We start from the raw sequence: 72,089 nt of genomic DNA, 5'->3' as shown, positions 1-72,089 counted from the left end.
TCGTAATGAAATGGAACGTTTCTTAGCTTAGGTTGTAAATTGTACCAGATGATGAAATACTGTTCTCCTAAAATTTAGACTTAAATTTAGATCCCAGCTACAAGATGATATCCCTAAAAACTGATTGCTGCACAGTAAAACTGAAGTCTTTGAGTGGTCTTTGGTGGTCTCGGGAGTCTGGCCCATGTATTCTGCTTTGCCTGTGCAGTTTGTAATCCAAACCTTGGTGTGGCTTCACTCAGTAATAATTTAGGGAGTGTCAATTCACAGACAACTCTGGGTTTTGCATGCGCTACATCAATAAGCTATACAAAGCTATACAAAGCTGAGGACATAAGATTTCAGCTATTATGTCTAATATTATGTATACTAATACAAGTTTGTGATGCCAGTTAATGCTGGTTTTGCTGTTATATAAAAAAATAGTTCATTAATTAATTTATTTTGCCTTTTTCAGTGTTTTGCTTTGGGTTTTGTTTTTGGTTTTTTTGGGGGTTTTTTTTTTTTTTTTTTAGCTTTTTGTGCTTCTTGTGAATGTATGAATAATTAACCTCTTTAAAATTTGCTAAAATAAAAGGAAAGAAAAGATTTAATATATCACAACCAGTAGGCACCTGCAGCCAGTCGTGAGGGGCCAGAAGACACCGTTTCTTTAAGGGGCTACAAGCTGAAAAGATTAGGAATTACTGGTTTCTTTGTTTTATAGATTTTGACTATGGATGTCTTATCATCTACCAGTAATTTGCAGCACTGAAGAATGGGTTCCTTTGATACTTGAATGGATTTTTCAGCTATAAATTATACATGCTATACAATTCTAATTCAGAACTGATTGCTATATTTACACAAAGGATCTGAGTACATTCCAGTTTAATGAGATCCATGTGATATGGCTTTTGGTATGATTGATGGGTAGTTGCTTCTTTTTCTTTCTTTCTTTCTTGCCTTAAAATGCTATATTTTCTTACCTAGTTTCAGATCACAGCGATAAGTGAACAAAAAGCTCTCCTGGCTCCGCACGAGCGTGTTTCTGCAGATCATAAGTGAAACATCCTGTTCAGCAGGCCTGCAAGACATCACGTAGTGTTCGTCACTGCAACGGATGACGGATGTCTGTCTCCATCAGCGCTGGCACCGTGAAGTGACAGCTCTCTGTAACGGTGACAAGTCAGGTTCCAGCGGATACAGATTGCCTTCAGGTGGCTTCATTTTCAAAATCTCACCAAGAATGTGAAGCACTTAACTTTCCTTTTGATGGCTGAAGGGCTCTCGGCGCCTTTCCTTTCTCAGATTTCAGCGGGAAAAGAATGTGGGGGTGGGGGGGTGGCTCATTTGAGAGTTTGCTTTAATATCTGTCTTTCAGAGATCAGAGGGTGTCATATTCGTACACCTCATATTTCCTAGCATCTATCACAGGCTATGTAAAATTCCCTTAAAAGTGCATTATGCAATATAATAGCAGGTTTGGGTGACATTTAGCTGCCAAGGGGAGGAAGGCTAGTTACAGACCTATTGCCTTTTACAAAAAGAATTTCATCACACAGCCAATCTTTTGGGAATTTCTCTGGTTTGTCTTGCGATTGCAGCTGATGACAAAAATTAGACTTGAACTTTATGCCTTTCCCAAAGACAAATATGTGTCTTCAACAAGCTTTTGGGGAGGATTTTCGTAATAGCTCCAGTGACTTGCAGTTGAAATACTATTTGACTAGTTGATCTAGATAATTTCTGTGTGCCTGCATGGGAGTGGGAAATGATTTCAGGGCCGGGTTATACTGAATTTTAAATAAGTATTTTTGTTTTTTGTGTGTGTGTTTTTTTTTAAAGAAAATACCGGTAATAACTATGTGCAAAACCATTAGAATGAATATTTATGCAGCTTGTTATGAAATATTCATTAAGTTGATACCAAAAAAGAACAGTAAGTGAGAATGGGGAGGGAGATTGTGTTTACTTGTGTGTATTTGTGTGTAAAATGGGGGCAGCAGGGCCCTCATCACCTATTGCACAGGAGTACTGACAAAACCCCCGGATTGAATATCCGACATCTCTTAACACAAGCGGCAGCAGCATCTTCCCTCTTGTTTTTTCTTTTTTCCCCCTCGTCTATCTCTCCCTCTTTCTCCTTCCCTCTACCTGAGGTGATACGAGTCCCTCCGTTCATCCGATCCCCGCAGCTCCCTCTCTTTCTCCACCTTTCATTCCCTCACTTCCCCTTCGTTCCATCTACCCAAATTACGAAATTAATGAGGGATAGGTTCTTTACCAACTGCCCCCGCAATGTTTACCACTGATGAAATTATAATGTAGGCCCTGCTGTATTATTTATAAGCCAATTAGGGGAAGTGTTACTTGATTTGATGGGGAGCCGACACACAGAGTACATTTAACTAATGGAGACCAAGAGAGTAAAGGGAAGGAGGGGAGGGAGGACAGCTGAGGCGGACTATTCCGTACGATGCTCTAGGATTACGTGGCTAATTGCCCTGCTTTATCTGTCTGTCACGGATAGCCATGCATATTTTAGCGTTCCCAAAGACTTTGATTGTTTGCACTCGTGTTGGGGCTGTAACAAGTAGAGCAGAGGCCAGAGTGGAGTGTAGTTAAAAACTGGCAGCAGGGGAGGCAGAGACAGGGGGGCGATGGAAAAGAAGGGGGGGGGGGGGGGGGGGGTGCACCGTGCACAAAACTCGCACACTGTGACAGGTGGAGGAAGAGTTTTGACAAGAAGCAAAGGGCTGTTGAGGTGGGAAAATCTACCAGGGGGGGAAAAAAAGTCTAAACCGTTTGTTGAGAAGCTGCAATTAGACGGCAGCACAAACAGTAAGTAATTTCACTTATTGTAGCCCGAAGGCAAGCGCGACTTGTTGACTTCCTCTGCATGTTATTAAAAAATTATTTCAAATTGTGCTTCCGGATTTGTGGCTCATTTGCACAGTTTGTCAAAGCAGTGACATCTAAAGAGAGAACATGGGACCAACCCCCCCCCCCCCCAAAAAAAACCCCACATCAGATTGCACAGGCAGCTGGAGACTGGAGGCTAAAATCAAAAAAAATAATTTACAAATATGGTGGTTGAACAAATTGATTAGTTGATTAAACTATTAGTGAAGGAAAAATGAAGAAAAGGCACAGCTCAAATGTTAAAGTCTCGGCAGGCTGGATTAATGATATCTAATCCACATGGAATTATTAAAACAAACTCCAGGCTGTAAATATACTGCAAAACAACAGCTATGACTGATCCTTGAGCTGTCTGTTCAATGTTGGTTGCATCTAGCAGAGTAATTTGTTGATCTTTTTTACAATTTTAAATTTATTTGCACCCTACCGGGCACGCCAGAGGCCAAGACTCCTGGTAATGCACTTGACTCGCATCCTGGAGGAACCTGCAACAACCCCTGCAGCGGCGCTTCGAGGACCAACTCTGACTGATGAGCTTATTGAAAGTTGATCAGACACTTATGCTAAGAAGGGGAAACTGGAGCAAAGGCATCCTTAATTATCTGATGAGGGGAAGCTTATCTGAACGGCTTCTTTTTCTCTCCTCTTTTATCCTAACGGATCACATAGCAGATCTTTACATAACAAAAGAGTTACCTGACTGGCCCAGTTCACTGAAAACTCCACCCTGGTCCAGAGATGCTCTGCGTGTCTGCATGCATGAGTCCAAGTTCTGGTCCAAGGGTGATCCACAATAAGTCCTGGCTTTACGTTACATAAGGCGAAACACTCTGGAGTTGTTCTTTTCCTGAGATATTGTGCAATAACGATTTCAGGCTTGAGCATATTGGAACATTTATGGGTCTTCTCCCTGCAATGAGCGTGTAATTAATTCACGATTAAAAGTATTAGTGCAGGCTTTGTGTGGTGATTTATTTAAAGGCTGGTACTAATGCTGGCTCCGTTTCCTCCTTTAGGAAATGGGTAATAAGAGCCGATGCCAGGCCTTCTTTTTGCATCCCTCTACACACACACGCACACACACATCCTGTATTAGTGTGTCTCGTCGATTAAAAGCCCACACATAGGCACAGGAGTGCTGTCACCACCACCATCACAGTCACCATGTTAACTTATTCATCCCTGTTAAAGCCCATGTAACTGGATAGCTGTTAATTAATATAGCTGTCGGGTAAATGGTTGCCGCCGGACCATTGCCACCATCCATCAGTAACATAATCTCGAGGTTGTTTTCATGCCAGGCCTCGGGCTCAATTAAGATAATGCTATGCAAACGAGGTCTCTCGCCATTAGCCTCATCACTGAGGGGCCGTTAATGGCATAATTGGGGCACTCCAAAGAACAATTAACGTAGCACCTCTTCACCACCTATGAGATTAGCAATAATCTGCGAGCATGACTGAGGAGTCACGAGTTGTGACCGCGGAGCGTGGAGTCGTGGCTGCAGACTGACCCAGGAGGTCCAACAGGAGCAGGTGGAGAATGCAGAAATGAGAGTTGCAGCCAGCACTGCAGGCCTGTGACTGATGAGCTGTAATTAGCATAAAGTGCTGAAATCACACAGAGATATATTTGTTTTTATAACAGTAAATGATTGAAACTAAAAACAAACTTTTATGCTTAGGTTTTTTTTGCTGTCTAATAAAATCTGTGTCATACCGTGTGTGCATGTGTGTCTAAACAAAGACGTATCAGTAATTGAGCTCATCTGTCTGCAGGGGAGAGAAGTGGGGGGTGTGGCTAGTCAGAATATGGTTAAACTAACAAGAACTAGTTAGAACTAAGTCAATTTTCAACCACATTGTGATCAGTGTTTCTGTGGCTTATGACACTCTCTGATCTCACTGCCACTCTGTTGCCTCTTTTTAAATTAAGGTATTGACCTTATAAAAGTACGTTTTGGGATTTGAGTCTCTACTGCATTAGTAGAGGATCATGTCTTTTCATCATGCTTCAGTGCTGTGTCTGAATAAAAAAAAGTCTAATTGTCACAATTGTACACCCTTCAGTCTTTTAATAGCACAATTTATTTATAGCACATCTTTAGCTAGGCTTTAAAAAAGTCTAAATAGTTAATATCTCGTGATGAGGATTAACTAAACCTGGCTGTGTGAAATATCGCTCAATTCAAGAGTCATAAGGTAATGTGTTAAAATGTCAAAGTGCCATCTTTTCATTTTCCCACTGAGTCTGTTTAGAAACAATGTAAAGGAATAAGAATCAGTGCTGTAGCTAGTAATTCATTTAAGTGTTGCAACTCATATATATGCTCATTTATTTCTTGAATGAAGCACTGCTTTTCTAAATGCATCAGCAAACAAGTGCCAAAGAATGGACTACATCAAGGATCCCACATGGTTTAATAAGGGGACATATAAACATGAACAAGTGAGCGAATGACGCTGTAGTTACTACAAGATGATGTCACAATGCCAAGTCAGACATGTTGGCATTTGTCATATATTATCAGTAAACAGCAGTGTTGGAATTGTTACTATTATTACAAAAACAAAAGCAAAACATGAGATATCATTATGCTTATTAGTCCCCGAAGAAAATATCTTGTTATACAAGTTTTTACATTACTTTAACGCCATTTACCAGTTTAACAATATCAACCTAAGGACATGGAAGACATAAAGTTTTTTCTTTGAGTGTTTAAGGGTTAATGCTTAACTGGCAACAAAGTTAAACTCCAGGCCAAAGAGCCCTAAAGAGGAAAATATTGTGGCCAAAGCAATTACCCTTTAAGAATAGATACAGGTAAAAACTAAGGCTGTGCCTGTGATCGTTGGGCCCTCAGGTGGCAATGCATTAAAAACAGGCATGATTCTGTCATGGAAATCACTGCATGTGTTCAGGAACACTTCCAAAAATCACTGTGAACACAGTTCACCATGCTGGTTTAAACTGTGTCATACACAGAAGAAGCCACGTGATTCATGGGCCAAAGCTCATTGTAAACTAAGGCAAAGTGGGTATTTCTTTTACAAATGTCCAGCAACTGGTCTCCAAAGTTTTCATTTCCAGACTGCTGTGAAACGGGAAAAAAAATGCACACAGTGGTAAACATGCTCTGCTCTGAAACATGTTGCTTCAGAATGAGCTGATAATTTTCCCAAAATGTTACATTTTCCCAGTTGAAACACTAAATATGTATTCTATTTTCTACTGTGAATAAAATTGAGCTTTATGAGATTTGAGATCATTGCATTCTGTTTTTATTTACATTTTATACAGTATCCCAACTTTTTTTGGAACTAGGGTTGAAAATGTTTGGGTTAAAACTGAACAACAATTGTTTGAAATATGTTTTAGATGTCTAAATTGTGTAGTAAATGAATTGTTGTCTTTTAAAATAAATCTGGCTAATGTTTAGTTACGTCTAGTTACATTTTGACCTCAAAGTCTGCAAATTGTAAAGAGATTACTGAGGGGCTGGATGTAAAATGCAAGGGGTTTTGAATAGGGGTGATGGGGTAGAGGTGGCAGTGCTTTGGCACTGGTTCTGGAGGGGGGTGGAGACAGGAGGCTGGTGCTGGCAGAAAATTGTAGTTGTGGTGAAGGTCAGTGAGGGAGGAGGGGGTCTGTTTTTCAGGATAGCGGTGACATGGCAAAGAATGCAGTGACTATTATTTGTACTACTCAGTTTGGTTGTTGTTCTGGAAACATTGTCAAACTCCTTCAAAACTTTGCACCAAAATTGAGCATCTGAATACATTTCAGGTGGGAGATTGACAATAAAAGTTACAGTTCGAGTTGTTAACAAGGTGAAAAAAGTTTGGAGACAGCCCTGCAGCGCTATTTGATTAATTTTTGACTGGTGGAATTCAAGTTTTCTTCACACTTCAATTAATTCACAAATAAATATATTCATAAATCTTTTCTACTTTGGAACGGTCCCTGTTTTTTCCTCATTGTTTATCGTTTCCTCTTTAATTCAGCAAGCAACAAAACTACACCCTATTGAATTTATGCACAATTGACCAAGAATCCAACAGCTGCAGATTGTTTCTTTATTTTCTATAAAATACAGCACTGATGTTCTGCTTTGCTTGACATCAGACAGAAATGTCTAGATGGAAATGGAGCAGCTGGAATGGGATGCCAACCAATTTTGGTTTGTGTGGATACTCAATTTTGCCCACCTGATAAAAATCAGTAATCTTGGTGAAGTGGATGGATTTATAGCAGGGGTTCAAACTTAAGGCTCAGAGGCATTCATTCTGAACTTCTAACTCCATTTCCATTTTTATCGCCTTTTTCCAGCTTTTCCTGCCATTCATAGTGCACTAAAGTAACTAAGTAATGGATAAATATTCACTGGTTTTCATAATTTACTATAGAAATTTATATTTTTTTTATAGTGGGTCCACAGTAAAAAGTTTTTTTTTTTCTGTGAGTTAACAAAAACTTAGCCAGCAGAATTGTCTTTCTGTAATTTTACACATTTATTCCTTATAGTTTAAGCACAAAGAGTCATACTGACAGATTTATTTCATTCAATAGACCACAATTGTTCCATTATTTAGAAAATAATAATAGTGTAGTTAACCTTCTTTCCTCTGAAAGAGTCCACTTAAGGGCAAAGTGGGCTGTACGTGGCCCATGATGTGAAATAAGCTTGACAACCCTGATCAAAAGGATTGGACCCAATAAATGTTTCATCTGTTGTTGTCAGCACATGTAACTGAATTTCAAGCCTAATTTTATGTATGTTTTTTGGGCAAAAAGTCAGATATTTGCTCATTTTCTGCACTTAAGCAACAGAGGAGGAAGGTTTCTTTTCCTCGTTAAGTACTGGAGGTGTTTCAACTTTCAGTCACTCAACACCCATGTGTAACAGCCTTTACCTCCAGAATTTTGTACCCTTAAAATGACTGCAATTCACCATTTTAAGGTGCCATGAGACTTAATTTATCAAATATTTTTTAAAAAAAAATTAAGAGTAAGTACAAGATTATGAATACAGAAAACAACAGCCAAACTTTCTTATCCCTCAAACTGCGAACCTGCCACCAAAATGTGTAAATTTCCAGGACACTTTCTGTGAGCTCAGTCGCATTCCCACACATTTTCTTTCACAGCAGGTTTGTTATTGATTTGCAGGTTTTTTCTCTCTTCAGCGGGAGAGACAAAAGCCACATCTCTGCAATACCGAGGCCCTTCCCATCTGTTGTCTGCTCACACCTCCACTTTGCTACATGACTCTCTCTCTCAAACACACACACACACACACACACACACACATACACACACACTAACACCATAGGCGGGCTTCAACTCTAGCACTAGCTATAATGATTCCTCTGACACACATTGGGGCACATCATTCCACAGCACAGCACAGCTTTGCAGCTCAAGGCCCCTAAACCTCCCTCACACCTCTCACTAGCAAGATGTTTTGTGTGTGTGCGTGTGCGTGTGTGTTTATGGCCATGGGGCTGAGCAGTGAGCGGCTCCTTGGGAATTTTAAGAGTCAAGCCCCCCTAAATCTTCTTGTTTCAACTTTAGAAAATCAATAGGATAAATATCCTGTTTGCCCCTCTTGTCCTTAGCTGCCCACCTCCAGCTCGCTCTGGTTACTGGAGCGGAGAATCTCGCTCTCACCTCAGGCTATGTTTAAAATAATCCTTGGTTTTTGAGCTCTGAATGGCCAAGGATCTCAGGTGCAGCTTTTTTTTCTTAACGGTGAACAAGAGGGAGCATCGTGTTAACATATGCTATCAGAGAGCGCCACTGGCTAAGTCCTCCAATCGACCTGCTCCGTATGTGATTAGGTTAGTGAAGCTGAGCCCGGCCCAGACACAGATCGAAGAGGGTACACTCTCAATATGGATGTGATCCGTGCCTGCCGTGGCCACATCCAGCTGCTTCTATTGATTTTATTCTTTCTTTTTTTTTTTTGTCCTCAATTATATAATAGAAGCTCTGTTCTGGATTTAAACTTAAATCACATAGTTTGGTGAGCGAGTGTGTCTCTCTTTCATAAAAAAAAGGCATTTTCACTCACATGAAATGGGAATTTTATTGACTGCATTTGGCAGCCCCTCTGGAGGCATTTGCGTGGCTACAGTGTGAATGTGCGGCACAAAAGTGTATGTCTGCTTTTTTTAAGTGTTCCAGGTGATTGAACTAAAGACAAGGAGGCACTGACACAAAACTTTGAGTGTGCAGTTCAGCAGGCCACAACTCAAGCTCTCAGAAATCTGTTTTGAAAAGCCCCTGGATTAGTTCTCCCAGTACACAGCTGACTCTTCTAATTGGAAGACATCCACTTTTTTAGCCATTTGATCCATCGGCAACTTTGCTGGAATACATCCGTAAATTCTCTATCCTCCCAGGCATGTCAATATTGACAGGAGAATGCAGGAGTGAGTGAAAACACAACAAGACACTTACTGCTGTTTCACAGACAAAGACTATTAAACTCAAACACCTTTGTAAAGGTCAGTCCCGTCCAAGAATCATGTTAATACATACAAGGATCTACTGATAGGGGAAGGTGATTTATATTCCAGTTCAACTAAAATTAGTTAAAGGAATTCTTGTGGTCAAAATATACTGAAATGACTAGATTAGTGTGGCATTGATTTGGCCTACCTTGGAAAAGCATGAACATTGCCAAATCTTTGGAGTGTATTTTAGTATAATCAAAAGCAGAACAAGGAAAAACAGTAACATATATACTTAACAAGTATTACACAAACTGTCATGGATCTGGTACAGATGTTCATGTAACCTCCCCTCAGCCCAAACTGGCTGCGGAAGATGGCCGTCCCTCCCTGAGCCTGGTTCTGTTAACAGGGAGTTTTTCTCTCCCACTGTCGCCAAAGTGCTTGCTCATAGAGGATCATCTGATTGTTGGGGTTTTCTCTGTTTGCTCTGTATTATTGTAGGTTCTTTACCTTAATTTTCCTTCATATAGAGCGCCTTGAGGCAACTGTTGTGATTTGGTGCTATTTAAATAAAACTGAATTGAACTGAACCTCAGGATGAATAGCTCCAAGAAGCTCTGCTCTGGTCAGGTCTATCTTTAAACTTGGATCACAACACATCTATGGATTTTTGATTTAGTGACTAACAATTTATGCTAATGAGCAAATACTTGAGTTCAGGTTAATACTGCACCTGCTTAGTGTGGGCATGTGCTCTGTGTAAGCATAAACTCTATAGGTTGATTCACCACTGGGCCTACATACAGCCCCATGGTGCCACTGGCATAGCAGTAAGGCATGTTTGCATGTTTGGTAAAACCCTGCAGGTAATTCTGCTCATGATAAGGAAAAATCATCAATGTCAATAAATCATCTATTCTTCTAGCCACATTATAGTGTTCCAGTGCAATGCATTTCATTGCTGTAACACCTCATCATCAATTTCATAAAGACTCCTTTCATCGCTGAGTGGCTCGACTGTCACTGTAAACCAAAGTATTTCATGCCCTATAGACCTGGTAAACCGACCCATCGTGCTCCATTCATGGAGCACAAACATCAACCTAATTTCAGGAGACATGTCCTTCTTGCAAATGAGAGTACCGTCATTATCACCAAGTGCCATCAGACACCTGGAGGAGGACGATGCAGAGGCAGTGGCTGAGAATGGCAGAAGAGTTCGGCTTGGTGGGAGGGAGGGTAACCTAAGCCTCAGATGCTAATCTTGCTACGCTTGAGCATTTTGGGGGATAATTGTAGCCTTGGCTGAGCTCAGGTGATGATGCTAGTGATATACTGGAGTTGCCATGTTGTAGTTGGCAGTTTGCTCTTCTTCCCCTCACCTATCCTTCTCCATTCGCTTGGTCTTAGACTCTTTTCCCTTTCTATATTTCCCCATCCTCCCTCTATATGAATATTCTCTAGAATACCAGACAAACCCACAGTAATCGGCAGTGGGGAAGGGTCGTGGGCGTAACTTTAGCTGGAGTAATGAGGCCTAATCCCCTGCTGACTGGGGCCTGTTTAAACAGCTCCTGGCTGAGCCACCCAGTAATGGAGTAATTAACCCTGCCGCCCTCTTCTGCCCAGAAGCTCCAGTCCTCCACCACGTACACTCCCCTCATATTCCACTCCAGTTGCATTCCTGGTCTGTCATTGTTCTGAATGGGATATAGTGGAAGATGGGAATTGATGGAAAAACATCAAACTGGCATTGATGGCGAATAAGCTGCAAACTGAGTGAAGAGTAATGCAAAGCCACCCTTCTCTGACATTGTCTTTGCAGTGATCTGTCTTTACGTGACGAAGCAACACCGCAAAGTACTGTGTGAAGAAACAGTAATGGGAATAGTTCAAGGTTCAAGGGTCATCATAAGCTTCGGTAATTACTCTAGGCACACAGAGTGTTCAGGTGCGAAACATATCTCTTTCCATTGATCAGATTTCCAGACAATCATACACGGCAGATTCCTTGTATTTGCTTTCGGTGGGCTCACGAAAAACAATCACCACAATCAAACAGCATACACTATACACAGGCATCCCATCAAGCCACGAGGAAAAGCCTTGTGTGTTCATGTCCTGGCTCTTGCTGTCTCCAGCCGGCTTAATGCGGAGAGGCGCTGAAGCGTTTGAAGTAAGCAGCCACCACACATTATGCCAGATGAAATGCTATCATGCGTGGTGGCTGAATGGTTTGTGTCATTAAGAGAATAAGGCAAACAGGGAGCCGAGTGTGCTCAGAACCTGCCTGCTCGCACGCCTTTCTGAGGGGAAGGCAAGATTAAGGGGATGTTCAGAGGCTCTCGTCTGTCAAGACTTCAAAGATGCCATCGACACTCCTTGTTTCTGCCGACGCAGCGACCAAATCGCACACACTCTGCTGCCTCTGTGGCTGTCAAAGCTCCTCTGACATCCCCTTTATCAGGTATACAGGCTTTAATCCAGACACAGATAAATAAATCAACACACAGGGGTCTCGCTCTTTTCAGCGCCTCCTGGTGGCAGGGTATTTGCACAGCCTACAAAATATAAAGAAGGCATTAGCTGTCTGTTGGGGACTACAAAGAAGGGCCAATTACATGGTACAGAAAAGGATAATTAATGTGCTATTTTCAAATACAGGGAAGACAATGAAAGAAGTGAATTAACCATTAAGCATTGTATGTTTTTCTCCTGGCAATCACGTCAGAAGTCTCAGGGCAGATAACAAGCAGTGGCATCAAGGCGTACTCTTGCTGAATTGGGCTCATCTCCTCCTGCAAGCCTGAAATGAATTTCAAAGTCTATCTCTCAGTTTCTACAAACAGAGAAATATGTTGCTTTCCACCTTTTTTTTTTTTTTTTTGGAGCAGAGATCCGTTTTGACACCCAGCGCAACATCTGGAGCAGACAGATGAGAGGGAAAACAGAGAAGCTTGAATTAGAGTTGACACGTCGACATGCAGGCAGACATGGCGCACATCAGAGTCAGCCGCGTGCTGGTGTGTCTGGATGGACACATCAGTCTGTTTGGATATTGGCGTATACCGAGTGCAAAAAACCACAGCTGCGCAGGGCTGTGGGAAGCAATCTGAGATACTGACAATGAAATAAATACAGAGGAACAAACCAAAGAAAGAGCAGTGTGTATCCAATATAAATGATTTAACTCGCAGAGAACTTCCCGGAAAGGAGGAAAGGGAAAAACACATGCAAGGAAAAGGCAGTGTTGTACCTGTCTTGGTGTATTTCCGATGGTTCTTTTCATTTTGTTTTAACAGTGAAAGTGAGGCAGACAGAGATCACCACAACAGAAATATGACGTCTGAACTGAGAAGAGAGATCTGTTGCTCTATTGTTCTGTTTGTTTGTTTTGAAGACCAGCCTGGCAGCAGAAAGCGCATCCCTTTCAGAATACAAAAGATGCCTTAGAGGCAACATAAGTGAAGCTTTATGCTGATGACTGACTGTTTGACAAACATCGGGGGTGAAACTACAACTCTCTTCAGCAAGGAAAAAGGAAGAAGGTTCAGGAAAAAAAAAATAATAACAGGGGTACCTGGGTAATGTGTAAAAGAGAAAGAGAAAAAAGGGGTTTAAAAATGAGGGAGTGAGAGGACAAAAAAACTAATTTATATCCTATAAGAGGAATGTGAGGCACCCAGGGGGGCCCTGTAAGTTGTGAAAAATTAAAGGAGACGGATTCAAACTGTCCAATTTCCACATCAAACAAACCCCAGGCTCCATGCTCCTGGAGAGGCTGCCTCATATCCAACACATAGCCTCAGAAAAAGGTGCCCCCCCCTCATCTTCTCCTTCTTCCCCCTCCTCTTCATCCCCTTCACGAGTCCACCACTGCAGCCGCCTCATTTTTTATTTTTTTGTATTTTATTTATTTATTTATTTTTTACTGGTACTCTCCATTTCCTCAATAACCCCGCTCTCTATAATTCCCCTAAGCACTGTACTGGTTACACTAGCCACTGTCTTTCCCCTGCCTAATTATACCCTTGTGAGTCTATTAATCAACTTGTGAATTATTTAAGAAGGAGAGCTCTTCTGTCTGTAACTGGCTTTGACACTGTCAAGGGGAGACGGAGAAGAGAAAGGCAGAGGGTAGGTGGTGGGGGAGGCTAAAGCAAAGGGGGACGAATATTAGGAAGGAGAGGAGGGAGGCGGTAGGTGGGTGGATGGATGGATGGAAGGGAGGAGAGAAAGAAATGTAATGAAAAGAAAAGGGAGATGGAACCAGGGGCTTCTTGAATATGTCCCTCGAGGACCGGGCTGCCTGTGCACAGTGCGCTGCACCCAGACGATCAAAATTCACCCTGTTTGTTTTTTGGTGTTTTTTTTTTTTGTGTGTGTCGTTGTTGTTGTTTTTTTCCTTCCCACCCTCTATTTTCATGCATAAGTTTTCATGATAAACAGGAAATTCATGAATATATGGAGTGATACAGTGAGAGACGGAGGAAGGAGGTGGGGGGCAGAGGGGTGAGGTGAAGGAAGAAAAAGAGGAGTGAACAGTCAAATCCGAAGAGTGAGGTGAGACTTGGGGAGGATTATGTAGACAGAAGGAGTACGCATGCACACACACACACAAGCAGTTGCAGTCACATACATTTGCACACATACAAACACACACGACTTTGCATTGGCAAACCAGGGTCCATCCGCTGTTTGACAGGAGGCAGCGTCTCCCCAGAGCAGCAGGTATGCGTGGCGATGGTGATGATGGTTGTGGTTGTTAGCGTGCCGGAGTATGTCCTCTTCCTACTCCCCTGGTCCCTGCTGCTGCAGCCGCTCCTCATCAGTCGGGAGGAGCGGCCGACCCTTCTAATGACTCCCATCGACACCGACACCGCCATAAGCAGTCGGAGAAGGAAGAAACAAGCGTTAAAGTGAGATCATTATTATTTTCAAAATGTTTTGTGCTTGCCGTTGGACCCCTTGGCACATCGCACGCTGCCCATGGAATCGCAATGAACTCGAGTCTGAGGAGTGCTTTAAGAGGCCGAAGAAAAGAAGTTTACTTCAAAGACAGCATGCCAGTTTAAAAGGAGATTTCACCCAAAGTGCAAAAAGAGAAAGAGATATCTTCTCTCCTGCCTTTAGTAGTATCTATAAAGATGTAATTTTTTGGCCAAGTTTTGAGCTATATGCCTGCCATGAGCTGAATGGAATTTTATTTATGGGGTCAAAGCATTGAAAGATCATATTTAAAAGCACTATATGTGGAGTTTCCTTTAGTGGATGAGTACTCTATGATCCAGAGTAACACTTTCTAAAAAAAATGGAGTGCAAGTTAACCATTGAATTGATATAAAAGTTTGGACACCTTGTTCACTTGTACATAGGTATTTTTTAATAGCTGCATTGTGTCCAGGGTTCGAGCCAGAAACTCCTGGGTTCGAATTCACTATCTGGCCAGGGCCTTTTTTTGTGGAGTTTGCATGTCCTCCCTGGGTAATCCAACTTCCTCCCACAGCCCAGAGACATGCAGTTAGTGGGGTTAGGTTACTTGGTACTTAAATTGGCCATAGGTGTGACTGAGAGTGGGAATGGTTGCCTGTTACTTTGCATTAGCCTTGCAACAGGCTGTTGCTCTATGGCAGCTGGGATAGACTCCGCTGCCCACCATGGCTCTGAATTACACTCAGTCGCTTAGATGAATCCAGATACAAGATATAAGTATTACATTACTTCAGGAGTACCAAAACAATATTTTATTTAAATCATCTGTGTCTGAGAAATTTACAACATGCAGTGTGCAACAGTGACATTAATACATGGATTGTGTACTCACAGAGGGCAAAAGGTTGAATTTTGTTCAGCAGAAGCAGAATGACCTCTAACTAATTCAAGGCAATCAGTAGGAGAAAACATCATTAAATCTACTGTCAAATGGGAGTGACAGTGCTAAAGGAGGCATATTTCTTCTGAGGTATTGATGTTATATGTGTTGTGCCATTGTTTGGTATTTATCAAGAATTTTTTATTAAATGTCTGGATGGAGACGCAACAAGATATAAAGGGATGTAAAACTCACAGGTGCAAAACCTTTCAGGTTTGACTGAGGCCAACGCTTCCCCATCAAAATGTACTAACTACACAGAGTATGCAGATAGTGCATTGTGTACTACAGGAAATTACATGAACATAGGTATCCTGATTGAGAAAACTGAGGAAATATTATCTATATTGGATGCATTTTAGTCTGATACCAATATACCTGACTTACATCAATCCTAAAGAATATTCTGAATTTTTTTTTTGACTGAACCTTAATAATGATATGAACCATTTTTCTCTTCACCGTTTCTCTTCTCTGTTGTCGCTCGGTGGTGTTATGTGGATGATCCAAAGTACCAGTGTTTCCTAGAAAAAGATATTTAAAAAAAAGAATGATTTTTTCTAAATCTTGTAACCACGAATAAAATCCCACTCACTTTCACTGCAGTGGAGTAGAGGCAGAAATCTCACGATGTACAACTGAAAACTTTGGCAAATAAAACCAACACTATTTTCACAGCTAGAAACCACAATATGCAAGTGACATTTTTTTGACATATTTATTGAGCAACTGAGCCTGTGGGCTGCATGGCTGTGTGTTTTCAGAAAGAGTGTGCCCACTTTGTGTGAATTGCCGAGTGTGTGTGTGAGAGAGTAGCACATCTCATTAGGCCCAAGCAGTGCTGTTGTCTGCAAGGGTACGTAAGTCCAAATCGCTCCGTCTCCGTGGGATGTTTATTAAATTAATAAAAAGTTGCTCAAGGCGAGCTGTACCAGGGAATGCCCAGGGCTCGGCCGTGATTGGCACTCTCCGCCGCCTTGCGTTTTCTCAAGGGTCCGCCTGCGTTTGCTTTAACTAACTGGCCGTGACTGAGGAGAGCGGGCTGACATAAAGCTCCTCTCTTCTCCCTCCTCCTCTTCTTCCTATCTGTCTCCCTCCTCATCTGACTGGGTCCTGTTCGCTTTGAATTGGGTGTTGCAGAAAACTAGTGAAACCTCCAGCTTTATCTTGTTTTTAGGACGATCTGCTGTTTAGCTAATTAAATTTAAAATTATTAGTTAAATAGAGTATTTGACCAAGTAGATTCTGTATGGAAAATGATACAAATATGTATAACTTGCAGAAGAGCTCATGAAATCTGTAAATCATGCTTTCTGTTATTATAATGACATGTATGTATGTTAGTTTTTCTGTCTTCTTCAGGTGAAGCTTTTTTAAAGTATAAACATCACTTTTAGAGCATTTCCACATCTTTCGATTATCTTACCTCAATTTTGAAGATTTTATTCCCGGTGATGTGATGTTAACACCCAGTTCTTCTTTACATAACTCAGCGAGACAGCTGTGCAAATGCCTATAGAAAAAAATAAGAGCAGAGGTCACAAAGAGGAAACAATATTTATATCGACAGAGAATCGTCAGACTCAGAGACTCCTGTGGGAAAGATGAGCCTTGTTTGTTGGAGGAAAAAGAAAAAAAAGAGAAAAGAGTCATTATACAACCGTTTCTCACTTCACACAAACACTTTATTTAGACTACTGGTATTATGTTCCAATTAAACTCAAAAGAAAAGTCTGGCATTTCAAACTCTTCAGAGAATCTGCATATTGCCTTTCAGGAAAAAAAAAAACAAAGAACAAAAAAAAAACAAAGGAAAAAATTAAAATATATTATCATCTTTTAAAATCCTTTTAAAAATAAACAAGACAAACACAAACAAAACACAACAAAAAAGCCCCACTCTGTCTCTTTCACTTTCTATCTCTCCGTCTATCTGGCTCTTTCCAGCTCGACTGGGCGACTCTCTGAGGAGGAGGAGGAAGCTGAGAGAACTCATTTGCATATAAACTGTAAGAGGCAGGGATTGTCATCGGCGGCACATTAGACGCAAGGAGAGCGAAGGGAGAGGATTTTCATGTGCAAATTTCAGCCTCGCCAACTCTGTGCATTATTATTTCATCAGCGCCTAAGAAGGAAACCCCTCCGATCCCCAAACCCCACCATCATCCCCATGGATGCCTCAAGATTCAGACCAAATCCCCCCCCCTCCGCTCAAGTTGCGCCACTTCCCCAGAACGCCCCACTGCTGAGTAGCTGTTTACACTGGGGGTCCACAACACAGGAGGAGTCAATCCGCCTCTGCGTGAGATCAGATAAGAGGGAGTTGCAGGAAGAATGAGCACACATACACCAATTGTGACCAGCAATATTGGTGTTCCCTTGCATTAATTGCTTGTAAACTGCGAGGCTGGAGGCTTGCTGGCTTTCAAGTTTAAAAAGGAGATTACAGCCAATTAGCAAGTCCTCTGAAAGCACTTTACTGCCTGGGGAATAGCAGCTGATCCCTAATATGGGACAGCTGTGAGCAACAAAAGAACAGTCGCAGTCCTGCTTCTGAAAACACACTTGCAAGAGGAGCACTTTCAAAAACACACACATATTGTATGTGCTCACATACAATCTCACATGCAAATAAAAGAAAACCTGATTGATGGCTGCAAAGAAGTGCCATTATGGGCATGAAAAATGAATGAATGTGAGGCATGCAAACAGGCACGGAGTGCACGCACACATTCCCAAAAGTGACAAAACGGGAGCAGGCAGGGAGGTAAATATGTTTTAAAAGGTGAGAGGAAAACGTTTGTGGGTTGGGGAACGTATTTCATCCTTTTAAATCAATTTGTCAGGTTCTTCTCGGAGCCGCGTTACCAAAAGAGCCGAGTGTTTCCCTGTAAACTGCCATCTTTAATTTCTTTGTCTGACATGCTCCACTGTACCACGACACACCAGAGACCGAGCGTGAGGTGAGCAAAAGGTTCAAAGCCCAGATGGGAGCAGAGCCTGTGTACCCCTGAGCACCGCGGATTACCTCATTCACTCTCATGTCAAACAGTAGGTAGGAAGAGGAGGAACACAAGTCAAAAGATCTCCACAGGCTCGGTAATCTACGATGATTTATGCCGAGCCCCACGACTCAAACATTACGAGTCAAGCTCGCTGATTCCCTTCTTCCTCTTTATCTTTTCTCTCCGTGTTTCATTCCACTTTCTGCCTGTTTTCTGCCTGTGTACCTTTCTGTCACGTTCGCTCTGCACCTGCACATCCTCAGCTACACCCCGCCGCTGCCGCCCTGCCATCTTCTTCTCCCGTCCCCGCACGCACATTAGCGAAAACAGCTGTCTGCCAGCTATTGTCACTTCAGGTAATGAGACTCTTAGGTTTCATACAAAACAGTTTGTGAAATCTAAATGTTGAGGTCCACAGTCCTAAAAATGTGTTTTTGCTCAACAGTTAAATTGATTTTGGTGCGTCAACCTTACCACAGCCTTAACGTGTGGATTTAAGGCTGTTAACGACCCTGATAGGTAGCCAAAATTAGAAGCTATTGCAACTGGTTATTGTGATTATTGGGACAGATACCTGAACCTGCACCGATATCACAGTTTAATGCTAACAGTTTCATTGCATTACTATTCTCCTTTTGCAAAAACTGGAGCACATTCAAACCCTCTAAGATCAAGTTTGTCCACTTCTGGTGCTAAAAGAGGAGGATAAAAAAACATGTGTGCTCTGACATGTAATGACATGTTGCAGCGATACATAAACACGTGCTCAGTTCATCCAATTAAGCCTCTCAAGAGTTTGAGCCTATATCAGCATAACAAAGGGGTAGGTGAGAGTTACCTAATTCAGCCCTAACTATAAGCAAGTCTAATCTTAAAATTAGAGATGGCATCATTCTCCTGATTGCGAACTAGGACTTGTTTCCACAAGAAAGGGATCTGAAAGCTGAAGTGAATCTCCAAGTGAATCTGTAGCTTCACAGTATTTAACAGATCTCTTCAGTCTTGCATTAGGACTTTGATAACAGATATTTTGGGTTCAGTCTTTTGCAGGGTGAGGTTTCCTTCAGTCAAACTTGTTCTGAGAGGATCAGCAGACTGGACATTTTAATTTTAGTTAGGCTTAAGCACAAAAAAAACACTTTGGTAATCTTTAGTAAAAGATCACGGTTTGGGTAAAATTGCAACAGTTACTGAGTCTTTTAAAATGTTGTTTTCCTTGATTGGTGACACCTCCCTGCTCATCATACACAAAACCCATGCTTCTTACAAAATATATATTTCCTATTACTCACAAATCTGTACTTACTGACACAGAAACATAACAACTTTTTTGTGGCTATTTCACAAAATGCTGTGTCACTGGGCTAAAAATGTTCCCCAAAGCATTCCTGACAATTATTTGTTGGCAAAGACCTTTGCTGTCAGAGTATGTGTTGCCCTGCAACAATATTTAGGTGTGTGATTTGTGTCAAAGTAACATCCAACTCAATGCTCAGACTTTTTTTTCCTAGTAAAACACCTGTTGGTCTGATTGGTGTATACTTCAGAGTCTTGTTATTATGGCTTTCTGTTTTCTCCTCTCTTTCTCTGTACTCGCACCTCATATTGCTTCTCCTCTAACTGATAACATGATCATTGTTTTCTGCCTTGTCTGTTTTGGTGCACTGCAATAAAGTATATTTATCAAGGTGGATAAATATATAAAAAAAAAAAAGAGTAAACAATCAACTGGCTCAAATAACTTGTCACTGTTGACTTTTTGCATCCATAGAGTGCCCATTTTTGTGGGTAAAGCACATTAATATGATGTCAGAGATCAAATATCATTATTTTGTATTATATTATTATATAAAGAGGGGTTTTTTTAGACGCAGTTGGATTTCCAGGTTCTCATAAATCTCTGTGCTTCTAAGCATTTTAAGAAATGCCAAATTGATATCCACTAAATAAAATGTAGAGACAAAGCAGCACATTTTATTTCCAATCATATACTCCACTCAACTGCTGCTTAATTCTGCATGCCAATCATCTTGTAAGACTGGGTGTCCCGTGCTCTCGCTGTGCTCAGGGGAGTATTTGTTTATAGCATGACCCTCTCTGTAAAGTCAACAGCTGTTTCCAGTCGGGCTTATTCGCAACACCACCATCCTTCAACATGATGGGTTTTGCCTTTTAACGCATCGCAGTTAACCACATCCTAATTAGAACTAATGACTTCCTTGTTAAAGACCTCTGCAGCTAATTGGCATACTGAACTGCAAGCAGAGAGAAAACCACTAGGAGGTGAGGAATTTAAAAAAATAATATGTAAGTTGTAAAACGAGGAAAGCTGACCAGAGAACGCTGCTAACCTTCTTATCAAACTGCATTTTTAATTAGAGATAATCAATATTCAAGGCAACAGATTTAACACAGTTTATATATCCATCACGGATCATAAATACTTAATGATTAAAAATAAATAAAAAAAATCTGAAACCCCAACACTCCCAGATTTTTATTCCCCAAGTTTATGGCAATCTGGCAAATCAGATATGATTAATTATAAATTGAACTATTACAGCACGCTTCAGAACCTCACGTTCACAAATTGCATCCACAACTGGGGTTGAACATGAATTTGCTCTCCTGGTATTTCTCCAGCTCGTATGCAAAGTCGCTGTGTCTGATTCGCATGCAGGGTCTGTTCTGCACCCTGTAGTTTCATTTAGATCAAAAAGACTCAAATAGACAGAGAATCACAGGATATCCAGAATATCTGATCATCCCCCCCATCACACCTCACCTTGCCTCTGAGAATCTGAGCAGCTACCGAGACAATCTCATTAAATCGGAGATGTAAGAACCGGAGGGAGAAATATACAACAGTAATACTCCTTGCTGTTGAGTTCGCTGTAAGATACAGTGAATCCTAAGTGCTTCAGCAACCCTCCATGTTGGACCATTCAGGGAAGCAGTGGACATAAGTGGAAGCTTTGACAGTCACACCACATTAGTGCAGTAACTGTAAAAAGGCCTTTCTGGGATTTGTTCCCTAAAAATACTCTCACACCACTGGAAGCTGAAGTCTCTCTGGAGCCTTATTTGAAGCCTCGCAGCCTGAGGACAAGGCAGGCAGAAAAATAAATAAAAATAATCAAACATGCCCTCAAACAGCTCCTATTACATACACAACATGGCAAACAGTGGAAAACAATAGAGTTATTTCAGTGCAGAAAGAAGCAGGACAGAGAGCAATGGCATCTTGGGGCAGAGGGCTGCAGGGCTGGGTGGGGGCCGCTCGGGTGGAGGTGGTAGGAGGGGTGCTCTAATGGGCTTGGGGAGGCTGCTGAGCCCTGCTGGAGGCCCACAGGAGGCCTTAGCCTGTGGTCTTGCCTTGGGCAGGCCTGCCATAGCAGCAGTCAGGTGGGCTGACAGACTGAGGGAGAAAAGGCCCTCCCCATGTGGCCTGCCATCACTCCCACAGCCCCCTCCCCTTTTCCTCCCTCTGCACAGATGTTCAGGGTTTGGGGAGCAACAAGCTGCACACAAACAAACAAAGACGGGGATTTAACATCTCCAAGTTGCATCTGAGTGATATCCTTCAGTGGATTGCTCTAATTGAGTCTCTGTGGTAGCTTTTAATTTCGGCATGCACCGACCTCTCTGCTGCAAGATTAAAAGTTAAATGTTTGCTCATGCAATATGAAGGAGCCTGAAGTTTGAGGGTTATTAATTAATGGTCATTTACAGGCATGAATTAAACATTAACACAAGTCTGACATGTTGACACGTGTTAGTACAAAGTTTAGATTTGTGGAGTGCGTCTAAAGTAGTTGAAAGCGGCAGCAAAATCAATCTGCTCGTCAACACATATAAGTCTTTTCTCAATGGTCCGCTCTGGACTCGCTCGGTACTTATATAGCCGACCTTTGGCCCAATAGTTCCCTGAAGCCCCATCTATACAGCCCGCTGTAGGAGGTAAAGATCAGGGCTACCCAGCTTGGACTCACCCCTCCTGACCAGTGAGGTGTGTGAAGCCTCTGGCATGACTCTCAGCATGGGAAAAGTGCAGCTTTATCACCACTGCTCAAACATTCATCACACAAACCTCTCTTGCAGCACAGGGAGACAATAACGCCTCCATCAATTCCCATCTGAAGCCGCCGATTTCGGCAAAAGGTGGCACAGAGGCAACTTCAAAGTTCTGGGATACTGAAAGAAGAAAAAGGAGAAGCGAGCAGGGACAGTCGAGGAGGAGCATCTCTTTCCAGTCAGGAGGGAGGTCATTATCAGGCCATGTTTACGCCGGTACAGAGCACACTCATGCGTGTTGCTGTTTTAACATTTGAAATACAGTACTGCAGCCATCACTTCAGGCAAAATAGTTTATGTTCCTATGTCTGTGTGCGTGTGTCTGTGTGAGTGTTGTACAAAAACTCCACCGAGGCGCCACTTTAAAAGGTATTTGCATTATTTCTGCATAGAAAGGTGAAGGTCAGTGTTTCCCCAGCCAATCGCAGCATCTCAGCATAAACAGCAAAATAATACTTTAGAAAGTACGGCACCGGGAGACTAGACGGCAAAAATGTCAGATTTAACGAGTCATTTGGTTTGTTTTCAGCTTTTTTTTTAACAACGCCCTCCCCATAAAAATAAATTATAATAAACTGCCATTAAGACCTATAATATTTTTCTGCTGACAGCAAATGGTTGACATGAATGCACTCAAGCAAAGGAGGGAAAGCGGCTCTCGCCTGAATAGTAACAAATATCTACTTCTAAAACTGAGTCTGAGGTAAAAAGGGGACGTGGACTAATGAATCCCATCAGAATACATTTACTCAAAAAGCAACAACTAGCATTAACTATCTCGTTGAAGGCGCATAGCATATTTTATCAATTCTTGATCTGAAAAGCATCTTTGATGCTTAATGGCTATTAAAAATATCTGACTGAAATACAACAATTTTATAAAATAGAAGATCCAGAAAATTCTTTACAGCATTTTTACTGTAAAGGTGGGAGAAACAAAATCGACACAGCACAGTATTGCGATATTTTGTGATGTGATATCATATCAACATAGCAACACCAAATATTGAAATTTTAGTACATTATATAAATAAAAATACTGTGGGAATACTATGAATAATGGGGCTCATACTGCCTGGTAGGAAGAAATCTCTCTGCAAACAGTCACAATCTGTTAAACTTGAACTGACTGCAATCAATCTCAGAGAGAATGTTAAAGGTTTACAAATACTTGTTTTCTAATTTACAAATGCAGATAAACTGCTCACATTTCAATTAGTTTGAATGAGTCTTTGTGGGGACTCGACTCAGCTGGCTGGCAGCTAGTTCTATTCTGGTTATTAGTTATTATTAATCCTCCACAACATGTTTTTTGTCCTGTCTTTCTTGCTTCGTACCTAAGATAAGATAAGATAAGATAAGATAAGATAAGATAAGATAAGATAAGATAACCTTTATTAGTCCCACACGTGGGAAATTTGTTTTGTCAAAGCAGGAAGTGGACAGTGCAAAAGTTATATAGCAAAAATTAGAATACAATAAGAATAAAATACTGTACACAACTGTACAGAATAGAATAAAATAAAATACTATATACAGTAGAATAAATAGAATAAAATATATAATAGGATAAAAATAGAATACAAATGCTGTATACAACTGAGTAAAAAACCAGTTGAAGCAGATGGGTGCCTCAGCCTGGTTGTGCTGGTGGTTTCTTCCTGTTAAAAGGGAGTTTTTCCTTCACACCTTCTCACTTTTATGCTCAAGTTATGCTCAGAGGGGATCATTTGATTTGTTGGCGTTTCTCTCTAATATTGTAGTGTCTTAGGATATAAAGCACTTCACAACTGTTGTTGAGAATTGGCACTGTATAAATAAATTGAATTGAATTGATTATAGTTCTATAGAACATAAATGTTGCTAATTGCAAATGTAATAGTTAAATTTGCAGTTTTGTTAAATGTGAATTTCCTTCTTTGCAGCAATAGATATCTTTAACAATTTATCACAGTTAGTTTCTGTATTATCTGAACCAGACTGTGTGTAATTGCCAACTTGACCCCATTCAATCACAGACTGACAGAAGACTGATAACAAATTGGCTTCTTCTCCTGCTTTTGTCTGTGGCTTTGTCAACACTTCTGTCTGACCTGGCCATCGCGTTCAAATAAAGCAGGCTTCTCTCTTAATGTTAGTGTTAGTGCCCATGTTGCGACTGCTTGATCAGTCCAGTACAGTGTGGGCACAGAGCACAAACACTTTGGTTGTGCAGAAGAAACCGCTGAACTCAATTTTTTTAAAGAATGAAGAACAGTTAAGAACAATGAAAGTGCAGCTATTTCTGTGGCAGAGCTGTTTACAGACCTGCTGCGCCGCTCACTGTCTCTACAAACCAGTTAACCCATAATTCATTAACATAAAGTGTGACTGAAAATAGCAAAACAAAGTCAAACTATGCCATATCAGTAATGTCAAGTGAAGTATGATAACATATTTGAATTGGAAATCTGGCAAAGTGATGATAACAACCTTGTGCACTCGCTCGGAAGGCGAGAAGAGGGTTAAGCGAACAAAGCCTTGAAAAAGAGTCCAATTCTCCAGCTCCTGCCCCAATCCTCGCAGTTACCCCCACAAAGTACACAAGAAAAAAGAAAATAGTATCATGCATATCATTCATTAGCAGCAAATAAAAGAAATTCTCTCTAATAGTGCCCCCAAATCCCTGAGCTCCCAGCACCACGGCGCAGGGAACTGAGGAAATGGGGGAGAGAGATGCAAAAGGAAGCCGTCTCCCTCAAGTGCTTGTTAGGCCCAAATTATTATGGCGATGAATAATTTTAAAAATAAATAAGAAAATAAATAAATAAAAAAAGGAACATTTATAGATCTAAGTATTATCAGAGGAGCCGCGGGTCTGTTGCCAAGCTCTCTGGGCCCGTTTGAAATCCGCCTTTGTTTTTCACTTTGATCTTTAACTGCTAACCTATCCATTGACTTCACCTGAATCCCCCACCCGTTAGCGCTTCTTCACCCACTTCCTCCTGTTAAACTTTTCTCCTACGAGGCGCAGCACTGCCCGCACTAAGTGGCAATCATGATCGCATCATCATCCTCATCATCCTCGTCATTAACTTTCTGTTCTTCCACAACAATAATTAACATACTGCACAGGGAGCAAGATTAGGCAGAGAGAGAGATGCTGTGGTAAATGAATATAGAGCAACACAGAGCAAAGAGTCGAGGGAAGGAAGCCATGTTGGAGAAAAAAAAAGACAGAAAGGAGATGAGAGAACACTGAGACCAGCTCGAAGACTCGGCTTTCTCTCCTCCTATCACAGTTTCAATGATTTGCATTCTTTTTTCGCTCCTTGCTTTCATTTCTTTTCCTCTTGGTTTCTTCTGCTTACTGTTTATCTTTTCTTCTCTTGTCTGTTCACTCCTCTTATCTTTTATATTTCTTCTCATCTACTTCCCTCTGACTTTCTTCCTCCTCCTCGTCCGGTCACTTCTTCCTTCTTCTCATTTCTCGTTTCTGCTTCTCCTGCCATGCTTTACATTCCCATTTGGTTCCTCTTGTTTTATCTTATCCTTTCCTTTACTTTCCTTTACCTCCTTCCTTATGTTTTTGTATGCCTATTCTCATTTTCTTCTCCTCTTTCATTTCAGACTTTCCATTTCCTTTTCTCTTTCACCCATGTTCTACTTTTATCACCTTCATTTCATTTCCCTTATTTCTTTCTTCTTCTTTTTACACTTCCCTCCTCAGTATCTTCTTTCCTTTGCCATCCTCTTGCTTCTTTTTCTTTAATCTAATCCCTTTTCCTCTTTCCTCGCATTTCATTTTCTCTCATATATGTTCTCTTCCCCCCCCCGCTATGGGTCCCTCTGGTATCCTTTTTCATAATTTCTTCCTCTTTTTCTTATTTTACTTTCAACTTAATTCCTTTTATCTCATTTCCTGCCACCTTGCTTCCTCACTTCTCACTATAAAATCTCCTCTTACCTATTTGTATCATCCTTTCTTCTTTTCAAATATCATTACCTCTTTCCTGTCTTTTTTTACCCATCGTCCTTTACATGCTTTTCCATGCCTACACCCTTTGTCTCATTTCCTTCTCTTTACTTTCATAAGTTTTTGTCTTTTTTAAAATCTACTTTGCTGTTCTCATTTTCTCATGAGCCCACTTTTTCCATTTTCACTGTTTCTCATTTAATTTTATTCATTTCTTCTTCCCTAATTTACTTTCCTTTTTCCTCATGTTCTCATTTCTGCTCTTTCTTTCTTCCAAGTTCTTTATCTAATTTCTTCCTCTTTTGCCCAAAACTTCCTTTTGCATTTCCTCAAATTTCCTTTCTCTCTTTCCCTCACATTGACTTGACCTCCTGCACTGATGTTTCTTCTAATTTCAACTTTGTTTCCTCTTTTCTCAGTTCATATGTCCATCTTCTCTACTTTTCTTCCTTTTTTTCTTTTACAGTCTATTTTTCACTATTCCCTTCCTATCTCCCCCTTCTCCCTAATTCCTCCATTTTTATTATCTTCTTCTTGTTTCATTTATTTCCTTTTCCTTTTTATGTCCTTCCTTCTGCTCCATTCTCATCTTCCTCCTGAGCATTTCAGACCTCCAGTGAAGCAGCATCTCAGCTCTGTGGTCTGTGCCTGGCCTCTGATTCATATTATAATGAGACGCATCCCAACATCCCATTTTCACTCTCTTCCCCACCTCTTCCCCACCTCCTTCCCTGGCTCTCATGTTTTCCCTGGTACCCAACGTCACCCCCCGCTCTCCCCACTTTGCTCCCCAGGTCCCCGAGTGGCTCGCTCGATTCCGTTTCATCACACTTCAAACGGGCCCAACGCGATCCACGCAGGGAGGACCCAGGGACCCGAACATCTGCACGGGGAGGCATGTGTTGTGTGGTACTCCAGCGTCCGAGGGGCTGGGGGGGGACACGCAGTGCTACGAGCAGATGTCACTGGGAGCTGAGCAGCAGGCTGGGGGGATGCCGCAGGGAAAGAGAGACATAGTGAGGGGCCCACCCCTGCAGCCCTGCCTGGGGAAGGGGGAGAGAGAGGAGATAAACCTGAGCTTCTCGAAACACTCCACCTTTGCTCTGCTCTCCTCTCCTCACCTTGCAGCTCAACTTCCCCTCCTGCTCCCCATTTTGACAGTACATTTAGGTAATTAGTCACCTCGGCACTAATATCCTAATCATTGCTTGTCTGGGTGTGTTTTCTCTCCATTTCAAAGTCTGTGTCCTCCACGGGCTCTCCTCAGAGTCCTGGTGTGGAGGTGGAGGGGCAGAGGAGGCATACAATTACCTTTGTCTGCTTACTCCCCATGGCACAGAGAAAGCCAAGGCTCTGATCCCAACCAAAGCAAGGGCCCCTTTTAATGGAGAGAGAGAGCCTGCTCTTTGGAAAGGGTCAAGATTGCTCTCACATCCATTAACACCGGAGCTATTTCATCACTGCCTTGTTCTGGCAGGCGGGAGCTGTTGGGGACTGTGATCAGCCTCAGTCGAGCACAGACGCTGACATTTCCCCAGTTAGTGAAAGTGGCAATCCGGAGCTTCTGCTGTCAATGAGTCATCAAAGGGCTTGTTTGAGAACAGCTGTTGACGTCAGTGCACTGCCACAAGCGTTAACCCTTGTTGAGATATGAAGTTGTTTTTTTTTCCCGTCTGCATGCATGGGCATCATACAGGCAGATCTCTAAGTTCACAGTTAATCTGCCATCAAGCAGGCAGCGTCTTTTGACAGCTCGAGCGGTATGGTGAATATTAAAAACTTGATTTTTGCAGGTGTCTGGTGTTTATTACAAGTATACTTGCTCAGCTGCCCAACATTTTCCAAAGTATACTTTAAAAATTTGTTGTTTTTGTTTTTTTGTGGGGTTTTTTGTGCCAGGAAGGTATTAAATTTCTTTTATTTCAGAGCTGTGAAATCCTCCAGCAGTAATGCGTTGTTTTCAAACTACTTCACTGTCTCACATACAGCTGCAGTCACTGTTCAAAACTGCAAAGTTGTTTCTCCGATTTTAGTGTGTTCGTGCGTTTCTAAAGCCAGAATGTGGAAACAACACAGGTGCTACATATAAGATTTGTTGAATTTTAATGCTCAGAGTGTTTACAAAACATGCTGGAAGTTGCATTTCCAGTATAAGGAGTAATAATAAAAACACAGCTGTACCTTACCTGCAATTTTCCCACCATTCTATGATTTGATTTGACAAATTTATTTTCATTCACCGTGTTTTTGTGTAGGACATCAACAAGTTGTATCTGTTTTTTTTTTTAAAATACAACTTGAGGAAGAGTTCACGTGAATTTTCCCAGTTGGGAATTAATTTTTTACGTTACTCCAACACTGCATGAATGCACAATGAGATTTGGACACACAGGGTACAAAAATATAGATTTGACTACTGTGACTTAAGTGGGTTTGTATTAGGCCAATATGGTCAGTATGATAATGCATTTATATTACATTTACAATGTAGTATAGCAGATGGAGAATTTTTTGATTATCATTCAATTTAAAGTATAGCTGAAGCTGCATTTAGTTTTGCAAACATGTTAGCACAAACTACAGTAATGCACAGATGAAAAGGTTGCAAAATAAATAACAGAAATAGTCACAGTGAGTTTATGTAATAAGCAGTAAAAGAGCTAAGAAACTTCCTAGATTTTCAATCTGTATCTGCTTTTCAATTTGGAATATTTTTCAAATCTCAACAGTTTGGACTCGTGTCCTGTAAGCACACAAAAAAAAATTTGCTTATTGTTGCTCTGAAATCACCCTCATTCATTCCTTATAATCTAGTGTCGTGTTTTTGGTTTTGGATCTCCAGCTGTGCTCACTGCGACAGCCGTCATGTCACCTTTTTTATTATTCAAGTTTCTTGGAGCCAAACAGCTGTTTTGCATGGCAGATTGAATCAGAGCTTGTCATGACTCCTTTACTTACTCCGGTGATGGATAGAAGGACTGAATTCTTGCATTGTGGCACAGTTAAAAAAAAACACAAAAACAAAAAAAAGGAAAGAAGCCGATGTTGTCACCCCTCGGTACGTCGATGATGAATTGCAAAAGACTGTAGCTTTTAAGTGTGCTGTGGAGGTTGTTAGAGTGAGATTTTCACAGTGTACATTTATACTTGTATATAAATTAAGTTTCACAATGAATAAAACATCTAAACTTCACATGCATAGACTTTTAGTCAGAGGCAAGCGTCAAAAGCAGAGAGAAACAAAATTAATCGTTGCAGCCACTAACAATATTCTTGTCCGTAACAAACTCCTTCGAATGGATTTCACAAGGAAACGCGTGGTAGACGGGCTTTATTAGACGGAGCTGAATCCATTGCTTTGGCTTGATGGCGAAGTCGGTGTGCTTTATCACAGTCTGGGTAATGAGAGATAACTTCCCTGCTTCTGCAGGAATCGAGTCCGGCACCACAACCCCCATGCATTTTTTATCAGCTGCAATTACTCAGAGCTTGTTGATATTTCCCATTCGTTTCATTTGGGAAAATTTGCATCTGATAACCAGAGGCCTGCTGTAGGGCTAAGCGAACTGTGCTGCAGTAAATTATAGGTCTCAGACTGTCCAACAACAAACTGGAGGATTTGCTAATGGCCACTCTGCAGAACAGGTCATCTGCAGAGAGGTCTTCCTTTTTAGATGTACTGCGCACATTCATTCTCCTGGCAGTTTAGTCAAAACTTGTGAATAGTATGCATTGTGCTTTTTCTCCCCCTCCTCACACGAGGTTGCACGTAAATGATGAAACAGTCTGCGATTTATGACGTCGCTCAAGGTGTAAAGGTGTAATGTATCACCTGTCTACCAAAAATGCTCAATTTGCTTTAACCAAGACGAGCTTTGCTTCATTTCTCCAACTGCACTCTAAAAGTAGCAAAAATTACCTAGATGTATGCCCAGCATCCTCAAAGTGGTTGCATGTTGTGGAGCCCTTGAACATGGCAAGGAAATAAAACTACAGTGTGGTACTTTTCATTTGTCTATAATTCATTTGATACAAAGATAAAGCACCACAGAACAAGACTGCGGGAGTCTTCAGTTTCAACTCTTCTGTTCTACCAGACTTAATCTCTACAACAGTGACAAACACCACCATGTTCAGTGTGTGCGTTTTTCTTGTGTAGTCCTCAGTTACATGCTGACTCTTAAAATCGCCACTCGATAATCAAAACTTTTGGAATCTTGGCCTAGGCCTGGAGTTTTTAGAAAACTGGCTTTATTTTAAACTATTAAACTATAAATAATTTAGCTTCAGCCAAAGTCTTGCGAGAATTGGTGCCTCTTAATTGGACTGCCCTCATCCATACCTTGTCAGGTGTAGACAGTTAGCAAGGCAACACTGTAAACTCATGCACTGCCACTGCAAAGCAATGAGGGGTTGTCATCACAGTTAAATTACTGGGCAGCTGCAACATGGTACAAAACAAAAATGAACAAAAATGAGATTGCCAGAAAATACATCATTGAGACACATTCCAAAAGTCATTGCACGATTAAGCAATCTATGATGGCTGGGTCAAAATATGTGATTATAGAGCATTTAATATATGCAGACTATGACAGGTGGCCGCAAGCCTAAAGATGTCAGCCACTGCCCCAGAGTAATAAAAGAAAAAAAGCACTGCATGATGTTGCTTTTGTACTGTCGGTTTCTCCGGCGTACAGCGCTTTCTTTAATCAGCTCTAATTAGCAGCAGTTCTTTTCGATTAATGCCGCAGACCTGAGGTAGAGATGAAGCTTTGAATATCAGTATCTCCCTGACAGGACGGGGAAGATGAGAGCTGATTGACAGGCAGCCTTCTACCCTGATCAAGGTGAGGAGACCAGGGTGGCTGCTTCCTGGTGTCTTGGATTTCTTGTAATTGACAGGTGCAGAGAGACGTTCGGGGGTCCTCGTGGAGCTCTTTGCCGTTTATGCAGATTAACACGTCACAAGTACAAATGAATAAATAAGCCAGTAAGCGCAAATCAGGCATTTAGCCTGAGGGGACGCCATCATTAACAGATTAAACAAAGTGACTAATCACAAAAACAATCCGCTTCAGAAGTGGAGAAAGTCAAAAGACGGCAAAGTTTGGGGGTAAAAAGCTAAGCAATCTTAATTATTCAGCTATTGGCAAACAAAAGACATGAATACATAAAAACCGAGTGCTGACAGATAATAGATTTTTTTTTAACAGACAATTTTGATGAAAAAGAATTTGCTTGCTTATCTGCATTTCTTCCATAGCCCACAGAAGAACTGGAAGTTTATAATGAAGGAAGTTCATAATTCAAGCCAAAAATGATCTTCGAGGGCGGGATCACACGGATGGCTTAAATTCTTAAAGCAGTCAGGCAGTGTGGGCATCTGAGGCAGAGGTCTCATGGGAATGCTTTAGGTCAGTGTGAAGAAAATGGTGGGATAACAGATGATGAACAAACGAGACCCACGCAGGGTGTACTGACACTAAAAAGAAAATCCTGCTTCCTTTGAAGCCCAAATGAGCTGACGTGAAGTCCTCATATTCCACACACACACCCATGCCACTGCTCATGAACTGAATCCTTAAGAATCAACCAGAAATCTGATTTTTTTTTTCATGCCGTTTTATACATATATAAAACTCAGATGACCAGAGCAGCCGTAACCTCAAATTCAACTCCGTTCCTGGAAACAACTCAGCTGCAAACACATCACTGCTTGTAAATTGGCCTAAAAGCGCTCCTGGTTTCTAGACTTCCCTTCACGCGCAGCGGACACCAGCCTACTTTGACCTTCACACCGAGCCATGGCCCAAAACCTCAGCTATTGATTTTTCTAACTATCTGTTTACTCCTCGTCTTCACACTTTCCCAGCTGCTTGGAGAGCATCGTTTGCCCCGAGGCGATCAGCAGGGCTCAGCTTGTTCCAGTCTTTGATCATCGTTCACCCAGCGGATTAACATATGCACACTCTCTTCCTCCCTTTGTCGCTGAGCTTCATAATAAATCTACGGACTTCCTCTATCTCTCTCTCCCTCTCTCTCGCTCCAATATAGGACGAGCCATGAATCAATCAGCCTCGCTTTACGCCTCGTGTCCGACATGGATGCAAATCACAGAAGGATCTACGGGTAAAGCTCTGCTTATTAAAACCCGATGCCTGAGTCATTACAACCCGCTTGCGCACGTGCGTGTCTCTGAGATGAACAGCAGGTAACACTCATGAAATACAGCAACTCCGGTGGAGATAGAGGAGATAGAACACAGACGGACAAGATTAACTGATTTCTAAGACTATTATCTCAACAGAGGCCAAAACTAAGCCTAACCCACTTTGCCAAACCAAAAAGAGAATGGGAAGCTAATGAAGTTAATTACTGAGTCATTGTGGGAGGTTACAGCCTCGTCTAAAAGAGGCTTAATCTGAGGGAAACTGCAGTGCAGAGGCTCGAGTTCATACCTGCCCTCGCTGTGCAGTAAGTGTACTAATTAAGGTTGGTTTGAGCCTACAACCATCCCAGTTAGCTCACTTAAAGGGCCAGGGCTTCTGGGGTTTGGAACAACACTCTTAAGGACTCTGCAAGTAGGACACTGAGCAAATGTGTGCGAGACCAAGCGGGAAGAAGAGAAAGTGTGCGTATTTCCAGGTAGACGGGTGACTTTTTTCTTAAAAAGCAACCCATGTGGTTTCTCTAATGGCCACTGTTGAGGCACGCCCTCACTCCCCGTTGCCTTTCTTATTTATTACGACCTAATTATATCAGTGTGTCAGCTAACACAACTAGCTCCTTGCCCTAAATGCCGCAATGCTCTTGTGACTGAACTCGTACTTGCAGACCTTATGTTTCTGAGCTGTGTACCATTTAACCACAGCTTCTCAAGGCTTACATGGTTGTTTAGCCTGCTCTTTTTTTTGTACCCCCACTCTGCCCATCAAGAATGCAACGGACAAGGCAGAGGACCACATGTGGCGAATGAAAATACAGTAACAACATGAGCTCAGGACTGGCAGGAGGAGGAAGAGGAGGAGGAGGAAAAGGAGCGGGTATGGACGAGTTCCCCTCCTCATCATCAGCATGTCGGCCAGAGCAGGCCTGCGAGGTGCCATAGCTGGGGCCCTATTAAAAAAAAAGAGGAGGGAAAAAAAACGAAGCCCAGCTTGCTGGAAAAGATCCGTCCTCTCACCTTGGAAAACAACAACCCCACTCGCTCCGACAGTGAGACAATCAGCCGTGAGCTGCTAAGGGTGAGGCGGCAGGTGACCCGGCGTGCCAAGATGAGGCCGGTTCCACACACTGATGAGCGCTTTCACAGACATCAAACCAGAGTGCCGCAGACCTCCCCACGACCTGCCTGTGCTGCCTTGTCTCCTGCTCTCTGCTTTTATTTGAGGTTGATACGGGCAGACGGATTGGCAAATATCGATCACGGCGCTCTCGGTAAAATTCTCCCTTCAGGTCTGAGCGGTGATTACAGGCCTTGGACCCAGCTGATGCAGCCTGTGTGTGTGTGTGTATGTGTGGACATTTAAGTTTTCTCCTACCCCACCTCCCAGACAGGGTGAGGAGAGCAGCCCCATATTCTTCGGTTCGAATGTCTCCAATCATCTGCAGAAGAGAGACATCTTTAAAAAACACCCAGACAGACGGGCGGGTGGGCAGGCAGGCACACTGTACAACACAGAAAATAGGTTAATAAAGCACGGAGAATAATGCATGTGAATCTCAATCATCGAAATTCAAATGATTTGGATGCATCCCCAACCAGCCCTCCTCTGCTTGTCTGCCTTCTGTCGAGGCCTCAGAGCTCACCAATCGGATCGGAGGGAAACAGGCTGCAGATTCAGAGGGTTTGCATTAGGAATGGCCCGTTATTAATTAAGCTCGTGGAGAGGAGTTTTTTGACAGCGGCTCCCGAGGCGGCGAGCGGTGTGGATCTTGGCGCTGACCTGGCCCAGCAGGGGAAGGAGCTGTGTCTTTGAGGTGGTGGTGGCGGTGGTGGAGGGGAGTAGACGGGGGCTAGAATAGGTGGTAGGCGGGAGAGAAAGAGGAGGAAGGTGGCGGATGAGGGGTGGGGGTTGGGGGGCTGGCTTCATGCCGACAGCCAGGCCTGCCACGTCTGCGTGCCCGCTTTGAAGTGTCACCTTGAGGGAAGAGCCGATGGCCGGGAAGCCGGGAGGGCGGGAGCCGCGGAGAGGAGTGGCACGGTTGGCATTGCCAGACACGGCGCTTTAATATTGCATGGGCTCCCGTCCATCTCTGTACACACTCAGGACATTCCTTCTGCTTGATTTAGTTTGAAAGTAGATCTTTGTTTTTTTTGTGTTTTTTTTCCTCCCTCTCCTTTCCCCTCCTCTCTCGCCATGCTGTGGCTCAACACCTGTGCTTGTTTTGTGCTCATTCCTGCCTGAACAAATGTCAAGCTCTGCAGTCAGAGGAACTTTAACAACTCCTTGCATTATGAAAGTTGACAGCGTTGCATTTGGCCTGCTGAGTGACATAAAGTCTGTGCAATATTACGTATTACAGTGCAATAAACATTCTGTCGATCAAAAGCTAATACGTTGACAGAAATATTGATGTTTTCGCGAGAAAAATTTCTTTTTTCATAAAACACACGCATATACACACCAAAAAAAATCTGTTAGTACAGTGAAAATGAAACCAATGTGTTTCCAGTGCTGAAGATAGAAACTTTAAGATCAATATACAATTAAAAGAAGATGTGCAGACATTTTATACTTTCTGGTCTCCAAGACGCTTGTCAGCCCTTAGACCCTTGGATGCTGAGAAAATTTGAACTTGGCAAAAAAAAATCTTTAGTAAGAAGCATTTCACATTTCAGAATAAAACCAAAGAAACTGGCAGATCGATACTCCCATACCTTAATGGCCAACTTTCTGCAGAATCTTACCAAATAAAGGCAAAAAAGAAACTCTCACTCTAAATTTGCTAATTTCTAATACTGCTTTTATCCCTTCCTCCAGTGCCATCCTCCCTTTATGAAAACTAAACCATACCGTTGGGGACTCAACTTAAACTTTTATTACTTCTCTCCCATCATCACTGTGCTCGCCTGACCTGCTGCCAACGCAGTTACAGAACACGGCGGAGAATTAAACATGGCGTTGGTTTGAGAAGATGCATAAGAGGGAAGTTTATCAACAGAGGCTGCAGGAAGGAGGTGTTTTGAAGTGAGGAAAAGCGCATTTAAAAAAAACACTCACGCTGCACGCACTTTCTACCCACTTTAACAACCGTCCCAGTTCACAAATAGTAGTTTTAACTCCCCTGATTAGCACTGACATCTGCAGCCTTTCATCTCTCCCTCCATCTTGTTTTTTAATCAGATTAACCCAAACGGGCATCCTTTAATGGCCTCTTTTTTAGGAAAGCTGAAAGAGGAGAGATAATTAAAATAATTAAACCGCTGGGACCGGTCTGTGCACGCTCATCTCCGGCTCTTTTCTTTTCTTCTTGCCTTTAAGTTTTGATTCCGCCTTGCTTACCGATTCAAGCAGCACAGAAAAAGAGAGGGAGAGAGAGAAAGACTCATCATCCTCACTTAATTGCATTAAGTTGACTCTCGGAGGTCCAATTTTTCCCTCCAAAACCAACAGCCAATGTAGGATCTGATCTTTAGGTGCATGTCAGCCTTCTAAATGTGGAAGCGGTGGGGGGAGGAGGGCACACTTCTAAACAGTCTTTATGGAGCATATTTATTTAGTCAGTGAGTGTATTTTGCATAAGGCCAAAGATAAAAAAAGAAAAAAGGAGGGCGGGAGTATCCTCTTTAATGATTATTTATTCATGGACTTTTAAGCTTTTAATGAGGACAAATGAAGGCGTTTTTCAGAGTGTCAGTATGTAGTATGCTTACCAAAAATATTCTTGTTTAGCATTTTCTTTTGCACTGTGTGTCCGCGAGGAATAAACACTAACATTTAAATATAACTAGGAGTTTGGAGCAATCAGTTTATCTTGATCTTGCATACAAACATCAAATCTCCCGCAAGTTTTGATCAAATTCTGTAATGATGATGCAGATGATGCTGATTATGATTTAACAATTTTCAGCATTCCTTGTAACTGGAGCTAAATCTCATTGATAACCGCTACAACAACAACAACAACAACAACAACAACAAAGAAACTGAAATTATAGGAGTCTGGGTGTTTTTCAGAATAAGAGTTTTCTCATTTATTTCCAATTAAAACACCCATGACAACGTTATCAATCAACAGCCTTGGGATTGAACTGTTTTACATCAGCTATTCACGCCTGTGTAAGTTATTCCCCTTCATGCAAACACACGTCATACACTGGTATATTGTAGCTTCCAAGCTGACAGCCCAAAGGGAAAAAAGTAGGCTATACTGCACCATCTGAGTTATATTCTACATTATAGGTGTACATATCTTGAATATTATAATTACACGTCTTCAGATGAATTCAAACTTCCTGTCAGAAAGAATCTAATGAATTCTTGCATGAGGATTTTACTGAGAGCAACAGCCCTGACATCTTCCTCGGAGTGCAGCCCCAAACTTTACACAAGCTTCGATGTCTTTTTCCCCTCTCATACACTTTCACTTCATTCAGATCATTTTCACAGGGCTTCATTTCAAGTTTGCACCAAAAAAAAAAGAAAAGAAAAGAAAAGAAAAGGAAGAATCCCTTTGCTGGAAATACTTAAGATTTATATTTAAATTTTCATGGAATCTTTGAGAACATTGAGGAGCAATTTCACATTTGCACTGACATCTAATTTCTCAAGTAGAGTCTGAAAGCACAAATTGCCAAGGATTCCCTATGTGCCCAATTATCCTGCATCAATTTCCTTGACCCCGCGGAATGCTGGTAAATTAATCATATCACTTTTTTCCCCCCCTTCTTTTTTTTAAGGACTCTCTCTCGTGCAATACATATGCACACGTTTGATAAACTAATCATACTTGGTCGGTTGTATTCAGAAAAAAAAATAATTCTCTGAAGCAGGATGAGAGTCAGCAGTCAGGCCCAGAGAACTGGGAACTGATGCAACATGCAAAGTCACATACATAAACATGCAATCCATAAGCAGAAAAAATACAACGCAAAATGACAAAAAACCTATTCATTTTTGTATTAATAAAAACTCAATTGTATTTATTAATCAGTAAATCATTGTGTCGAGTTTTCTGTATGCAGTATTTATAGACAGCACAAGATGGTAGAAGTATTAAAGAAAATAATTGATGTGAAGAGTCATTGGCAATATTATCAATACTTTTATATAAATAAATATACACATATTTTTATGTTTATACACACACTTTAACAGCACCATTAACAGCCTAAGGATCTAAAACATCTATGGTGATTACCTGCATAACAACGTATTTACCAGGCTGCCTTACCTGTTGATTCCAAAGACTATGGTTGATCCTAACATGGCTGCAGAGTCTGGCGTCAGTTTTTGGAGGAACAGTGTCCTCTAGTGGAAGCAACACAACAAACACAACAGTACAAGTAAATTTAAAAAAAAGAGGGCCGTGGAAAAACAACCACCAAAAAAACACTGATCTCAGAAATGTACTCATCTTTTGGGAAAATGCAGAACAAGTGTTCTTCTTAAATGTCAAACAGCTAGGAAAAGGTGTATTTTTTTTAAGGTATTAAACAAAATCTAATGGGGTCGGGTACAGATGATACACAAGGTTCTTAAAAATGTCTTTACTGTACATTGTGTAATTTCTTCTGACTGCAGAGCTTTTACCTTTGTTTCATTTTTAGTTGCCCCCCCTCACGTTTTTATATAAAAATTCTACCACTTATTGTCTAGATTTTTGTTGTTCTGTATGTAACTTAAACACAAAAACAAAGCAAAGGGCAATACAAAAACCTTTTAATCATGTAATACACGCTTGAAATCTTCAAAAAAAAAAAAAAGGCAAAACAGCACTGATAGTTCGAGCAGTTGTTAATGATGCTGAGAAAACTAGATGAAAATACTATCACGTAAGTAAAAAAAAAAAAACCCTCTAGGTTTAAAGAACTTAAATCTTTGTTTTGGTTAAGACACTGGTATGTAAAAGATGAAGATTTTTCTTTTAACTTGTCTGAAACTGGATGAAGTGATATTTGCATGGGGCGGGAGGAGTGGGAGTCTTTGTTTATTTGTTTGTTTGTTTTTTAGAATTCTGACTCTAATTTCAGAATTATGAAAAATCTGACATTCTGAGAAAAAAAAAAAGGTCAGAATTCTGACATTATTGAAGAGATTTTGGCCCTGATCCTCTTCCATAAAAGTCACCTCGTTGCTATAGCTATGTTGTTTATATCTATTAAATAATGCGACAGAGCCAGGGAGCATTAGCTTATCTTATAGACTGGTATGGAAAGCCATTCTCGATGTCGCGCTTTTCTCTGGTAGTTTAGGATTTTTGTTGGGGTATTTGTCCAAATAGTTGGAATAAAGGCCATACTAGGTCAAGCTGGGCCCAAAAGTCCTAACTAGTCAATTTGTGGACGCACTAGAAAATACTTTTACATAGTATTTGCTATAATTGCCCAGGCTAGTAACTTTGAGGCTTACTATTTAACTAGTTAGCCGTAAAACATTCCCACGTGACATTAAGGACATTTACCCCCATTTACTCCTCCTTAATCCTTAAAAGAGTTTATAGTAGGTAGACTTACCTTTAGTCTGGACAAACCCCTTTCCCTCCCTGCTAGCAATCTTAGCTTAACTAAGCTAATCTAATCGTATCCTTGCCATATTGTCAACTAAACTTTAACTGCCATTTATGGAAGCTTGTTTCTGCTGACACTAAGTATCTTGAAATTTTTAAATTCCGAGTTATTTTGACTTTTAGCAATTTTCTCATTTCAATTCCATCTGGGTTTTTTTTGTTTTTTTTAAGTGTTTTTTATTATTGTAGTATGGAGGACATATGTCAGAGGTAAGAATAAAAAAAAAAACTGTACAGGTATTACAATTAAAACGTGGAATTTTATAAAAGCAATGACTTAGACTTGGAGCAGTTCACAGTCTGAATAAATATGTCCACCTAACCCATTAAGCAAATTGATACCTTTTTTGTTGTTGTTTTTTAACCAAATTAACACATAATCAAACCAAGGATATCGCCTACGTTTTTATTTTAGTTTTACAAGTTCACAATGTCGTTTGTCTTTTCTTAGTTTTTTTTTTTCCCATCTAGTTCTAGTTTTTAAGTTTACGTTAACTATTATAATACCGATTCTGAGTAAGTCAACCATTTCAGATAACTTTTCAACTTACTCTTTTAAAGAACTTGAACTTTAAATTTCTAGTAGCTTAACTGAGGAGAGTAAGCTTATTTGTCTACTTCAATTTGACTGGGACGTCACTTCCTAAATTAATATTGTCAAAGAAGATCAAGAAACTAAAATTCAGTCAGAGCTGAAAGTAAAATATTAACCCATTTGGTTTTGTCCAAAGATTAAACTCACAATGACCAGAAAAAAACCAAAAAACGAGGAAAACTCAGAACTGTAGTGCAAAACATTGAAGACGATCTTTATTGTTCACAGTTAAACACAAGCCACTGCTTTACGAACTTCCTTTTTTGCCATTTTGTCCCAGATTCTCCAGCTCCGGTGAGAGTCCTGATTTCTTCCTTCAGTTTGTGCTGATTGTACCTTCTGTCTTGGTTTCTTCTGTCTTGGTTTGCTGTAGATACTACGGTTGGCATTTAAAGTGGATTGTTGAACATGCTTTAGATAGCGAGGCAGAAGGAAAAAACAGCAGGAGTTCCCGGTGGACAACAGGATTTAGATGGACTTCCACAGCCAGAGTTTACTTCTAATACTTCCAAAGGAGAACAGGTAACTCCATGTTTATCAGACCTGCAGAAAGGAAAACCCATCGGACAGGATGTGTCTGTTTTCAAGCGGAGTGAACAAGTTGAGAAACAACACTTATGTTTAGAGATGACTGAGGTCAGCCAGAATGCAAATATATTGCTTGGCACTTTCAAAATAATCATATTGAACTGAATGTTGTGATAAAACCTGGGTCGTGCAACCCTGTCAGGTCTGATTCAATTTTAGTTCATGTACCCCAAAATTAAAAAGAAAAAAAAAAAAAAAAAGGGGGGGGGGGGGGGGGGTGTAGAAAATGTAGCATTTATAAAAATTCGTAAAAATGTTACCAGTTTCCAAATCTCATTCACTCACTTTCCTTTTTTGTGGAAATAATCATTTTTGTGTGTCCACAGCACCTACACTTAAACATTTGGATCCAAAACCAATTTTCCTTTTAACAAAAATGTAAAGGTTTGTCAGAAATGTTCTGCTTAGACACAAGAACAATAAAGTGTGGGGTCAAAATGTCACTGGAACAAACCAAAAACTCAAGCAAACTTATATTCGAACTTTGATTAGAAGTGATAACTGATGAAAAATAAACAGTGTTTTCTTTTTTTTAGAATTGCTACCATTTAAATAGAAAAAAAGAAAATGTTTCAAACAAAAACTAGAAAAAGAAAAAGTGAGTGAGCTGTCAGTTTACCCAGAATTCAGGTTTTCTGACTTGTGCCTTCAGTTACAGTCAAAGAGACAGTTTCTGCCTTCTCAGCTAATGCAATAGTGATGAGTGGAATTTTGCTCACAGCTCTTAAACATGATCTCTAAATATTTCAACAACAAACCGTCTGTGTTACTGTGGATAGCCACACCACCACAATAGAAAGTAGCTCCAATTTAGGTGAAGTGACTTTCTAAAAAGTAAATAGTCAAGGTGTCCTGTGTAGGGAGCTTCATGATTCTTTATCACTGTTATCAACTTCCTGTCAGTGAATCTTTCAGCACCTTTGTTTTGTCAAGCATAGCGTGCTCACTGGTAACATGCTGACATTGCTTGTATCACATTATCAAAATTCTTCAGGGAAATAAAGCATTATGAAAAAAAACAAAGAAAAAAAAACCCCCCAAAAACAATCATAAGTAGAAGAACTTGGGGTGAAAATCCTGTTGTCCACCCAGAGTGACACTTAGGGAATGGGACAAATAACACTGAATTGCTGACATGTTCCTCTTGTCGATTTTGTAGCTCTTCTCCATCATTAAATTTCAGTCTCCCTTCATCCCGGCTCAGTCCTATGTCCCTAACTGTGCTCATGATGGGTTTCGTTATAGTCCATGATCTTAAGCTGCTGCTGCCGGGGGCGACTTGACCCTACCTGAACCCTCCCACCACCAGGCCCCGCCCCTGTCTTTCTGCAGAGACTTTCCTGCCTGGAAGCCCTCTGCTGTTTCGGCTCAGAGGCGGGCTCCTTGGTGGGCACAGTGAGAGGAGTAACAGGGGGAGGTGGAGGGATGGGCGAAGGTGCGGGGCTGACTGGGGCAATATAACTTGGGCTTATCGACTCCACGCACAGCTCAGTCTTCAGGCCGTGGGCGAGGCCAGCGAGGCGAGGAGGTGGCTGGTCCTCATCACACTGGCTCTCACTCTTGTTGCGGAACAGCTCACGTGCCCTCATGCCCAGGAAGCTCTTGGCACTGGGGTAGGAGCCCACGGTGAGTGGTGTGTCTGAGGCGGCCAGGGGAGTGAGCGGGCTGGCGTGGGGGCAGGACAGGGAGGGCTCCACCAGCAGGGGTGGGGCAAGTTCCTGACTGCCGTTGATGGAGTTTGCCGTCGACTTGGAAGAGTTGCTCGCCTTTGGTTGCCCTGGCGATAAAGTGCTGCCATTGCCATGAGGGGAGTCATGTGGTGGTCTGCTGTCCGTGTCCTCGTTGTTGTGAATGTTACTTGGTCCATCTGGCACGATGCCACTGTGGTGGGGAGAAAATAATAATAATTTCAGAGTGGACCAAATAGCTGAAGTTCTTTTTTCTTTTTTTTTTTTAAATGAAAAGAAACAGTGAAACATACATTTTCCATTTTTTTCCCTCCTCCAGGTTATTTATGAAGAAATTAGACAACTGACATTTTTTTCCCCTTACAACTAAAGATTTGCAATGTTAAAAAGCCTATGAACCATCTATGATCCGCACAATAATAGAAGTTATCTGTGAAATACTATGCTATCCATCCATTTGTGTCTGAACCAAAGTGTCAGACTCTAGTTTTCAGCTATGTGGTTTTAGCACTAAAAATAATATTATATAATTTGTAATGTACTAATAATAAGATTTCACCAAACTGAGTGTTGGTGGATTTGCACACACTCTTATAGGTGCTTTATTATATGCCTTTTTAAAACAAACAAAAAAAAACCAACTATCACACACTCACACGCTAATGGCTGCATTAGAGGCAACTCAGGGCTCAGTGTATTACCCAAGGATACTTTGACATGCAGGTTGGAGGAAGCAAGGACTGAAACACTGACTTTACTTTTGCATGATAAAAAGTAACATCACAACTCCACCCTGACCTGGAGTCACAAGGCATGTGTGGGTCATCTCTGCCCTCTGGTGGTGAGCTGGAGGTGGTGCTGGCTGGAGCCTCCATCTCTACTCTGCTGTAGAGCTGCAGGAGTTCGGTCTGCAGCAGCTGAGTGATTCTCCTCTGAGCCTGATACCTGCTGTCTGAGGCCTGCAGCTCAGCTCTTCAAAGAGAAGAGAGAAGACACTGGTTCAATGTAGGAAAAGACAAACATGGAGAGAGAACATGAGACCAAATTTTTTTTTTTTTTTTTTTTTTGGGGGGGGGGGGGGGGGAGCCAAATGCCAAATGTTTTGTTTGTAGGAAAAATGATCTTGCCTACTTGCACAACTAGTTTATGATCCGTACTAAAGTAGCGATCCATCTTCTCACACAAAGATTACAACAAACGCTAATTTTCAAGTTACACAATGCTGCTTTAAGTGATACAGAAAAGAGTTGCATTAAATTCTCTTTTTGTTTGAATCCTGGTGCTCACTTTGCTTGACATTTTACGTCCTCGAGGAACTTCTTTTGCTCTGCGATAAGGTGTTCCTTTTTGGAGAGAAGCGTCTCCAGCTCGGCGACTCTCTGCTGCGCCGCCTCGAGTTTCTGACCCTGAACAAGCAGACTCTGCCGTAGAGTCTCCACCTCCTTTCCGTAAGACACCTGCAGCATCTGGGCCTCCTGGGTGGTGGGTCACAACACAAGAAAAATGCATGAAAATGGGAACAAAACACAGATTAACATTTTCTGCGAGCCTTACTACAAAGCTGTCATATTCTACGAAGTAAGTTATCTGCAAATTAGCAGTAAGTGGTACATAAGCACAGTCATGTCTTTGTTTCAAAGCATTATGATTAGCTGACTGCCTGTGACTTCATTCACCAGAGTTCATATTGCCATGAAGTTGAAAATGCTTCACTGGGAGAGTTTTGTTTCACACCCAACAAACCCAATTAGTGTCCATTTTCACTTCAGTACGTCATCTCTGCTGTTCCCTGCAAACACACACACGAACCTTCGTGTTATTGGCGTCTGCGTGCTGTAATTCCTGCATGGACAGCTTATGTGCCTCCCCGAGGAGAAGCAGCTGCTTGTTCAGGAAGCTCATTTGCTGCTGGGTGCTCTCGCTGTTGCTCAGCTGAAGGACAAATGAGACAAACAATGATGATGGAGGGCAAATTAGCAATTATGCTACAAATACCCTGTTCGAAAGAATTTGAGAAAAGCAGTCCTTAATGATCTGACTCTGATAAACGTCCAATGAGGTGCAGCAAAAAGTCATGTGATATTTCAGTATACAAAGAAATCCAAAAGATTTCAACTTTTTTAAATGTGTCACACTTTACAGCCATTCTGTGAAATCGTCCTAAGAAATTACTTCCCAGGTTGTGATATTAAACCATATGGCCATGGTCTTGAAGAATATCTTGACTGCCTAATAAGTGAGAAATTTAAGGAATAATTCAGAATATGGTGAGGCATCTTTTGCCTCTGCCAACTTGTACTTAACCTGAATATCGTGAACAAGGACCTTATATATGACCCTATGGATGCTGTCTGATCTGAAATGAATAGACGCCTCCCTGCTCATCAGGATTTCGGTTCAGTCTGGGTCAGAGGAGGGAAACAGACTTCAGACCAATCCCAGGAGCCAGAAAAAACACTCAGACCCCCTGTGTCGCTGACCCAAAAATAAAGAGGGTGAGACAATATCTCCAAGGCAACGAGCCCTGGGACAATCTGCATGTTTTTTTGGAGCTCCCCAAGTCTGACCCAGCTGTCTGCAAGCCTGCTCATGGTACTGCACAGTTTTTCCATTTACAAGAGAAGCAAACACATAGAAAAAATAGAGTACAAACACAACCTGACTGTGTTAGGAAGTTAGTGATGTCTCACCAGTGGTCATATAGGTCTGTTGGCAAAGACACGTTAATGTCCCTGAAGTTGAAAACTTGCTCTGACAGAGAATGATAGATATGATATAAGGATATCAGAGCTTGACTTAAAAACAACCAGGTCAGGCACACATACCACTGGATTAGAACTTCCTATAGCAAAAGGTATAGGAAGTCTTAATATGAAAGGCAATCAAAGACTCTGGGGGGTGAAACTGCAGCAGCTTTAAGTGCAGCTGCTACTTTTAGATTCCTCACCACAGGCTTGAAGCAAGTTAACCACTTCTCTCTCTAACTGACTCAACTTTCATTTCAACCTGTGGTGACTTCTACCGCTCAGATACCAGACAGCAATTTTTGAGTCAAGCAATCAGTTTTCAATCTGGTAGGGAGCACAATGTCTTCGACCTTCTCATGTTGGTGCACTGAGAATTTGTCTCCCAAGGTTAACCTGCGAGTCCTGCTGCCTAAAGACAAGCATCCAGTTTTTAACTACCTGAACCTTTGTACAGATGCACAACCCTGAACTGAAACCAAGTTTAAATTTGGCAAGTCTTACAGAAGGAGTTACAGTGTGCTGTAATCACACCGCGTACAGCATAGAGACACCTTCCTTTTTTCTATAACAAGTGGCAAAGCCACCAATCAACCACCAGGTGGAGGTTATCGCACTAGTAATGTAGCTACAAAGGTAGAATGTCAACTATCAAAACACCAACAAAAGCCAAAGATCTGACTGTGGTTTGAAATGATCTCACACTCTGTACTTCTTTACCTTGATAGTCATCTGATTCAGGAGGTGACCAGTGTGACAAACTTTGTTGTTGGCCCTTTGAAGCTCAGCTTCCAGTTCATCCATCTTCTTCTGATACTCCTGCAGCTTGCTCTGAACATGCAGGACAGATTTAGATGAATACCAAACTCTAATGTATACCGTATAGAAATGTTAGCACATCATAATATAAGAGTAAACGTGCATGTGTACCTGGAGCTCCTGGTTCTTGGTGTAGTAGTCGTCTCGACCCTGCTGCAGCTGCCTGATCTGACTGTGCAGCCTGGTCACCACCGTCTCCCGGTCCTCCCACAGCTGCCTGTATCGCTGCTGCTCCACTTGCAAGCTCTCCCTTAGAGATAGGATGTCCACACTCTGCAGGTTCAGCTGGTCCTTCTACACACACATACATGACACACACACACACACACACACACACACGATAAGCACAGAATTTTCTAAACCAGAAACTCAGACTGAACTGTTTTTGAATAATTTACAAAAATACTGGCACACGTCTCAATACAACGTCCTAGTAGACACACCTATGGTAACATATGTCGCCTGGTTCTCAAGTTAATGCATTCAGAAGAAACTTTACTCTGACCCTAACATCAAGGTCACGGAGCTTCGAACTCCAAGATTGCTATTAGATGCACTTGTGGTATCAATTTGAAGTTCCTACATTGCCTCGTTTTCAAGTTACCAAATTCACAAACTCTGGTGTCCATGCTGCCCTGCTGCTTGCCCGGTGGAGTGGGCAGAGGGGTAAAAAGTTATTCTTTTGGTTGATTGCGACATGGATGTAATCAAAGTAATCCAATGTGTTTACATTTGATTACTGGAGGCAAAACAGCCTTTGTGACTTCTTTGTAACTGTTATTTGTTGGAAACTAATCTGTGTGCAAACAAAACTTCCGTTACAGTTTCATTGGTATGTATGCAGATGACTCTCAGCTGATTAGACAGCTGGTATTATGAAATGCCTGAATGCCTCAGTGATTACTGAATGTCTCTGAAGAATTTAGATGAGCTTTGTCCCTTTTTTATCGTTCCAAATGAAAATAAGCTGTTGAATCAGTGCACATCTAGTGTATAAGATAGCTACATCGCCTTTTGTACATTGAACACTTTCAAACGCAGTGTTGACAATCTGTGATAATGAGCACTTGCAAACTTGCCATGGCGTTGTTCTGCTCCTCCAGTGCGGTGGCATTGATGATGCGTCGGAGGAGGCGTCGGTTGCGGACGGCGTGTTGCTCCCTCTTGTAGCGTTCGTACAACAGCTGGTTGTGCAGCAGGAGCAGCTGGCTGCGCAGCGTGTGAAGCTCATCCAGCGGAGCTGAGCCTGAGGAAGCCCAGGTAATAATAATGTAATTAACACACACACACACACCACTAATTAGTGGAGTTAATTATTATTAGAGTGTGAAACACAAGATGAGCACAGGTAATGGTTTAGGTATAAAATTATATTCTGTAATCGATTGCTTTTCCTAACTTTGCTGATCACTCACACACAGTGGTATAAAGAGCACTTAAAATAGCAAACACCTTTTACAAATGATTTCAGGTGTGCAGTTTAGTAAGAAAATGTGAATTTTTTTTCTTATTTTCAAATCAAGATTGGCATTTGTTTACATCATGATAACAGAACAAACATTTGATCACTAAAGGCTGAAGTTCAACAATTAAACAAGCAAAAGTAACTAGTACTATGGTCTGGTTGGCAGTTTGACGAATAACCTGATGTCATTACCAGTTATTTACATAATAAATATTATATACATTATGAATATTTAAAATTATGTCAAATAATAATAAAAATCTAGGAAATGCCCAGTCTAACGTTGAATACACAGCTTTGCTTATCAAAAATTTAGTGAGTACGTGCTGGAAAGTTTGATCGAGGATCTTTACAGTCATCCAAGGGCTCCATGCCCATCAGCCACAAGTGAAGAGTGGAGTTTTGTTTTAGATGTAATTGAAAAGACATGACTCCTATCAGTCAGCCAAGGGAGATTATCAAATTCCAGAGTTGTAATTATAGGTTGGCAGAGTTTTATTTGTTTTTCCTTTTTATGAACTGCAGCTGGAGAAAATTTGATTTGTGCGCTTAAGCATAAACAAAGGCAGAGAAGACATCTTAACTTGAAATTCTGCACTGAACAGGATCTGCATGACCGAGAGAACTTTTATTTTGATAGTTTTTAAATCATATTTTCTGTCCACCTTGGTATCATTTCAAAATAGAATAAAAGTCTTAAGACCTCACGGCCAAACTTAGTCATGCGTATTATTTATATACTGCTCCATCTGCAGTGTTGATAATGGCTTCTTTCATCTGTGTACAATGGTGTTCTGAGTGTTGTGAAGGATTTACCTCCAAAGTGTGTCCAGTCAGCTGACTTACTTGGCAAAGGTAATCTGTTAAAGAAGAGATTTTTTTTTTTTTTTGGGTGTGGGGGGGGGACAAAAAAAAAACAAAAAAAACAGGTCAGGTCAGTAACATGAGCAGTTTTTGTCATATTGTACTCTTAATCTGCCCTTTTAGCATTCTAAAAAAAACAAAAAAAACCCCCATGTAGTCACCGGTAAAAGCCAATGTTAGCACAGGTTAATGGCCTTTGCACACCGGATGCAAATAAAGCGATCTGACCAATCAGACCACTGTATTGGACAGCAAGTGTGCTTTAGCTCAAAAAGTGCACTTGTACTAAATATATACAATAATACAGAAATGACTCATTTTTTATGATGAAAGTCAGTGTCAGGGGAAGCATCTGGATGCACCTCCTATCTTTCTAGCAGAACATTCAGTATTTTTGCAAACCAGATCACGCCAGACTCTAAGAGCCTACTCTGTGGGCTCAGTCTTGGGACTTATTTTCTTTCACAAATGCTGAAGTGACAAGACACAACAGCTGGCTTGACTTTGTCCAACAGTATCAAAATCTACCTAGCAGAGTCTAGAATTCACTAAATGTAAAGATATATCAAGACTGTTTATAGGAGTTATAATTATGCTCCTACAATTTTCCCATACGGTGTCCATATTTCCTCCCCTTACAGGTGACCACATCGCAGTAAAAAAAATGGCATGCTTGTAACTTGTCTTATTTCTCTCTCTGCCTTGATTTTGACATGTGTGTGTGCCAACTTCATTCTCTCCATCTGCCTGTATTAACACAGATAAAATCTAAATATGGCAGTAGCAAGCAACTAAAATTGAATTCAGTCTAAATGATCTGTGCTTAGTCCTGGCTTTGCTGACACCGCTTGTGCTGTTGTATTATTGGCACTGTGGACAAGCCAGCTGTGTGTGTGTGTGTGTGAGAGAGAGAGAAAGAAAAGAAGGGGGAGGTGGATTTCGAACAATGTCATGCTTGTTCTAAACTGGGTGTTTTCCTTTGGAACTGCGGTAATAGACTGGAAACAACCCAGAAACGCTCTGAACATTGAAAAGCACATCAAAACAGACTCATGAGGTTCTTCAGTGTGATCAAGATGAGTGGCTGACTCACAACAAGGAAGTTAAAGAATGAATACCTAAACCACCGCAACATACATGTGTTACTTCAGTATTTTCATACTGAAAGTTGATATTTAATAACTTAAATTTTCTTTGAAACTGTACCCATATAGCAGAGTTTGTATCACACTCACTAAAGCTAATCAGGAAAGGCACAGAGCTTTTCTGTGCAACTAAAACTAGAACTGAAAATACAGTTTCAGTGCATCTAACCTCATGCCATGCGTTTCATGTCATCCTAGTTGTCGGTGGGATTGTTATGTACTTACAACAATGTTGAAAAAAAAAGGTTTCTGCATGCTTTTCAAAAGTTAATTTAAGATGTTTGACAGCAGAACAGTAATAACTTGAGCAATGCACACTGATTATCTATTAAAATTAAATGTCTTCCCACATTCTGATTTAGGAATCATCAACTTGAAAATAACACAAATGTTGTGGATTATGCAAAGGAGCCACAAACCCTCTTCTAAATACTTAATAATGTTGCGGGTGTTTCATTACACCCAACATAACCAGCTTGCGGTCCACATGGCACTGATGATGAGGTAACAGTGGAAATGAAAGACTCCATTGGCACCTTATTTTTCTAAACAATTTGAACCTTATATTGGACTCAACTGCCTAAATGTTATTTTTTAAGTTTAATTTTTTTCCAGAACATTTAGAAATCACCTCAAATATGAACAATTGAAACCTTGTGTCCTTGCTACTTGCATTTCCCATCTGTCACCTTCTAATTGTCATTTCACCTCTTCTAAACAGCCTGTAATAGAAAACAATGCCGACTACATGTAGTAATGCATGTCTGATATGGTCAAAGTATTAGGACATTTAAAAATTATGATCTCTCACAAGTACTTAAGACTTTTAAAATATTTTATGGCTTAAAAATCAATTTAAATACTGGAAAGAGCTGAGCGGATCCTGTAGGAGTTGGAGATAAGAAATACTCAAATACAGGGACTTGACTTTTTACCCAAGGGGCGAATCTGATAGATTACTGGCTGCTGCGTTTGTAATAGCATTGTGAGGAAACTAGATGCAGTTGCTGCCATTACACATGACATTTTTAGAAGAAATATTTTTGGCAAATCAAACCATTTCTGGTATGACTATAGCACATCAGATGAATCTGAGGCTGGGTCATGACCAATTCTAGTCTTTTCATTCACAACAGAACATCTTAAACTATTAAAATACACTGTTGCTAATGTTTCCAAATAAGCTACAATCTATAGACTCTGTAGTGTGCGCAGAAGCTGTAGCAGCCGAGTCTACACAGGATGTGTGCAGGCACAGGATGGAGTGCAGGTCACCTGTGTTTTAGACCACAATCACTGTAGTTATGAGTGTTAAAATGATGTAGACTTAAAAGTCTCTCACCTCTTGAGAACTTTGTCGTGGGCGTCACTTCCCTGCTGAACAAGGCGATCCAGCACCTCCAGTGGTGAAGCAGACACTACCCCTTCCTCCTCTCCATCCTCCAACCCCTCTTCCCGCTGCAAAAGTCTCTCCATGGTGACCTTGTGCACCACCTCTGACGTCTTCTGGTGCACAAAGAGTGAAGCTGCCCTCGGCAAGGCCAGATCAAAAAATGACTCATAGGGAACCGGGGCTGGCGTCTTGCTGCACGGACTCGGGGAGAACATCCCAAACTTAGTCACTTCATCATCCGGGACAGAGGGGCTTTGGTGCAGGTGGTGCTCAATAGGAGTAAAACATGTGTGAAAGGAGCATGACTGCTCCAGGCCAACAGCTGAATTCCTTCCTTCTCCTGCTCCCGCTCCTCTTTCACTGCCAACAGTGCTGCTACACACGGTGTTCTCCGCTTTATCTGGTGTTGATACAGCATGATGGGTGTCCCGGACGGTGCCTCCAGGCTGGGTGCTGGAGCGAGTCTTGTCTCGTGTCTGACAGCCAGTCAGCGTTTCAGTGGTGTGATAGAAAGGGGAGTCAAAGCCCCTGACACCCGACAGCTCCAGCTTTTCTTCAGTGAGCTTCCATAGCTCCTCTGTGATGGCAGCTGCAGTAGATGGAGTTAAGGAGACAATGACATTCAGAATATACATGCAGGTTTAAATATTTCTGCAATCACAAAACGAGCGCCCAATTTTTTTTTGTATTTTTTTTATTATTTAAGAAGGAATGGATGTTTACATCTAAGCACCTAGCTTTAGAAACAGAGCTTGTGCCATTTGGCAGATGCTTCTGTTAAAAGTGGTGTTCGCAGCACTGCAGGTGCATTTATTTTTAGTACAAGTGGCTCAAGTGGGATTTAAACCAGTAACTATGCAGAGAAAGCTCAACATACAGGGAAATAAACAGATGTGTTGGCATCCTGGATGTTTAGTTCATGAGCTGAGAATTGTCCAACTTAACTGTTTATCAGAATGTTGATTTAATTAAAAACAGACCATCCTACTGACTCATTGTTCTCATATATGTGTTATCCAATTTTATTAAGGTGTCTGTTCTGAAAAATCAAATTACTTTGCTTTAAAGAATGCAACTAGTTTAAGGGAAAATCTATTGGGCTAGGAAGTACAGTTTCCTTAACTTTCCTTTCATTTCTTTTTGAGAGGCAGCGTAGGCCATCTCTAGTCGTATGACAACTGGGATAGGCTCTTGTCAAACATGGTTGTGGTAGTGTGATAGCCTGGGGCTGCTTTGCTGCTTCAGGACTTGGACACTGTAATTAATGGAACCATGAATTCTGCTTTCTACCAGAAAATCCCGAACGAGAACGTTGGACATCAGTTCGCGCCCTGAAGCTCAAGCTGGGCTGTGAAGCTGGATGATGATCCAAAACACACCAGCAAGCCTACCTCTGAATGGCTTTTTAAAAAAGGCAGCAAAACAAGGGTTTTGGAGAGGCCTAGTCAAAATCTGGACTTGAATCTGATTAAGGTCATGCCAAAGCATCTCAAACAGGCCTTAAGAGAAAGGTGGGCCTCTCCAGTGATGTGAAACTTACTACAAATGCTCGACTGCAATTCTTACTGCCAGGGTGGCAAAACCACTTATTACGTTAAACAATTTAAAAACTGAATTTTACATTTACTTTTTTTTTCTTTTTGTCTAATATAAAAATTTGATGAGTTGAAACACTTAAGGGTGACAAATGTGAAAAAAAGAAGAAAAAAAAAAGAACTCTGCAGGTGTAATATTAAAGTGAAAAGGAGAAAACTGCTACATTAAGAGCCTCTCAGGATTATCAATAGGAAAGACTGATAATGGCAGGCATATCCAACAATAGCTTTGATGGCTCCAGTGTTTGCTAGAGGTGGGAATCACCATACATCCCACGATACGATATTATCACAATACTTAACGCACGATACGATATTATTGCGATTTTTTAAAAATATTTTGTGATATTCAGATTCTGTACATAAAGGTAAACTTTATCAATATTCATTTTATCTAATATCAAAGTCTCGCACTCAGTCTTTCTCTCATTTCAGTTTTATTGTTGACAAACTGAACGGTTTGTATTACAGTCTAGTCCAACTTAACTGAATGCAACCATCTGGTACAATTATAGTTATTCTGAACTATGTAATTTATGAAAACTATGCAGCCCCTTCAGCAACTGAAGAATTTGAAAGTAAATTAAAACAAAATATAATTTTACATTAATTAAGTTTAAAAACTTTTTTATTTAAAATAAAACATGTCTTAAATTAAAATAAGTAAACTGTCATGTTTATTGCTGCCAAAAAAAAGTTAAACACATTTGGACAGTGAAGGAATGTCAGGATTCTTGCTCAGAAAAAGGATCAACATGCTCTGAAGTCAGAGCACAAAAACCTTTTTTGTAACAAAATATCGATTTCTGCTGTCCCTGTATCCATACATTATTAGCAAACAAAATATCACGATACTACACAGTATCGATTTTTTCCCCCACCCCTAGTGTTTGCCAGTAGCAACCACTAAACAGAAAAGCCATATGACATTGAGAATTTTCAAATGTAGGTCTTGTGCCAGAATCACCAGTTTATACAGCTCTTTTTTGTGCCTGTGAATGCTGCTCAGATCCAATGTTTGAATAAAAAATGGCTAGCATGAATTTATTCAACATCTTGCTAGCATTTTGTGTGCATTTATAATTCAATAAGAGGAATGAGAGCAGCAGGTAGTCTGCCTTTAACACCATGTGAATGACTTGGGGAAACTATAGACTTCTTTTTTATTAACCTCAAAATAAATATTTTTTTTAATAGTACAGCAACATTTTCTTGGGTTGACTTTAGTCCTTGTGGCTTGAATTTGCTGTCAATGTGTTTCTGCAAGAAAGAAACTCACCCTCTTCCTTCTCTTTTTCTTTCTCTGTTCTCAGCTGCAGCTCCAACTCCTGTTTCTTCATGAAAACTGAAAGCTCTGTCAGGGTCATGGAGATGTTCTCTGCAGCCTCTGCATCTGATGACGAAAAACATGCCACATGTTTGCATATGGTATCAAAAAATGAAAGGGAAAAAAAGAAGAAATACTTTTACCCTAAACTTGAGAAATTAACTATTAAACCTCTATAGATAGTAAAGCAGAAATCAAACACATTTTAGGTCATTTCAAGTAGAAGTGTGCACTTCACTCAGATTACAAATGTTTATGCTGTTGTAAAATATCCAGCATTTTAAAATTAGGCAGAACGCAGTCTTGCCCAGGAGGGGTGGACCATCTGATCAAATTATAGTTGTGAGTTAACTGCTTCATCTGGAGCTCCATCTGAAATGTATTTCAGTCAGACTGGTTTTCTATTGGATCATTCTGGATCTAATCCAAAAAGTGATGGCCTGTGAAGACTACTGTAAAATGAATGATAATAAATCGTATCAATGACAGACATCACGTCTAACCTTTGCTTGTGGCCACTTCTGAACTCTTCTCAGGCTCTTTTACTGGGTCTTGTCTCACCAGTGTGGGCTTTGTGCCTTCCCCATGTCTCCGATCCTGAAAAGTCACACACAGTTAACAGTCTCATTAGAGACAGTTTTCAGGACACATCGGTGGTTTGTTCCAGCCCTTCTTTCCCAGCGTAATTCTAAAATAAATTTTAAATAAAGTTACAATTTTCCCTCATTAAACATAATTACTCAAATCTATTGCCTCCTGCTGTTTTCATGTAAGGCACATTGAATTGTTCAACATATTAGTTTTTTCAGATTCTTAAGTGATTAAAAAAATGAAAACATCATAGTGTAACGAATAATCACAATCTGCCCACTGCCAATGACCTTTTGTAATTCTATCATGCAAAGTGATTGGCAGGATTTCTAAAATCTGCATCTTATGGACATTTTCAGGATAGCGTTGAGAGAGCATACTTTTCTTGGTGGACTGGACTGTACTGTGTTGGCTGGTAAGGAGATTACAGGAAAGTCATCTGATAAGGTGGGAGGCGGAGAAGACGTGGCTGGGGTGCTGGAGGCAGGCGTTCCTTTTCCTCCTGCTCGGATCAAAAACAATCAGCAGTCACCAGAAAAGACACGACAGGATGCCACGTCAGAAAACGGTACGGTACGTAGAGCATGATGTAGCCTGTACCTGATGTGCAGTGGAAGCGGGTGGGAAGATGTGAGGCACTGTGGGAGAGCTCCAAGTTGGGCGACATGCCCCTTGAGGAAGGGGGTGTAGTCATGCCACACAATGAGGAGGGGCTCCACAGAGGGTCTTTCCCACCACAGGAGGAATTCAATTCACAGGAGTTCTGCAAAGAAGAGAGTCGTTATTACTGTAATATAATAAAATTTGGGAAACAAACTGGTCTATAGATGATATACTGTTGTAGCTTAGTAAACAAAATTATTAGATCATTCTCTGTCATATATGGTGATTTGGTGCCCTCTTGTTATAAACTATAAAGTGGGAACTAAAACTTCCTGATGCATTTCGTCGCCCACACAGAGAGGGACACAGACCACCTGTGTATCACAATCAGCTTTATGAAAGATTGGCAGTGCTACATTAACTGGGGGCAATTTAAAATTGCACTTCTGGAGGAAGCTTGACTATCCTCATTTTACAGGACCATTTGCATCCCCACTTGTCTGGATACCCAAGTTGAGCTTCTCAAAAATTACAGGATATTTATTATTCTAGAATTTAAAATACATCTCAATTGGCTGGGGTTTCTTATTCTGTTAATGCATTGTAAGAATTGATTTACTGTCAGATGGTAGAAAACTAGAAAACATTGAATAGTGGCTGAATAGTGGAACAGGTGGATGTGGGTGAAGCAAGCCAAGTAAAAAAAATGGCGGCTCTCACGTGTTTTCCAGATCATCCATCCGTCACAGTCGTGGGAGAGAAAAATTCTCAGACAGACCCCAGGGGGCAGAAAAACACCCAGACCCCTCCTTCATTCAGCTGGTCCAATAATAAAAAGGGAGACAGCATCTCCAAGGCAACAAACCCTTTCCAGCTCTTACGGAGTGGTGGCAGGATAAGCATAGGGGCATGAACTTGACTCTGCCCGCCAGCTGATTTTAGGGACTCAGAAACACTTTTTCTTTGCATTTTTCAAAAACATGGAGGACAGTTATTGTTCTTTTTGAACTCATTCATAGGGCTTTCTGGACAAACAATCGCCTAACTCTGTCTGACAGGTGCTATATGGGGTGTAAACATGACCCTGTGTACAACAGCCAGCATCAAGCAGAAGCTTAACAACAACGTGCTCTGGTACTACCCTCTGATCATCAATTACTGACAAACCCTGTGTCCTAAAGCAACAATTATGACAGATTTTGATCGAATTATGGATGATCTTACCTGCCGTCTGGAGGTCTGTGGACTGCGGTACGAGGATTGTGTCCCTGAGAAGGGGGGCAAGGACAGGGGTGGGGGTAGAGGCTGTCGTGGAGTTGAAAATGGGGTTGAAGAAGTGCTTCCTGTTGTCAAGAAGACAAATGGTATGAACAAGCCACTAATGGATCCAGCCAGCAACTTTCAGTCTGCTCTTAGGACACCACTGTTCCGGTGCTCTTTAAAAGCTGCTCCAAGTAATGCTTCAAAGTAATACTTCAAATGATAAAATCCCTACTATGTTCTAACCTGACCTATGGTTCTTGATGCAGATGCAAAAATGCAACATGTCTATTATTATTCTTACTCGTATCAGTATCGTTTCATATGCAAAACTGACCATAGCTACTGTGGAGGTCTGGGTAGGGGCTGGAAGTGCAGTCCTGTGGTCGCAGGTGGATTTGGGGGTAAAAGTTCTCAGGCATGGTGGCATAGCCCTCCTCGCAGGAAGCCTCCTTGGGGTCTAGAGACACTTTGGCACATTCAATGACGATATCATGGATTTCATACTTTTTCCACCTACAGAAAAGCAGAGCAATGTTAGGCAAAGTCCTGCTGGAAATACAGAAAAATAAAATAAATAAAATTTGTCTTACCTGGTGGGGTCAAGCTCATGATCCTTGGTTCCCGTCACCAATTCTGGATGAATACGAACGTGTTCAAGCATCGGCTGAAGGTTGGACACAAATTTAACATCCATCATCACTTTGCTACCAACTCTAATGAAGAGCAACAGATCACTGCATCTGAGGTAATGCGCTTACCTTAACTACTTCCTCAAAGGTTTCCATGTTCTCCTTCATGCTGTAATGGGAGCGCAGGTAGGACACAAAATTGCAAGGGTACATGCCATAGAGACGGTGGAAGAGGGAATAGACGCTGGCGTGTAGGTGGATTAGGTAAACCTCTGAAACATGGCCTTAAAGTGGGGAAAAAGGGTTAGAGACAAAAACCTAAGCTTGCTCAGCGCCTTTAAACACCCCTTTACCTCCCACACAACTGGATTAAGACCCTTAAAAATGAACTAGAAAACATTCAAAAAGCCGACAACATATTTTTGAGACATGACAGGAAGTTCCTACCTGGATTTTTCAGGTTCCACGATGCCAAACGGCCAAAGATGTCAAAATACTCCCACAGGTGTTGTTTCCCAGCTTGAGGGATCATGGGCAGCAGAGTGATCAGCACCAGCACTCCAGTGATAAGCACAACTACATCTGTATCTGTCTGCCATGATATCAAGGTGAAAGTATTTAGGTTTAGGGCACACAAAAGACATTACATAGGACAATCAAAGATCTTAGGCTTAGCGTATTAGCATACAATTTGCTGACAAGCTCTAGTAGAGCTAAGGCAGATTTTGTGAGGTTTGGGGATGGGTATGTTGTAGCTATTAAAAATAATACAAGCCAAAGTCCAATACACACTGAATTCTTAGTAAGTAATGTTGTGTTTAATGATTTTTAATGTAGACATTTAAATACTTGCAAGTAACAGCTCAAAGATGTGTGTATATGAACAAAACCCAGGTAAGTAACTGCTTTGAAAGCAGAAAACTAAACAATCTACTGCTTTGTGTGCTCACTAGAATTAAATCCATTCTAAAAGCTGCTTGGATGAAAAACTTCTGATCCGCATCCATCCACACAAGACTCGGTGCCTTTACAAGATTTCTTTGTTCATCAAGTCGTATCTGGGTCGTTACCTTTAGGCATTTGAGCAGTGAGAGTAGCAGAGGGTATCGAGCAATCTTGTGGATCCAGGACGGCTGCTTGCGGACTACATGGCCGAGCAGAGTGAGGGTGGGCAGCCGGCAGGCCTGTTTGGTCATACAGTCATTCATCTTATCTAGAAGGTGCTGTGACAGAAGGACATTAGGGTCAGGGTAGCAAACACAATCAGTACTCAGCACAGGCAGTTAGTCTCATTTTTAAAGCATGTTGAAACTAATCTGTGACAATATAAGCTGTAACTTTATACAGGACCATAATGACCAATCAATACATAGAGTTTAATGTTTCTATAAGCAGTGCTTTTTGTTCTGTTGGTTTTCTTTTTTTTTCCTACCCTAAAAAGTACCACGTCACAGGTAAGCTACAACAAACAAACTCCACCTCACCTTATCATGTGGCTCTCTGACAGATGACAGGATATGCACAGCCTGGGCGGAGTTGGTTTCTAAATAGTAGTCCACCAGCGTGTTTAGCAGCATGGACCCACGTTCTTCAAGGAAAACAGGAAGGAGATTTTGAATAAATATGCAGTGAGGTAAGTTAAACCAGGTGATAAAGCAAGCATTATTAAAAGAATGAGATGCAATCTACACAGAATGGCCAAGGTTATCAAAGTTCAGTGGTTTCCCCAACACACAGATTTTACTTTTATGGGCTAATGATACCCAAGTACATTTTGTGATGTATTATTTTATCCGTCTGAAAAGATGATGCAATTGCTCAAGTAGCAGTATCACTGCTTACCAGCTAGCTTCCTTTCTCCTACTTCCTTACAGCCAGGTTGACCAGGTTATCTTTTTCATGGTCATATAGTCTTCAGCTGCCTCACAAACTCAACCTCCACGTTCCTGGACTACAGCTAGCAGTGGAAGTCCATATTCTAGTCTAATGGCCAATTTCTGCTTAAGTTGGAAATCTATGTTGCAAATTACACATTGAGTCGACATAGCCTGCTACGACTGCAACTGGCGTTGAAGGTTACATCGCAGGGTAAAGAGGGGTTTCCAGTTATGACCTAAGTTAACCAAGGCTGCAGAGCAGAACAAGGACTACCATTGCTTGGTGCAACTTAAGAGAGTGGATCAGAGTTTGTGACCAGAATGAGAAACTCACTGAAGAAGCACAAGTATGCATATAATTTTTAATTATTTATTCTGTTAAGTTGTAGTGACATCACACACACAGAGAGAAAGAAAGCTGTGCCCAGAATAAACTGTGCTGACACATAACAAGCCAAGTGCCTACCAGTGCTGAGCTGCTCATTGATAAGGCCTCTGATCTCTTCTAGCTGGTGGAGGTCAGAGGTCTCCAAGAGTGGGAGGAGGTCCCCCACATTTGGCTGCTCCCTGGCCATGGTGGTGGCAGTGCTGGACGTGGAGGCAGCGTCTCTGTCACGGCGTCCGTCCCCACTTGCCTGGAGGACTCCTGGGACCCACCCACCAATACAGTCTCCAGGCACCTCTACAATGCACCAAGATCAAATCAAAAACATTTCCAGGAATGTGTTTAAGCTCTGATCCAGGATTACTGCTTGCGTGACAATATCAACGGTGTAATGGGAAGCAGGGTTTGCAGTAAAGAGAATTCTCTTAAAAGGGGAGAGAAAAAAAAAAGTTCACCCCAAATGAGTGGACTTCTCTTTTGTGATACCCACGCAGATACAAGAGCTCTGATTTGACTAACATAACGGCCTTGTCATGGTATCCTATCAGGTGAGGGAGGTGTGAATGACAGACAATGCAGCCATATTTCCATGTAATTTCAAGTTATAAGCAATGAATACAATGTCTCTGCTGTAAAGACACGCAGTGGTCCTTAAGTCTCTCAATCATCCCGCAGATGAGGCCAAAAAAGGCCTTTAAGAGGGCTACATAAAGCAAAATCAATTATTTTTCTGTTATTTCTGATCATTTGTGAAACATAATTGTGTTCGTGTTGAGTTTATGAAGCCAAATTAACATGTTATCAAAAAGTGCAACACCAGAAGGCATAGAGGAATCCCCTATTAGAGCTAGTCAGTCTAAAATCCCTCTAAGCAGGAAAAACCCTGACTTCACAATGCCTGCTTAGTACCCAATAAACTGGTGAGGATGGTGGAACATTCACCAGCCTTATATTTCCTTCTGAAGTTCTAACTGGCTGCTATTGTGTCAATGTTTTCACACAATGGCAGCTAGTTAGAAAGAAGATGGCTTAAAGGGAGGGTGTCCCTAAAGGGAAAGAATATAAAACCGTGGTTACAGTTGATACGGTGCTCAGAGCTTGTGCAAATTGTGACGTCAACATAGACCAGTAACCATTTATACTGAAGCCTGAGGCACGCCGAACTCCTTACAGTCTTCTCCTAAACAACCAAAGAATCACTACCAGTGCTCACAAAAGAAAAAAAAAAGAAGAGAAATTGTTGAGGTTTTCTACAGAATGCCCATGTGTTCTAACCTGGAAGCTCAGGCCATGCCAGAGTTCACCCCCAGGTTTAACACCACTTTTGAGGAGCCACCATTTGTAAGGGTCAAAGGCAAGAATATACTGCCAGTTCATGAGGATGAAGTAGTGGTAGGATAGTTAGTATAAGATAAATAAGGACCACTCTGGTCTATGCATCATGGGTCCAAGAATAAAAGTATTGAGTCAGTATAAGAGATCCCTATTATATAAGATATCTGAAGAGATTAATAAGGTTGAATTAACAGTGTGATAACATTTTGAAAACTTGCATTTACTATAGTTTCAATCAGAGCAATAATTTGGTAATAGTTTGAAAACGGCAAAAAATGACAAAAACAAACCAAACACTTGATGATAAGAAGTGGCTGAATGCTCAAAGAAATGACAGAGTTCATGTTATTTTTCAATTATATTATATTAAACAAACCGACTGTTTTCCTCTGCAGACATTTTAACTTTGTCACCGCAGAGAATGCAGAGTTTTTACCATTAATCAAACGTCCAAAGAAGTCGTGACAATTTGACAATGGAGCCAATTCATAATGTTACTTAAACCCATGCTTTTTCCTACAGTGACAAGGCAAAAATCTGGAACAAGCCTATACATTTTGTTTTTTGAAGTAAGAAAATTAAATCTTTTCCTCAGGGAAGCACAAGCTCAGCAGGCTATAACCGATTTTCCATCAAAGTCCTGAACCACACGCAGCTTTATTGACACAAACACACATAAACCACCTCGCTTGTCAAACACACTGCGGGACAAATAAAAAAACAAGGTCAGAGAACGGACTTGGAGCGGATTAAGCAGTGTCGATGGATCCAACTATGTGACCTGCTGCTAATCTGACCTCAAGAAGACAAGAGAATCCTTTCAAATCCTTCCTGTTTACTATCTGAGCTTTAAGTGAGAAGTTGTTTAATTTATATTGAGTATGCACAAGTATGTGCTTTGAAAAAACAAAACATAAATACAACGGGACCTAATGTGTTTACCATTTTAGGGGATAAGTCTGTTTATGTTGTCTGTAATGCGTTTAGGCTAGACGCTGAGTCAGCTGTTCGAAGTAAAGGAGGCCAAGGAATCCTCACAAATCTCCATCTGAGAAACAGGCATTAATAATACTGATAGACAGGCCATTAGCATCAGGGTGTCTGCACCCAGCAGCTTCTTCCCCAAAAGGAATAATGAATCAGCACCAGAGATCTAATTGAAGCTCTTAAACCACAACCCCTAACAAGTTAGAAAATGATAAGACTCTTGTTTGTTTTTGGTAGCTCACAGGGTGTAAACTATTAGTGCAAAATATTGAAGCTTTCAACATAGAGTCACATGCTATGAAAACCAAGATAACAGGAGCTTATCTGGTTAAAATAAATGAATCGATATCCAGTGTATTTCCACTTTAGTCATGTGTCAATTCCCCTCTGGATGGAAACGTGACAATATTAGTCGCTCCAGGATGCTCCCATTCAAAACAAATTAAAAAAAACAAAAAAAACAAAAAACCCACGCACGATTAACATTCGCACATGTTCCCGTTTGTTCACTCACAGGACAAGTCACATCCCAGTTTTCTTCTTTTTTTTCTAAATCAATTAACTGCTGAGTCACGGGGGTTGAGAATTGGGGTGTGGAAATGAAGTCTTGCAGGGACAGGTCAGTGGTGTAAACAAGAGTTAGCCTCAGTGTGATCTCAGGCAGCTTGGGAATGCTCAGGAGCACACAAAGAAGCTTTATGCAGCCCAAGCGCTTCCATGTACACACTGAAAATTACATTTGGCCCAAGCGCGAGCTGTTAGCAGTAGCCTTCTATTCTCCTGCGTGAATATTTAAAAGCCCCATCATAAAGAAGAACATTTGCTTTCTTTATGATGGGGCTATATGATCCATCTGAATAAGTTTTTAATCAGACACAGTTTGCAGAGGTTTACTGGACTGAGCAAAGATACAACTAACTTTCTATTCTGAGCTACCTAATGGGTGGAAATAATGAAAAATGCTCCATCAAGTCTTCCCAGAACTAAAATTGCTTCTTTTGTTTAACAAACAAACCATCCCACACCATATTAAATCTTACATGAACTTTTAAATCGGTGTACATCTATTCTTATCATTTTCTTACCATCTGTTTTTTTTATATATATAAATTATCCAAAAAAAAAAAAAAAAGAAAAAAAAAAAAACAGCAAAAGTGTCTGTCACAATTTAAACAGTATTATAGTTAATACAATGATTAATTACTATAAATGTAATAAATTGTGTTGGACTAATTGATTAAATAATGGTAGATAAAATAGAAAAGCAGCAGGTCACCACATGCAAATATGAAACTGAATGAACTGAAAAGACTCCACATTTAAAGTATTTATATGAAACAAACGTATATACATAATTAATTCAGACTTGTTGTGCAAACCTACATAAACTGTCTTTAGGTAATGTTGTAAGAATGAGATCTGGATGTTGTACAGCGTTATCCTTCCTTCAGAAGCTAAGGCTACACTTACTAATATACTGTGTTGGGGTAGGTGAGGGGTGCTGTCTGGGTAGTGTACATGTGAGGCCAAACATATGACACCCACTTGCTCGCTGTAAATTTACCAGACAATTATCAGCACTACTGGATATCACACAGACTTTGTAACACTGTCAAATGTCTGCTTAGCTAAGCTGGACATTTCGGGGCAGAGTCTTGAGGAGTTTAGTGCTGCACAACTAATGAAAATTTAATTTCTTTCCTTCACAACAACATCCTGAAAGAAAGAAAACACCTCAAACACTTGAAAACAAACTCTAAACAGTTATGACTGGGTGGCTATCATTTCAAAATTCCCAGAACCAGGAATCCAAACAGGCAGTATGAGGCCATGTCGGTGGCTGGGAGCTTGTGGTAAACTGCATTAATCTGAAAACAGTCAGTATTCCCTGAAAATAGCTCGGACCTTTTCTCACCATGACAGAGGGCAGCCTTGGTGCCTAACTCTTAAGTGCTGGTGCACAGTATTCCCATTTTTTAAATGACATAAGTTATGTGCAAAAAAATAATAATAACAACAATAATAATGATGATCATTTAAATTAAATAAAAAAATCTGCATAGATAACCAAACCAGGAAATTCTGCAAACCTGGCCATAAGTATTACTGACATTAGTCATATCTTTTTTTTTTCCATCCCATGCATGCTGCTGACATGAAAAATGAAAAAGGTCAGCTGCATGCATGGGATCATTTTATATTGCCTGGGAAATAATGAGTATATCACACATTAATCTTATCTCCTGAGCACCAGTCTGACCAACTGTCTAAGGACATCTATCATCAGCTCAGCACAGTAGTTGCCATTTTCGTGTTGCTCCTAATTTGTTGAGAGCTTATATTAAAAACAAATACCTACAGAGGACCGGTTCAACTTGGGACGCTGCCATTTCTGGAGAGACACGAAGCTTATGTCTTTACGCATTTATGTCAAGACTGTGAGCATGCACAGAAAGAATGCAGGTTAAATCACACATGGTCTAAAATATTTGTGAAAAGCTTTAAATACCCCTGTGAAATCCATTTATTCATGAACATGTTGTTAGGGTGGCTTACAAATGAAGATAAATGACTCAGATGAATAAACATGAATGGATTCTAAAGAAGTAAAGTGTCACATATAAACATTTATCCCTTCAGGCAATGTGTTAGGTTAGTTTTATATATAATACAGAGGCCCAGCTACCAGTGCTGGAATTTTAACAGCTTAGCCAATGTGACAGGCAGAAATGAGAGCTCGAGGGGGTCAAAGTGTGAAACTAGTGACCCATTTCGTCTTTGGAGTGATTGAAAAAGCTGAGGCGTTGGCAAGCCAGCAAAAAACAACAGGATATTAATGGCTGGTGTGACAATAGGAAAAAACTGCTGAGGTGAATTTGGGTAAACTGCTGTCTGTAAATGAGACGCTGCAGAAAGGAGCAGCAGATCTGTCACAGGGATGAATAGCGAAGCGTGAAAAAACAAATAAAAATACACAAAGGTCGTAAAGACTGGAAAAATACTGACATGGAAGAGGAGGGCCGTGCAGAGCCAGGACAGGCCGAGATGTGGGGCTGAAAAACAGCAGAGCTCCCCGCTGTATGTGGACTGACCAGAGGCTGCTGCTTGTCGTAAACAACTCGCAGGGAACAATGGGCAGGGTTGGGTTGACTTTATCCGATTATAAAACTATGCAGACGTCTCCTCTCTGGCAAACTGAGCACTGCTTTTTAATAAATAAACAACAAAAGCCAGATAAAACCAGGACGAAACGCTTAAAGCCTTAACATCTACCCATCACAGGTCTCCCCAAAAACAAGTCAGTCCCACCGCTGAGAGCTAACGTTAGCTGGGAGCTGCGACCCACACTCGGCGGAGAATTCACTCTGTCAGCCGCATTCAACCAGCTGAGAAACAAGCAAAACTAATCGCTTTCACCAAAACGTAACTTGTGCGTTGAAATTTGTAGTGAGAAAAACAGACGAGATGTAAAAAAATCGGACCTGTTTACCTGTTAGAGTAGCTGCACTCCACAGGGCGCCGCCATCTTGAACAGCTCACAGCCCATCCCACCACAGTGTGCCTCCGCTGTCAGCCTGCATGCAAAAATAATCCCAGGCGTTGGAGCACTGCGCGTCATAACCGCAACTTTTAACACTTGAAATCAAATTACATCTGAAAAAAAAAGCTCCAACTCTCTTGCTCGGCATACTTTACCGCTAGAATTAGCATTTACAGACGATTCTCGGATTGAATGAATAAATATATGATGTATGTAAACATATATATTTATCTATATTTTCAAAGCTAAATAAAGCTTATAATATTTTTCAATCACCCAACTGGTGGAAGAATGAAGCCTGCATGCAGAGAGTGAAATTATATATATTTTTATTATTATTAAATCAGGTGGCAGTAGTTGGTAGAAATATATGGAAGCTCATTCGTGCCATAAAAAGAAAACCAAAATTGATAAATAATTAAAAACATAAAAAATAAAAGATATTAAAAAAATAGATAAATAAATAAATAAATACTGGGGAAAATCCACCATGAAATACAATTATTTTTCTTTAACCTGAATAATTAAGTCAAATGTATGAGGCGGGGTTTTTTGTTTGTTTGTTTGTTTTTGTTTTTACTTTATACATTTAATTATATGCCTTTAATTGATAATAGGAAATAATGATGGGTGGCGGCCCCTCAAACACCCAAGAGACACCTAGCCTATTTTTATTAGAGAAAGGAAATACAATTTATACTTTCTGTTTGAAAAAGCAAAACGCAACAAACTACTTAGGTGACAATGTATTAATTTAAATCAATCAATGAATAAAAAAAATGTTTAACATCCATTTTTATTGATTTATTTCTGAAATAAGCTAATGCTATAAAAGTTTGTGTTCACCATTCCTCTTATAGTGACTTACCCTTATTTATATGAACTTCTCCAGGTCTTTTCTTTTTCCTTCTATTTGAAGTATTTTATTTCTTAATGAGGATTTTAATGTGAAACATTTGTACGAACATGTGTTCAACAAATGTACAATAATATGTGGCTATGAAATTAATTATTTGGTATGTTATTAGTCATTTGTGTGCTATTCTATCACAGCACAGTGTGAGAGATCTGAGCAGAGAGATGTTAGAAGTGTGTAGTGTGTGACAAACAAGGCTGAGATAAGGTTTTGAGATATATGACTTAATGGTACATTAATAGTCTAATATCTGATCATGTGGTTAGAAACAAGCAATAACATAGCATGCAAATACACATCAGGGAGGCTCAGTAATTAAACACATGCCTGCACACCACTGGTCAAAGCTACTAGATACTCCACACAATCTATAGCTGTATAGCTGTGATAACATTTAATTAAACTGGAACTGTGGCTTCTTGTTCAGTTAGAACAGTGGTTCCCAAACTTCTTTTGCTAGGCCCCCTCTGTTTTACAAGAAAAAAGTATTCGTGAACTAAAAATCAAGAATGTGGGATACTGTTTGTCCATGATTTGGAGAGCCCAGTATGTGCTCCCGACGCAGGGGAAACGAATTCTGTTGGGGAAACCTACCTTGGCACTTGTGCAGGTGAAGCCAAAGGGAAGATATGCTTCACCATATTTTCTAGTCTTTGGCTTGGAAGGGAGTTGGTTTGAAGACATATTTGGCGATGCTTCATCTCCTCCTTTGCATTTGTGTGGGAGCCCCGTCAAAAATCTGTCCATTATGCTAGCAGTGTCCAAGCGTTCTTTTTTTCTTTTCTTTTCATACCGCGCCCCCCTGCAATGGGGCGGGCCCCACACTTTGGGAACCTCTAATCTAATGGATCTACATGTTTGATCTAATGGCTCGAACATACAGAAAAGTGTTAAGTAGCTTGTCTCACTGTGTGATCCCCTACAACTGAAGCCCACAGAGAATTTTTTACTCTGACCTACTAGATGGCAGCATAAGACTGACAAACAAGATCTCTATGAATCTATGCCATATGACATGCGATCCAGAGGCCATGGCACTATTTCGACAGTCATGAATTATATTTGATGTCTAATGCCATATCTACATATAGGTTAAGAGACCTACAAACGTCTTTTCAACCATCAGCACTCCTGTATAATGGCACACTGTAATACTCATTGCAAGTATTGCTTTAGAAAAAACATTCTTTGGTTATTTTACCATAGCTGAAACGAGCTCCACCAAATAAATGAGGAATTACAGAAGTAGTTTCAAATGTATCAGCAGATCAGAACACTGATCAAGCCATTCAGTGTTATAAAAACACTATGCACAGTGCTTCACTTGTTCCATGCTTTGTTATGTTACAGCTCTATTCCAAAAGGGATTTAATTACTTTTTTTCATCTCAAAATTCTCTACACAATGCCACTGTCACGGTTTGGCAGATCAAACCGTGGGGATGTAAGGGAAAGGAGGACCCAGGCGCAGAGCTCTGAATAAAGACAGTGCGCTTATTTACATTGAAGTTAACAATAAATGCACCATTCATCCCCGTTGCTCCCCAAGACTCCCGTGTGTGTCTCCCACTCAGATGTCCGTGCTCCCCACTGTTGTGTTTCTGCACACCCTGTGCGTGCTGCCCTTCCTCTCCACGTTCCTCCTGTAGGAAAACAATAGAGGCAGCTGTTAAACACTGACCCCCACAGGCGCACACACGATCTGCACTTCCTAAACACACACACTGACTTGGGAGTCTAATGTAATGATCCCGCGCCAGTGGGAGCTCCAACACTCTCCTAAATAGCTCCCCCGACGAGCCCTGATCAACAGCAGGTGTGTGGCAGGAGCTTCGGGTGTTTGCCAGTCCGCCAGCAGAGCCACACCCACCAGGCCTGAAGGCGCCTGCAGAAACACATACACACATCCGCAAACAGGGAGAAGAGGGACAGCAACACCAAATATACATACAACACAAGACAAGTCCAAAACTACTCAGGGACCCTGGGTCACTCAGACCCAGGACCCTGACAGCGACACATACCCACATATATATAATTCTTCACAGCTTTTTCTCAATACTTTGATTCACTTTTACAGCACCTTGTAGCTTCAAGTCTTTTGCAGTATGATGCTAGAAGCTTGGCACACCTATTTGCGTTCTTTGCAAAACTTTTCAAGCTCCATGAATTGGACAGGGAGCATCAGTGCACAGCCATTTTCAGATCTTTCCAGAGATATTCAAGTTCAAGTTTGGGCTCTGGCTCGGCCACTGAAGAACATTCACAGAGGGGTCCCAAAACCACTCCATTGGTGTCTTGGCTGTGTGCTTTTGTTTGAGCTTGAATAGTCTCCCAGTTCCTGATGCTGAAAAACATTCCCTCAGCATGATGCCGCCATCACCATGCTTCCCTGTAAGGATGGTATTGCGATGGTGATGAGCAGTGTCTGGTTTTCTCCAGAGACGATGCTTGAAAATCATGCCAAAGAGTTGAATCTTTATCTCAGATCAGAAAATTTTGTTTCTCATAGTCTGAGAGTCAAGTCCTTCAGGTGGCAAACCTTTGGAAAACTCCAGGTGGGTCGTTTACTGAAGAGTGACTTGCGTCTACTCTACCATACAATTGTGATTGGTGGTGTCATGGTACTGGGTCTGTGACCCAGTGTTTTGTGTTTGTTGGTTAATTTAGATTCTTTGGTTATTGTTATTCATGGTTTTGGTTCTCTTTCTTGTTTTCTGCTTGTGTTATATTCTTAGTTCCTAGGATTTAGGTTTCCGTTACTTTGCCTACCCAGTGTTCCACATCTAGTCACTCTTCTCTCCATGTTCCCTCTATCTCCCCAGTCAGTCATGTCTCTATGTCTAAGTGTCAAGTTGGCATCTTTGTGATTTTCTCCCATTTCCCATTTTATTTTGATAATCCTTGTTCTGCGTGCATCTAGTAGACTTGTAGTCAAGACCGCCTAAAACAAGACCAAGACCAGAGGGTGTCGAGACCAAGACCAAGACAGACCGAGTCAAGACCAAGACAAAGTCAAGAAGAGACCAAGACCGAGACAAAAAAGTCTTTAAACTGCAGCCAAATGCTGCTTTGTTTATGGGTGTCAGGCATATTTATGTGTTTTTGTGATGCGCTCGCACAGCCCGCTGTCTACTGTCTCACTCACTTACTGAGAGGACAGACACATGCTCCACGTGACTGTCGCGTCTCTCACCCTCTCTGTTTTTCACATAATAATATTATCCTATATCCTCGCATGTGAATGGCCACAATATGGAGGGATTGGAGCATAGCTGAGCCGCTGTGTGAGAGCTGAGCAGCGAAAGGAAATTAAGTGAGGAGCCGACTCTCGCTTATGGGAGTCGACTCTTCTGATTCACTACAAAGCACTCTCTAAGCACGGCTCTTAGAGCTGATGCTTTTGCGCATGACATGATGGTCGTGTCCAAATTCATGGGCTACATCCTCCTGAGGACCCGGCCTTCGCGGTCTACGTGGGCCGGGTCCTCAGAAGGTCGGGTAGGCCGGAAGTAAACGGCTGTGGAATTGGACGGTCTAGCCTTCTGATTAGCGTCACCGCTGTCTTGGTGGAGTTTAATAAACTCGGCCGTCTGCTCCTTGCTATCTAAATTATAACAGGTCACTGGCGTAAATTCTCGACCATCTCACACTTCTGTTTAATCAGTTTTCTGTTTGACGTTTAGTCAGCTGTGTGAAAATCCTGGAGGAACCCACCCGGGGGATTAATAAAGTTTTATTTTATCTAATCTATTCTAATAACTTTAATCTCAGCCAAACTGATTTACTCACAAACAAATAAATCACTGAAAAAAGCCAAACAATAACATTTTTAGGTTGTCTAAGTGACTTATATATTATGTTTAACCTGAGTAGTGAAAGTCCGCAGTGATCTGAAAATGATGTGCCGGGAGTGACCCTCGAGCTCCCGGTTAGCTATCGAGCTGGTGGGTAACAGACGTCTCCGAAAACATCGAAGCACTTTTGGAAATATGCGATATCTTGATAAACCGAGCTGATATTTGAAGTTTACACAGCTGCATTCTCGCCTGAAAATATGTTAAAAGTTTATTTTGTGACCCAGAAAGATTAATAATCCATCCATCCATCTTCATCCGCTTTATCCGGGGCCGGGTCGCGGGGGCAGCAGCCTAAGCAAAGAGGCCCAGACCTCCCTCTCCCCAGCCACCTCCTCCAGCTCATCCGGGGGAACACCAAGGCGTTCCCAGGCCAGCCGAGAGATATAATCTCTCCAGCGTGTCCTGGGTCTGCCCCGGGGCCTCCTCCCGGTGGGACATGCCTGGAACACCTCACCCAGGAGGCGCCCAGGGGGCATCCTTACCAGATGCCCAAACCACCTCAGCTGGCTCCTTTCGATGTGGAGCAGCAGCGGCTCTACTCTGAGCCCCTCCCGGATGGCCGAACTTCTCACCCTATCTCTAAGGGAGATGCCAGCCACCCTTCGGAGGAAGCTCATTTCCGCCGCTTGTATCCGCGATCTCGTCCTTTCGGTCACTACCCACAGTTCGTGGCCATAGGTGAGGGTAGGGACGTAGATCGACCGGTAAATTGAGAGCTTCGCTTTTCCACTCAGCTCCCTCTTCACCACGACGGACCGGTGCAGCGTCTGCATTACTGCAGCTGCAGCCCCAATTCGTCTGTCGATCTCCGGCTCCCTTCTCCCATCACTCGCGAACAAGACCCCGAGATACTTGAACTCCTCCACTTGGGGCAGGACCTCATCCCCGACCCGGAGTGGGCACTCCACCCTTTTCCGGCTGAGAACCATGGCCTCAGATTTGGAGGTGCTGATCCTCATTCCTGCTGCTTCACACTCGGCTGCGAACTGCTCCAGTGCGAGCTGGAGGCCCTCACCCGATGAAGCCAACAGAACCACATCATCCGCAAAAATCAGAGATGAGATCCTGAGGCCACCAAAGTGAAAGCCCTCCGCCACTTGGCTGCGCCTAGAAATCCTGTCCATAAAAATTATGAACAGAACCGGTGACAAAGGGCAGCCCTGGCGGAGCCCATCACCCACCGGGAACGAGTCCGACTTATTGCCGGCAATGCGAACCAAGCTCTTGCAACGGTTGTATAGGGATCGAATGGCCCGTAGCAATGGGCCAGACACCCCATACTCCCGCAACACCTCCCACAGGACACCCCGAGGGACACGGTCGAATGCCTTCTCCAAGTCCACAAAACACATGTAGACTGGTTGGGCAAACTCCCATGCACCCTCAAGTATCCTCGAGAGGATGAAGAGCTGGTCCAGTGTTCCGCGACCAGGACGAAAACCGCATTGTTCCTCCTGCATCAGAGGTTCGACTAGCGGACGAACTCTCCTTTCCAGCACCCTGGCATAGACTTTCCCGGGGAGGCTGATAAGAGTAATTTTAAAACTTAGTAGCAGCCGCCATTGTTGGAAACTGGAGTTTGGCTGGGCCGCGCTATGAATTCTGGGATATGGTGGGCCACGAAGGACACACCCGACCCATCCTTCAAATTTGGGGAAAAGGAGGACGCATTTGTCGGCCGCATTTGGAGGAGTCTATGAATTTGGACAGCCTTCGGCGCGTCGCTGTGATGTAATCGGTCTACAAATGTGTCCTCAGGAGGATGCAACCCATGAATTTGGACACAACCATTATCGAACGCTACGTTGTGTGTCATGGGTTCTGTTGACTCCAGAGGGTTAGAAATGACTGAAATATTTATTAGGCTGTGTTTTGAGTTTATGTTCAAAAAAGAATGACTTCATGTAGGAAAAAAGTACATATCACATACGCAGGACACCTTAAACCAGTTTTTTAATCAAACAGCAAGGCAGAACAAAATCAGGGCTGTATCAAGACAAGAGGACTAAACCCCAATTCAACCAGACCCAGAACTGATCCGGAATTAAAACAGGACTACAACAGCTCAAAATCAGGACGACACAGGACTTTAGTAGCACTAAAAATCATCATAGACATGCACTACACTTATTTTTTTTCTACCAAAGTACACTATTTATATTCAGAAAAGTTAATATAATTATTTAGCCTTGTTGTGCAAACAAGCCTGCATAACATAATAAATATAGAATTTGAAAAGTAACAAATGGTATCTAAAAAGTTACACTAGGTACTAGATACATGTTCTGATGAGTTTTGGTAAACAACCATTTGACTAACATGTGTGTCTCACCTGCTCTTGTTCCATTTCTGTTCTGTCCTCATTCTCCATCTCCCTCTCTGTTCCTCTCTCTCCCTCTTTGTGCTAACAATCAAGCCAAACACCAACATCATCAAATATACAGTTGAAACCAGATATTTACATACTCTTCAGATAAAAACAAAAACACTTTTTAAGTGTAACATCAAATCAGACTAAATGTTTATTTTTTTAGATTGATAAATCTAAAAAACATATTTGTTAAATTTAAGAGTAAAGAGAGAAATTGTCTGTATTTCTTAATTGCAAATGGCACCCAAATTGCATTTAAAATTGAGCCACACTTATGGAGCTCCACAATTCTTTTCCTGGTGTTTTGGTTAATATCTCTTGATTTTTCCCATGTCAAAGAAACAGGCTCTGTGTTTTGCCTTATATGCATCCACAGCTGTGCCACCAAATTTACTCACATGGACTCTACTAACCTATCAGAAGCTTCTTCAGCTCAGAATGGAATCGTCTGCAGCTTTCTTATTAATTAACAACAAACTTAGTGTATATGTACTCCTAAATTTGAT

At 41.3% G+C, this 72,089-nt stretch overlaps 1 protein-coding gene across 1 annotated transcript; it reads right to left on the bottom strand.

The window, feature by feature from the left end:
- Nucleotides 1-39,786: 39,786 nt before the first annotated feature.
- Nucleotides 39,787-64,445, bottom strand: tsc1b (TSC complex subunit 1b). The gene is made up of 22 exons (XM_006795642.3): nt 64,387-64,445; nt 58,656-58,871; nt 57,797-57,900; nt 57,383-57,535; nt 56,760-56,904; nt 56,442-56,596; nt 56,274-56,347; nt 56,018-56,196; nt 55,645-55,763; nt 54,418-54,580; nt 54,198-54,319; nt 53,730-53,823; nt 53,179-53,292; nt 50,254-50,893; nt 47,719-47,762; nt 46,517-46,683; nt 45,549-45,731; nt 45,339-45,449; nt 43,684-43,806; nt 43,162-43,349; nt 42,673-42,846; nt 39,787-42,067 (listed from the first exon to the last, which is right to left on the bottom strand). Exons 2-22 carry the CDS (start codon nt 58,762-58,764, stop codon nt 41,401-41,403), a joined length of 3,828 nt encoding a protein of 1,275 aa, XP_006795705.2. The 5' UTR covers nt 58,765-58,871; nt 64,387-64,445; the 3' UTR covers nt 39,787-41,400.
- Between the last annotated feature and the right edge of the window lie 7,644 nt (nt 64,446-72,089).

This window comes from Neolamprologus brichardi, chromosome 7 (assembly GCF_056152115.1).
Source record: "Neolamprologus brichardi isolate AB-2024 chromosome 7, ASM5615211v1, whole genome shotgun sequence".
Lineage (NCBI taxonomy): Eukaryota > Metazoa > Chordata > Actinopteri > Cichliformes > Cichlidae > Neolamprologus > Neolamprologus brichardi.
Note: the sequence above shows the minus strand (reverse complement) of the source record. Positions and strands in the feature narration are given on the sequence as shown.

Bases quoted from the DNA above. Each gene is read 5' to 3' on its own strand.
- tsc1b (XM_006795642.3), bottom strand. From the start codon at position 58,764: ATGGCCAGGGAGCAGCCAAATGTGGGGGACCTCCTCCCACTCTTGGAG. The intron at 56,597-56,759 runs GTAGGAACTTCC...CCCCACTTTAAG, and splicing joins GTGGAACCTGAAAAATCCAG to GCCATGTTTCAGAGGTTTAC. The intron at 54,320-54,417 runs GTACAGGCTACA...TGATCCGAGCAG, and splicing joins CCGCTTCCACTGCACATCAG to GAGGAAAAGGAACGCCTGCC.